We start from the raw sequence: 68,534 nt of genomic DNA, 5'->3' as shown, positions 1-68,534 counted from the left end.
CGGGGCTTGACCTTCTCTAACTTCAGAAGGGGGAAAGAGAATCAAGATCAACAGCCCAAGGCTGATTCCTGTCAGGTGGACATCACACACGCCTCCTCTCTCTGCCATCTTCACCAACTCTGACACCAACCATCCCTTCCACTGCACTCTCTACTTCTCTGCTGGGTGATAATTCATTGCAGTAGTCACACAGAACTCACAGACAATACTCACAATAATGGAGTTTATTAAGAAGTAACAGGTTACAATTCAGACTCAGGAACACTCAGGATACAGTTCTTCCATCAGGTTGGCCTCTTATCAGCTGTTCTCGTAGGCACACCTCTCTCTGGCCCTAGACCTGTGCCCTGCTAAGGCAAGTGTTATAAAGCTCTTTCAGCCCCTGCCAGTAAGTCCCCAGAGACACCCCAGGCACTCAGCTTTCCCGCTCCATGGGCCAGGAAGCCCACTGCATGGTCTTCTGCCTGTCTCTCCTGCCACGATTTCTTGCCATCTTCAGGGTTACAGATCAGTGTGTCTCTCAGTTTGCTGGTTCCAGGAGTTTCTCAGGGAAGGAATTCTGGGTCTGAAGGAAGTGTTGGCTCTTATTCCTTATTGGTGGTGGGATCTTTTCCTTCCTGCCTCTGGCGTGGCTCATTTCAAGCCCGGCAGGATGGCAAAATTGACCAATCCCTTTGGTAGGCCACAATTACCCTATCTTTACAGTCCCACACAATCATCTGAGTGGAAGTTACAAGACCATGGCAAGAAAGGCCACACAATTTCAGAGCATAGAAAAGGATGGAATACTCCCAAACTCATTCTATGAAACCGGCATAGCCCTGATACCAAAACCAGGTAAAGACACCACAAAAAAAAAATTATAGACCTATATCCCTCATGAATTTAGATGCAAAAATCCTCAAAAAAATTCTAGCCAATGAATTCAACATATCAAAAAAATAATTTACCACGACCAAGTATGCAGGGATGGTTCAACATTAGAAAAACAATCAATGTAATCCATCACATAAAACAAAAGACAAGAACCTCATGATCTGATCAATTGATGCAGAAAAGGCATTTGACAAAGTCCAACACCCATTCATGATAAAAACTCTCAGCAAAACAGGAATAGAAGGAAAATTCCTAAACGTTATAAAGGGCGTTTATACAAAGCCAACAGCCAACATCATCCTAAACAGAGGAAACTGAAAGCACTCCCCTTGAGAATGGGAACCAGACAAGGATACCCTTTATCACCACTCTTATTCAACATTGTGCTGGAGGTACTAGCCAGAGCAATTAGGCTAGATAATGAAATAAAGGGCATTCAAATCGGCAAAGAAGAAGTAAAGGTATCTCTGTTTGCAGATGACATGATCTTACACACAGAAAAACCTAAAGAATCCTCAAGAAAACTACTAAAACTAATAGAGTTTAGCAGAGTATCAGGACACAAGGTAAACATACATAAATCAGTTGGATTCCTCTATGCCAACAGAGAGAACATCGAAGAGGAAATCACCAAATCAATACCATTTACAATAGCCCTAAGAAGATAAAATACTTAGGAATAAATCTAACCAGAGACGTAAAAGACCTATACAAAGAAAATTATAAGACACTACTGCAAGAAGTCAAAAGAGACCTACATAAGCGGAAAAACATACCTTGCTCATGGATAGGAAGACTCAACATTGTAAAAATGTCAGTTCTACCCAAAGCGATCTACAGATACAATGCAATCCCAATCCAAATACCAGTAACATTTTTTAACGAGATGGAGCAACAAATCACCAACCTCATATGGAAGGGAAAGAGGACCCAGATAAATAAAGCATTACTGAAAAAGAAGAACAAAGTGGGAGGCCTCACACCACCTGATTTTACAACATATTACACCGCCACAGTAGTTAAAACAGCCTGGTACTGGTACAACAACAGATAAATAGACCAATGGAACAGAATTGAGAATCTAGTTATAAATCCATCCACATATGAGCAGCTGATATTTGACAAAGGCCCAAAGTCTGTTAAATGGGGAAAAGACAGTCTCTTCAATAAATGGTGCTGGCATAATTGGATATCCATCTGCAAAAAAATGAAACGAGACCCATACCTCACACCATGCACAAAAACCAACTCAAAATGGATCAAAGACCTAAATATAAAATCTAAAATGATAAAGATTATGAAAGAAAAAAATAGGGACAATGCTAGCAGCCCTAATACATGGCATAAACAGTACGCAAAACATTACTAGCATTGTACAAACACTAGAAGATAAATTAGATAACTGGGAGCTCCTAAAAGTCAAACACCTATGCTCATCCAAAGACTTCACCAAAAGAGTAGAAAGATTACCTACACATTGGGAAAATGTTTTTAGTTATGACATTTCCAATCAGCGTCTGATCTCTAAAATCTACATGATACTGCAAAAACTCAACAACAAAAAGAGAAATAACCCAATTAAAAAATGGGCAAAGGATATGAACAGGCACTTTACCAAAGAATAAATTCAGGCTGCTAGCAGATACATGAGGAAATGCTCACAATCATTAGCTATTAGAGAAATGCAAATCAAAACTACAATGAGATTCCGTCTTACTCCAACAAAAAAAAAAAAAAAAATTTTTTTTTTTTTTTTTTTTCCAGCAAGGCCGGCATTAATCTAAGAAACACAAAATAATAAATGCAGGAGAGGTTGTGGAGAGACTGAAACACTTATATACTGCTGGTGGGAATGTAAAATGGTACAGCCACTTTGGAAATCAATCTGGTGCTTCCTTAAAAAGCTAGAAATAGAACTACCATACGATCCAGCAATCCCACTCCTCGGAATATACCCTAAAGAAATAAGAGCCCTCACATGAACAGTATGCACATCCATGTTCATTGCAGCACTGTTTACAACAGCAAAAAGTTGGAAGCAACCAAGGTGCCCATTCACCCATCAACAGATGAATATTCACACAATGGTATACTACACAATGATTAAGAACAACGATGAATCTGTGGGACATTTCATAACATGGAGGAACCTGGAAGGCATTGTGCTGAGTGAAATTAGTCAATTGCAAAAGGACAAATACTGTATGAGACCACTATTATAAGAACTCCAGATAAAGTTTAAACACAGAAGAAAATATTCTTTGATTGTTACAAGGGTGGGGAGGGAGGGAGAGGGATATTCACTAAACTAGATAGTAGATGAAAATTTTTTTAGGTGAAGGGAAGGGCAACACATAACACAGGGATAGTCTGTACACCTGGACTAAACCAAAAGCAAAGACAATTCCTCAATACAACCAAAAGCTTCAAAGGCCAGAGTATTAGGGATGAGCGGCTGGGTACCATGGTTTCAGGGGACATCTAGGTCAATTGGCATAACAAAATGTATTAAGAAAATGGTCTGCATTCCACTTTGGTGAGAGGCGGCTGGGGTCTTTAATGCTAGCAAGTGGCATCTAAGATGCATAAATTGGCCTCAACCCACCTGGAGCAAAGGAGAATGAAGAACACCAAGGACACAAGGTAAATATGAGCCCAAGAGACAGAAAGGGCCACATAAACCGGAGACTCATCAGCCTGAGACCTGAGAACTAGATGGTGCCTGGCTATCACCGATGACTGCCCTGACAGGGAGCACAACAGCGAATCCCTGATGGAGCAGGAGAACAGTGGGATGCAGATCTTAAATTCTTGTAAAAAGACCAGGCTTAATGGTCTGACTGAGACCGGAGAGACCCTGACAGTCATGGTCCCCGGACCCTTTGATGGCCCGAGATTGGAAACATTCTCGAAACCTACTCTATAGACAGGGATTGGCTTGGACTATAAGATAGACAATGATGCTGGTGAGGAGTGAACTTCGTGGCTCAAGTAGACACTATGTTTTTTACTCTATAGACAGGGATTGGCTTGGACTATAAGATAGACAATGATGCTGGTGAGGAGTGAACTTCGTGGCTCAAGTAGACACATGAGACTATGCAGACAACTCCTGTCTGGTGGCAAGACGAGAAGAAGGGTACAGGAGCTGGTTGAATGGACACGGCAAATACAGGGTGGAAAGGAGGAATGTGTTGTTTCATCAAGGGGAGAGGGCTGGGACTGCCCAGCGGGGTATGTATGGCTTTTTGTATGAGACTGAATTGATCTGTAAACTTTCACCTAAAACACATTAAGCAAATTAAAAAAAAAAAAAAAGCCACACAAAAGCAATCCATCGCACCGCATGCTGTCCAGTCAGTTCCAGCTCATAGGGAGCCTATTGTACAAAAGAACAAAACATTGCCTGGTCCCACGTCATCCTCATCAGTGTTAGTATGCCTGAGCCCCTTGTTGCGGCCACTGTATTGCACTGGGCAAATATGCTGCAAAAGACCTCTTTAAAGTTTTGAGAAGCGAAGATGTCACTTTAAGGACTAAGGTGAACATGACCCAAACAGTAGTATTTTCAATTTCCTCATATATGTGGAAAAGCTGGACAATGAAGAAGGAAGACCAAAGAAGAATTGATGCCTTTAAATTATGGTATTGCTGAAGAATATTGAATATACCGTGGACTGCCAGAAGAATGAACAAATCTGTCTTGGAGGCAGTACAGCCAGACTACTCCTTAGAAGGCAGTATGGTGAGACTTTGTCTCATGTACTTTGGACATGTGATCAGGAGGGACCAGTCCCTGGAGGAGGACATCACGTGTGGTAAGGTAGATGGTCAGTGAAAGACAAGAAGACCCTCAACAAGATGGACTGACACAGTGGCTGCAACAATGGCCTCAAGCATAGCAACAATTGTGAGGATGGTGCAGAACCACGCAGTGTTTTGTTGTGTTGTGCATAGGGTCGCTATTAGTTTGAAAGGACGCAGTGGCACCTATCTTAGTTATCTAGTGCTGCTGTAACAGAAATACCACAAGTGGAAGCTTTAACAAAGAAAAATTTACTCTCTCACAGCCTAGAAGGCTACAACTCTGAATTCAGGGTGCCAGCTCCAGGGGAAGGCTTTCTGTCTCTGTCAGGTCTGAGGGAAGGTCCTTGTCTTCAATATTCCCAGTCAAGGAGATTCTTGGTGCTGAGGTCCCAGGTCCAAAGGATGCCTTATTTTCCTGGCTCTTATTTCTTGGTAAAATGAGGTCCCCCATGTCTCTGCTCACTCCTGTCTTTTATACCTCAAAAGAAATTAATTTAAGACACAACCTAATCTTGTAGATTGAGTCCTGCCTTATTAACATAACTACCTCTAATCCTGCCTCATTAACATCATAGAGGTAGGATTTACAACACATAGGAAAATCAAATTAGCTGAAAAAATGGTGGACAATCACACAATACTGGGAATCATGGCCCAGCCAAGTTGACACACATTTTGGGGGGATGGAATTAAATCCATAACAGCACCTAACGACATTAACAATTTCCTTAATAAACCACTTAACTGTAAGTATGGTCTATGAGTTCTATGTGGCCACTGCAACATATTATCAAACCCAGAAGAGAAGTAGATGGTGGTGTGGGAGGAATGACTCATGTCAGAATTGGTAAAATGTTTGGAGTGAAAATATGCCTTACCTCCACCTCATGGGAATCAGCTTTGGGCTGATCCTGGTCATTATCTCCCCTGAAGTTAGATAGGTTCTGACAATACTACAGTTGTTGTTGTTAGGCACTGTTGATTCAGTTCCAACTCTTTGCAACCTTATGTACAACAGAATGAAACACGGCCTGGTCCTGTGCCATCCTCACAGTCGTTGCTAAGTTTGAGCCCATTGTTGCAGCCACTGTGTCAACCCATCTAGTTTTCGCTGACCCTCTACCTTACCAAGCATGCTGTCCTTCTCCAGGGACTAGTCCCTCCTGATAAGATGTCCAAAGTACATGAGATGAAGTCTCGCCACCCTTACTTCCAAGGAGCATTCTGGCTGTACTTCTTCCAAGACAGACTTGTTCCTTCTTCTGGCAGTATATTCAATATTCTTCATAAACACCATAATTTAAAAGCATCAGTCTTTGGTTTTCCTTATTCACTGTCCAGCTTTTGCATTCATGTGAGGTGACTGAAAATATCATGGTTTGTGTTAGGTGCACCTTAGTCCTCAAAGTGACATTTTTGCTTCTCAACACATTAAAGAAATTTTTGCAGCAGGTTTGCCCAATGCAATATATCATTTCATTTTTTGGCTGCTTCTTCCTTGGGCATTGATTGTGGATGTAAGTAAAGTGAATCCTTGACAACTTCAATCTTTTCTCTGTTTATCATGATGTTGCTTGTTGGACCAGTTGTGAGGATTTTTTTTTTCTTTATGTCGAGGTGTAATCCATACTGAAGGCTGTGGTCTTGGTCTTCATGAGTACTACTATTACTACTACTACTACCATTTCACAATCATACTGCACACATTTCTGTACCTTTCTTTTTTCACTATCTTGGGGATTGTTCCATATTATTGTATATAGAACTACCTCATTCTTCTCCTTCTCCCCCTCATCCTTCTTGTTTAGTAGATACATCTCATTGTGTGGATCTATCATAATTTATTCAACTAGAGTCTAACGAATATTTAGATTGTGTTGAATTTCTTTCTACTACAAACAATGCTTCAGTGAATATGGTAGTCTTGCCCACTCATTGTTTCGTACACGTGCAGTACTTAGATACGGAACTGCTGTCTCAAGAGGTTGGTCTACTGTTGTATTAAATATTGTCCGATTTACCTCCATGAAGACTTACCAATTTATATTACCATAAGCAATGTATAAGATGAGACTCTCTAAAATCTTGTCATCAAAGTGTTGACAACAGAGTTATTTTTTATTTTTGGCAATTCTGTGATTGCAATGCTATCTCAAGACAATTTTAATGTCCATTTCTGTTATTATGAATAAGGGTATCTGTTCTTATGCTGAGTGTTTGTATTTCCTTTTCTGTAAATTCTTATGTCCTTTGCCCCTTTTATATTATTATTTGTATTTTCTTACTGATATGTACAAACTTTTTACTTGCTTTTAATATTAAAGGCCTTGGGCATTTGTGATGAGTTGTAAATATTTTTTCCCAGTTTGTCATTTATATTTGCTTTTGTTCACAGTATTTTTAATCGTGTGGGAAATTTTCACGTATTAAGTAGAGCTTATCAGTATTTCGAAAGTGCCTGAGTTGTGCAAATTGTTAAGTACTGGACTACTAACTGAAAGATTGGTAGTTTGAACCCATCCAGCAGTGTCGAGGAATAAAGTCCTGGTGATCTGCTTCTGAAGAGACTACAGAAAACCCTATGGACCGATTCTACTCTGTAGCATACAGGTTTCCATGAGTCAGACCTGACTTGACAGCAACTGATTTGGTTTTTGGATCAGTCTGTTGTGGTGTTGTGTCCTCACAACAGTCTAGATTGCTTTTTAAAATTATGCCTCGTTTTCCTCTGGTTCTTCCCTCCACCTCCCCCCACCCACAAAATGAAAATGGCTTTATCGTTTGTTCCAGTTTTCCTTTTTTCTGCTTTCTTTGGATTTAATTTACTGTTCTAGGTTTTTAAGATGGATGCAAAACTCATAAATTTTCAGCTTTTTTTCCCTCTAATATATGCATTTAAGACTATGCATTTTCCTCTAAGCACAGCTTCAGTTACATCCCATTAGTTTTGATATGTGGTATAGGGATCCAACATGTTTTTCCCAGAGGTCTACACAGTCATCTCAATCAGGCCTTCAAACCAGTTCATTCCATTTCTAACAAGTTCCCAGGCAATGCTAATGCTGCTGGTTAGGGACTAATTCTGAGAACTGCAAGTAGAGCAGTGGTTCTCAAAATGTATTACACATAAGAATCATCTGAAGATCTTGTTAAAATGTAGATTCTGATTCAGTAGATGAGGTGGAAATGCAAATTCTCCGCAGGAGTTTTAACTGAAACAAACTGGCTCAAAGCCCTGGTCTCAATGCTATTTATTAAATAATCCATATTCTTTTCACTGAACTAAGATGACACCTTTGTGGTAGATTTAACTTTAAAATCTATTTTGTCAGAAATTAATATTGCATTCCTGCTCCTTTTTGATTGTTGTTTGCTTGATATATTTTTTTCCATCCTTCGAGTTTTAGTTTATTTGTGTCTGTTTAAGTCTAAGGTCTCTTTTAGACAGCATATAGATGGGATCGTGTTTTTTTAATCCATTCTGCCACTCTCTGTCTCTTCATTGATGCATTTGGTTCATTTACATTCACCGTAATTATGGATAGGTATGAGTTTAGTGCTGTCATTTTGATGTCTTTTTTTATGTGTTGTTGACAGTTTCTTTTCCCCATTTAATTATTTGTGCTGAGTAGTTTATCTATTGTCTTTTCCTCTTATCCCTTGTTGTTGATTTTGTTTCTGCTGAGTCTATTTTTTTCTTGTGTTTTATTTTGATGAGTAGAGTTGTTAGTCTCCTTTGTGGTTACCTTAATATTTACCCCTATCTTTCTAAGTTTAAACTTAACTTTTATTTCTTCATATCACCTTATCTTCCTCTCCATATGAAAGATCTATGACTACATTTCTTAGTCCCTTTTTATTGTTTTAATGTTGCCTCCTTTTATATAATGACATCGCTGTTTCACTGGTATGAGCTCTTTTTTTATCTTGATTTATTTTTGTGATTTCCCTATCTGGGTTGACATCTGATTGCTCTGTCCAGTGTTCTAGTTTTGGGTTGTTATCTGATATTATTGATTTTCTAACCAGAGAACTCTCGTTCATATTTCTTGTAGTTTTGGTTTGGTTTTTATGAATTCCCTAAACTTCCGTTTATCTGGAAATGTCCTAATTTCGCCTTCATATTTGAGAGACAGTTTTGCTGGATATATGATTCTTGGCTGGCAATCTTTTTCCTTCAATGCTTTATATAAGTCATCCCATTGCCTTCTTGCCTGCATGGTTTCTGCTGAGTAGTCCGAGCTTATCCTTATTGACTCTCCTTTGTAGGTGATTTTTCGTTTATTCCTAGCTGCTCTTAAAATTCTGTCTTTATCTTTGGTTTTGGCAAGTTGATTATGTCTTGATGGTTTTAAGATCTACCTTATGTGGAGTTTGATGAGCATCTTGAATATATATCTTCTCATCTTTTACGATATCAGGGAAGTTTTCTGCTAACAAATCTTCAGCAACTCTCTCTGTGTTTTCTGTTTTCCCTCCTCTTCTGGTACTCCAATCACTTGTTGGTTATTTCTCTTGATAGAGTCCCTCATGATTCTTAAGGTTTCTTCATTTTTTAATATTCTTTTATCTGATTTTTCTTCAAATATATCAGTATTGCCAAGTGCTTTGTCTTCAGTCTCACCAGTTCTGACTTCCACTTGCTCAATTCTCCTCCTCTTTCTATTGAGTTGTCTAATTCTGTAATTTTATTGTTAATCCTCTGAATTTCTGATTGCTGTCTCTCTATGGATTCTTGCAGCTTATTAAATTTTTCATTATGTTCTTGAATAACCTTTTTAATTTCTTCAACTGCTTTATCTGTATGTTCTTTGGCTTGTTCTGTGTACTGCCTGCTCTCCTTCCTGATGTCTTCAAGAGTTCCGTACATTAATCTTTTGTATTCTGCATCTGGTAATTCCAGAAAGGCACCTTCATCCAGAAGATCCCTTGATTCTTCGTTCTGAGAGCTTCCTGAAGCGATCATAGTCTGTTTCATTATATGATTTGATATTGACTGTTGTCTCCAGGCCATCTATAAGTTATTGCATCAGTTCATCTTATGTTTGCTTACTGTATCCTAGCTTCTTGCTTTGTTTTGTTTTGATGTGCCCAAATAGGTTGCTTGAGTGAGCTAGCTTGATTATTTTCACCTTTGAAACTCTAACGTCCTGTCACCAGGTGGCTAGAGCTGTTATCAGGTATATGAGCCTAGGAGCCCATTCAGTTTTCTTGTATGGATGCAGCTCAGGTGTCCAGGTAGTTGGTCATCAAGTGTGTGGTACAGGCTCTGTCCTACAGTCTTAGAGTGGAAGGGGTGATTGATGTAGGTACTGGTATCTGGTTGCACCAGGTGGTCATGCTCTGAACAAGGCAGGGGCTGACAACCGTCCTGTGAGCATCTGTGAGGAAAGCGCATCCCTGTTCCCTAGAGCGCAAAGGTGGGTGGGTTCTGCAGATGGACCACGGGCACCCAATGCTTTTGGCTGTAAGGACTGGGAGGTACCAGTTATCCTTGGACCCCTGTTGTAGGTGGCTAGGTGACCTGTGTGGAGCCACCAGTCCTTAGGCCCCTGATGTGGGTAGGCGAGGACCCTGTTTATTAGGAAAGGTGGTGTCAAACATCAAACACTCACCTCTCCACCACACAGCTGAAACAGTTGCAGTCTTCCAACAAGGGCCTATTCTCCTGAAACAGGCCCATAAAGGTCCATGCAGGGGGGGAAAGGTATTCAAAGTTCATGTACCATTTATGCCTGGACAGGAGCCGCTTCTGTCCTGATCTCCCCAGGTTAGCGGAGCTGGCAGATTATCTTTTCCCCCAATTGTGCATTTATTCCTTCTCCAAGGCCAGGAGAATGGCTCAGAGCACTCAGTGGGACCTATCTCAAGCCCAGGGAAATCAAGAGCCACTGAAGCCAGTTTGGGGGCTGGGGGCATGGTAAATATGTATGTAAGCACTTAGCTTTTGCTGAGAGCGCTGTTCTTCTCCGGTTCTGGAGGTGTGAGTAGACTGTGTGACTGGCTGTTCCTTCCTGAGGAAACTGCAGCTAAATGCTACTACCAGCCTGCCACATTCACTCCCGGGAATGGTGCCTGAGGGTTCCCGGCAATTCAGGTCTGGCAACTCCTCTCCGATTCTGAACCGTCTCTCCCTCCCCCTGCCACTCAGTCTGTTTTCTAAGTTTGCCTTTGATGTTCGGGTCTCCTAGCTTGTCATAAAAAAAATCGTTTCTCTTGTTTTTTTTGGTCTTTGTTGTAGGAGGGATCACTGGAAGTGCCTGACTACTCCACCATCTTGGCCCTGCTCTCAAGATGACACTTTTATCAATACAAAATTTCCATATGTATTTGGGTCTATCTCTGGACCTTCTATTCTGCTCCATCAATTTGTCTACTCACAGGTGTCTTAGTTATGTAGTGATGCTATAAGAGAAATACCACAAGTAGATGGCTTTAGCAAACAAAAGTTTATTCATTCACAGTTTAGGAGGCTAGAAGTCTGAATTCAGGGAGTCAGCTCCAGGGGAAAGCTTTTTTTCTCTCTTACTCTTGGGGAAGGTCCTTGTCATCAATGTTCCCCTAGGTCTAGGAGTGTCTCAATGCAGGGACTCTGAGTCCAAAGGACACACTCTGTTCCTGGCTCTTCTTGCTTGGCAATAATGAAGTCCCTCTGTCTCTCTGCTTCTCCTCTCTTTTATGTCTCATAAGAGATTCAAGATACAACCTAATCACGTAGACTGCATCCTGCTTCATTAACATAACTGCCTCTAATCCTGCCTCATTAACATCATAGAGACTAGGATTTACAACACATAGGATAATCATATTAGATCACAAAATGATGGACAATCACACAATACTGGGAATCATGGCCTAACCAAGTTGACTCACATTTTGAGGGGGCACGATTCAATCCATAACACAAGGCATTAACCCACTGCTTTCATTATTGTAGCTTCATAATACATTTTTAAATCTGGTTGGGCTAGCTTCCATTCACTACTTTTCTTTATAAGAATCTTTCTCTCAATTTCTGTTATTTTTCCACATGAACTTTAAAATTTGCTTGTTATATTTTTAAAAATCCTGCCAAGTCCACAGAAAACCTGCTCACAAATGTTTATGGCAACTTTACTCAAAATTGCCAAAAATTGTAAGCAACCAAGATATCCTTCAATAGGTGAATTGATAAACAAACTGAAGTATATATCTATATAATGGAGTATTATTTAACAGTAAAAAAAAATCAAAAAACCTCTCGAGTCACAAAAAGACATGGAAGAACATTAAATGTATATTTCTAAGTGGAAGAAGCTAGTTTGACAAAGCTACACACTACATGATTCTAACTACAAGACATTTTGGAAAAGGCACAATTATAAAAACAGTAAAAAGGTCAGTGGTTGCCAGAGGTACAGGGACTCAAGAGGAGAGGGAAGTGAAGAATAGCTGGAGAACAGAGCAGTGAAACTATTCTGCATGATACTGTAATGGTGGACAGGTAACATTATATATTTGACAAAATCCATAGGACTGTGCAATACAAACTGTGAACCCTAATGTAAACTATGAACATTAGTTAAGAATAACGTATCAATATTAGTTCATCAACTGTAAGAAAAGAACCACAGGAATGCAAGATGTTAATAACAGAAGAAACAATGTGCAGAGCAGAGGGGGTATATAGGAACTCTCTGTACTTTCTTCATAATTAAAAAAAATGTGTATAAATAGCCAAAGCTTGGAAGAAATAGGATGAGGATAATGTGGGTATTTAGGAAAATTATTTTTGTTTGTTGATACGTGAGTAATTTCTTTTATAAGGATCAACACAAAGCTGGTTCCTATGAGGGAGAGGTTAAAGATGTCCCAAATGTCCAAGTTTTCAATTTTCTCTACTACTCCATCACCTCTGATATCAACTACCCCTCTTTTCCTCAGTACTCTCCCTCCTGTCTTTGGGTTCCTTAGTTCAGTGCAACATCTCACAGAACTCGAGAACAAACAAGGAAATGGCTCACGTGGTTGTGGAGGGTGGCAAGTCCCAAAGCTGTGAGTCAGGCATAGGCTTCTGACTCATGTGGCCTCAGGGTCTGATGAACACAAATTAGTAGGTCAGACAACAGGCTGCTGGCTCATGAGGTTGCAGAAGCTGGTAAATCAGGTCAGATGATAGGCTGCTGGCTCACAGGGCTGCATTAGCTGGTGAATCCCCCAGTCTGCAGGTCAGATGGCAGGCCGCTGGCTCAAGTCCCAAGAACTGGAGGTCAGACAATGATGAGCCAGACCCAGGACCCAGATGCACAGAGAGAGAACCCCACTAGAGTACCCACATGTATATATTGGATGCAAACCATGCCCCAGGGATAGGCATGACTTGAGTAAGGGCGGGACTTGAGTCACACCTTCCTGCAAGGCTGTGATTCAAGATAAACCCCACAATAATCCTGCCCCATTAACATAGAGAGGTCAGGATTTACAACACATAAAATGGAAGATAATTAGGATAATTCCGTAAGATCACAAAATGGAAGACAGCCACACAATACTGGGAATCGTGGCCTAGCCAAGCCGACACACACCACCAAACACCACACCTTGTTAGGGCCCCACATACCTTATTTGCATGGTCTCACCAAAATCATTGTGTGGAAGTCAGAAAGACTATGGCTAGAAGGGTCATACTAATTCACTGCACTGCGGATGAAGGAAAATTATAACATTCCCAGGATTTTAAAGGAGTTCAGGGTCCTAGACCTGGACACAAAGTATTCCAGAAATCAGAAATATTATGTAAATGAAATTGTATACCCATGAGGTAACTGGAGAAACTCACAACATTGCAAATATCTACATTTTCAAAGAGGGAAATTGTAGATGATAAATTCTGGAAACTTAAAACTACCATTATTGAGTCTAATAAAATTATAGAACTGTTATTGAAGAGTGATTCAGGGGCCCTGAGAAAAGCAGTGATCCCCAGAAGCCTACACTGTTTCATCACAATGTGACTGAGTCACTCAAGGTGTCATCTCTTCCTTGCCTCTGGACCTTGTGCAGGTATTCTTTCAGCCTAGTACACTCCTCCCCACTCTCTGTATGATGACCAGCCCCTTCATCTCCTTTGCATCTCATCTTCCATGTCAGCTTCTCAGAAAGAGACTTTCCCTGACCATTCATTTTTCTGTCACAGCATTCTGTTCTTTTATTTTTCTTTCATAGCACCTGTCTCTATTTAGAATTATGTACTTATATTCTTAATGTTTGTCTACCCACATAAACAGTGAGCACCATGAAGACATGAGCCATGTGTTTTTTCCACCACTGTGCATCCTATTCTATGGCCTATCATAGTATATGACATTACATACCTACCAGTTGCTGTTCAGTCAGTTCTGACTCATGGCCACCCTATGTGTTTCAGAATAGAACTGATCTCCATAAGGTTTTCTGGAAGTTTATCATCAAGGGTAAAAATGGTGTGATGTAGTGAAGGCATCTCACTTCTAACTTCACAAGGGTGGGAGGAGAATCAACATCAACAGCCCCAGACTGATTCCTGTACGGAGGAGGTCAGACATGCCTCCTCTCTCTGTCATCTTTACCAATTCAGAAATCATTTGTCTCTCCCACTGTGTGTTAACTTCTCTGCTGAGTTTGATAATTCATTGCAATTCACAGACCATATTCACAGTTATGCAGTTTATTAGGGAAGCAATAGGTTACAATTCAGATTCAGGAACACTCAGGAATCAGTTCTTCGATCAGGGCAGCCTCTTCCCAGCTGTGCCTTCAGGCATGCTTCTCTCTGGCCCCTTGGCCTCTACCCTGCCGGCGTAAGTGTTAAAAAGCTCTTTTAGCTCTGCAGATAAGTGCCCAGAGGCACCCCACCCCACCAGTAAGCCTTGGCCCGATGGCGCTGAGCTGTAGCTTGTGGGTCAGCAAACCTAGCTCCACCAAGTACCTCTAGGCACCCTACTTCTCCAGCAAGCCTCCTGCCCGAAGGCACTCAGCTTTCTCTCTCTGTGGGCTGGGCAGTCTCCTGCTGGTCTCCAGGCTCTCCTGCTCCTGATTCTCACCATCTCCGGTGTTATAGCTCCTCTCTCGGTCTCCTGCTTTCAGGAGCTTCTCAGCACAGGGATTCTGGGTCCAAAGGACACACTCAGACCCTTGCTCATTTTCCTTGGTGGTAGTGAGATCCTCTCCTCCCACCTCTGGGATGGCTCATTTTAAGTCTAGTGGAATGACAAAACTGACCATTCCCTTCATTAGGGTTCCATATACCTTATTTGCATAGTCCCACTGAACCACTGTGTGTGAGTCACAAAGACTATAGCTAGAAAGGCTATATTAAGTAATTCATTGCACCACTCCAAGTCTTTCTGCTGGGTGGACTCAAACCTCCAAGTTTTTGATAAGTAGCTGAGTGCGTTACCTATTTGCACCATCCAGGTACCTTGTTGTTGTTGTTGTTGTTAGGTGCTGTTGAGTTGGTTCCAACTCATAGCGGCCCTATGCACAACAGAACAAAACACTGCCCGGTCCTGAGCCATCCTTACAGTCGTTGTTATGCTTGAGCTCATTGTTGCAGCCACTCTGTCAACCCACCTAGATGAGGGTCTTCCTCTTTTCCACTGACCCTGTACTCTGCCAAGCATGATGTTCTTCTCCAGGGACTGAACCCTCCTGACAACATGTCCAAAGTATGTAAGACACAGTCTCGCCATCTTTGTTTCTAAGGAGCATTCTGGTTGTACTTCTTCTAAGATAGATTTGTTCGTTCTTTTGGCAGTCCATGGTATATTCAATATTCTTTGCCAGCACCACATTTCAAAGGCGTCAATTCTTCATCGGTCTTCCTTAGCCATTGTCCACCTTTCACATGCATATGATGCGACTGAAAATACCATGGCTGGGGTCAGGCGCACCTTAGTCCTCAAGGTGACATCTTTGCTCTTCAACGCTTTAAAGAGGTCCTTTGCAACAGATTTACCCAATGCAATGAGTCTTTGGATTTCTTGACTGCTGCTTCCATGGCTGTTGATTGTGGACCCAAGTAAAATGAAATCCTTGACAAGTTCAATCTTTTCTCCGTTTATCATGAGGTTGCTCATTGGTCCAGTTGTGAGGATTTTTGTTTTCTTTATGTTGAGGTGTAATCCATACTGAAGGCTGTGGTTTTTGATCTTCATTAGTAAGTGCTTCAAGTCCTCTTCACTTTCAGGAAGCAAGGTTGTGTCATCTGCATAATGCAGGTTGTTAATGAGTCTTCCTCCAATCCAGATGCCCCGTTCTTCTTCATATAGTCCAGCTTCTCGTATTATTTGCTGAGCATACAGATTGAATAGGTATGGTGAAAGAATACAACCCTGAAGCACACCCTTCCTGATTTTAATCCAATCAGTATCCCCTTGTTCTGTCCAAACAACTGGCTCTAGAATCTATGTACAGGTTTCTCATGAGCACAATTAAATGTTCTGGAATTCCCATTCTTCCCAATGTTATCCATAATTTGTTATGATCCACACAGTCGAATGCCTTTGCATAGTCAATAAAACACAGGTAAACATCCTTCTGGTATTCTCTGCTTTCAGCCAGCATCCATCTGACATCAGCAATGATATCCCTGGTTCCACGTCCTCTTTTGAAACTGGCCTGGATTTCTGGCAGTTCCCTGTCGATATACTGCTGCAGCCATTTTTGAATGATCTTCAGCAAAATTTTGCTTGCATGTGATATTAATGATATTGTTCTATAATTTCCGTATTCGGTTGGATCACCTTTCTTGGGAATAGGCATAAATGTGGATCTCTTCCAGTCAGTTGGCCAGGAAGCTGTCTTCCACATTTCTTGGCATAGACGAGTGAGCACCTCTGAAGCTGCATCTGTTTGTTGAAACATCTCAATTGATATTCCATCAATTCCTGGAGCCTTGTTTTCACCAGTGCCTTCAGAGCAGCTTGGACTTCTTCCTTCAGTACCAATTTGGTTCCTGATCATATGCCACCTCTTGAAATGGCTGCACATCAACTAATTCTTTTTGGTATAATGACTCTGTGTATTTCTTCCATCTTCTTTTGATGCTTCCTGCGTCGTTTAATATTTTCCCCATAGAATCCTTCACTATTGCAACTTGAGGCCTGAATTTTTTCTTCAGTTCTTTCAGCTTGAAAAACGCTGAGCATGTTCTTCCCTTTTGGTTTTCCATCTCCAGCTCTTTGCACATGTCATTATAATACTTTACTTTGTCTTCTCGACATGACCTTTGAAATCTTCAGTTCTTTTACTTCATCAATTCTTCCTTTTGCTTTAGCTACTCGACGTTTGAGCGCAAGTTTCCTCTGACATCCATCTTGGTCTTTTCTTTCTTTCCTGTGTTTTCAGTGACCTCTTGCTTTCTTCATGTATGATGTCCTTGATGTCATTCCACAACTCATCTGGTCTTCGATCACTAGTGTTCAATGCGTCAAACCTATTCTTGAGATGGTCTCTAAATTCAGGTGGGATGTACTCAAGGTCATATTTTGGCTCTTGTGGACTTGCTCTGATTTTCTTCATGTATCTGTCAGTTTGTCGTACTGTGGGGGCTTGCGTGTTGCTGTGATGCTGGAAGCTATGCCACGGTATTCAGATACCAGCAGGGTCACCCATGGAGGACAGGTTTCAGCTGAGCTTCCAGAGTAAGACAGAATAGGAAGAAGGACCCGGCAGTCTACTTCTGAAAAGCATTAGCCAGTGAAAACCCAGGGACATTAGTAAATGCTTAATATATATTTATTAAGTTAGTGCCTGAATGATTTTCCTTTTTTGCCAGTTGTATTAGATTAACAAATTAGGAAACCTTCATTAAAAAAAACACAAAACAAAAAACCCGTTGCTGTCGAGTTGATTCCAGCTCATAGTGACCCTAGAGGACAGAGGAGAACTGCCCAATAAGGTTTCCAAGGCTGTAATCTTTGTGGACAAGGAGACCTGGTGGTGCACTGGCCTGCTAACTGAAAGGCCATTGGTTCAAACCAACTAGCTGCTCCGTGGAAGAAAGATGCACCAGTATGCTTTCATAAAGATTCAAAAAAAACCAAACACATTGCCGTCGAGTCAATTCCAACTCATAGTGGACCTACAGGAGAGAGAGGAACTGCCCCATAGTGTTTCCAAGGAGCAGCTGATGGATTTGAACTGCCGACCTTTTGGTAAGCAGCTGTAGCTCTTAACTACTGTGCCACCAGGGATCCATAAAGATTAAAAAACCCACTGCCGTCCAGTCAATTCCAACTCAAAGCGACCCCATAGGGTTTCCAAAGCTGTAAATCTCTACAGAAGCAGGCTGCCACATCTTTCTCCTTCAATGCCACTGGTGGTTTCGAACCACCAACCCTTCAGTTAGCAGTCAATCTCTTTAAAAAATTACAGCTTTGGAAAACCTGTGGCACAGTTTTATTCTGTAATATAGGGTGGCTGAGTTGGGATCAACCAGACAGCAATGGGTACTCTTTAGGAAGGCAGATTGCTACATCTTCATCCTGTGGAGTGGCTAGTGGGTTCCAACCCCAGACCTCTAGGTCAATAGCTGAGTGCTTAACCACTGTGCCACCAGGGTTCCTTGGAGAGCACCATAGAGGCAGTATATTTCAGATAAATGTAAAAACATTTCCTGATATGTCCTTGTGAAAAAGATATATAATAGGTGTCTGGGGACAGGCCCAGCAAGGAAAGACCCTCGCTGTGCACCCCTAGCAGATAATCCGAAGAACTGACACATAGGCCTTTCTAGATTCATATGTTCAGGGAAACTTACTGACACAGGCAAGCAGTTGGTTTCTCCAGTGGCCGCCAGCTGGAGTATTTTCCGCAACCACCTAGCAAGGGACCCAAGCTTATATACTATTCCAGTTGGTACCAAGGCTCATTGTTTTCTCCCACGTCCTTGGGCAGTCAGTGTTCCCAGGGACTTCACGTCCAGGCCCAGATGTTTTCCTTCAATTTGCTAAGGCATTCCTCGGCCTTTGCCGCTGGCCCAGTCATGCCACTCCTGGCCTTGTACCTTAGCTTGAGCCCATCCCAAATTCATCCCCAGCATGCTTCAGGGAAGAGCAAAGCTGATTCCATTAGGGAGGGGATGCATATAGCTGAATAGCATTACCCTACAATGGGCTAGAACATAGGATTTTTCTCTGGCTGAACAACCAACCAAAGAAGAGTTGATTAATGCTATAATTTAGCTGGTGGGGTTGCTAAGAAAGCTTTTTGTTGTGGCCTGTAGGACAATCAATAACTTGGAAAAAGATTTCCCCATGAGGGCAGCAGAGAGTCATCAATAAACAGTCCCTTGAGTTTCTGAAACCTAGTGAAAACTGTTACATACATCATACAATAATAAATATTTTAGGTAACATTTATTGAGCACTTTCAATGCTAACACTTCATATACATTATTTCACATAAACATGACAACAGTGATCCATGAAGTGGGTGTTCCATTTTCCTCTTTTACAGAAAACAAGCTCAAAGAGGTTAAGGAACTTGGCCATATTAGTAAGGGTGAGAACTGAGGAAAGAAAAAAAGGGGAGACAGGTTGAAGAGATTTTTTGGACAGTAGATCATTAGGCACCATGATTCAGGGGTTGACTTGATGACCACTAACAATAACAGGTCATTAGGATTCAGTGACTGATTGTGGTCCCTACTCTTCTATTCGTATCCAGAAGACACTAGAATTCTAGCTAAGGGCTTTGTCTTAGTTTCCTAGTGCTGCTTTCACAGAAATACCACAAGTGGGTGGGTTTAAAGAACATAAGTTCATTTTCTCTCAGTTCTGGAGGCTAACAGTCTAAATCATGGTCTTAGCTGTGTTGATTCCTTCCTTGTAGGTAGTCCTGGGCTTTCCTTGACTTGGAGTCAATCATTCCATGATGCCTGTCTTCCACTGTGTGTGTCTGTGTCCCTGCACTGATATGACCTCGACCAATGGAATGCAAACATTAGTTTGCATTGTGGAAGATGATCACATGATATTAGATTACATTGTGGAAAGTGACTAAGTTGAATTACATTAGATGTAAGGTAATTATATTACATTACATTAAATACACAGGTACATTAAAAAAGAAAAAAATCCTCGCCATCAAGTCCATTCTGGCCCTAGCTCTTAACCACTGCGTCACCAGGGTGCCATACACAGGCACAGGGGCTATGATTCTAACACACATTTGCGGGGGGGGGGGGGGCTGCAACTCAATCCTTAACAGGTTTACAGCTAGGTTTGAGGCTAAACTGAAGTTAGGAGCAACCAGCAAAATGCCTGGATGAAAATGAGTAACTGGAGCATCCTGGAGTTAGTGGGGAACCAAGAGCTAGAAAAGATTGTCAGGTCGGCAGGCCGTTGTAGGATGAAGTTCAAGACTAAAGCCCAGGGCAAGGACACAGGAATCAGAGTGGGCCCGAACAACTCAATCAGTTCCTTGTGACAATGTGTTGCTGACAGGGTAGACTTCTTTAAGTGAATGCCTGGTTTGGAAAGATCTTAAGTCTGGCAGAGTTGCTTTAATAGAGTACTTAGATCCAGGAAGGTGAGATTCACTGTACTTTGGATTAGTTCTTCCACTGACCTGGAAAAAATACTTAATAGGCACATAGAAGCTATCTGAAAAGCTGACATGTGGCTATGATGTGTTGACTTAGAGGGGAAAATAGGAACAATAAGTTACAAAGATTTATCTTTCTAAATACAGAAAAAAGGCCTTTCTAATCACTAAGATCTGAATTATAGAAGTTGGGAACTATAGCGCAGGACATAGTGGAAATAGGAGCATGTGTGAGGTGGCTGAAGGGTGTCAGGTTCAAGATTCTAGTGAAGGAAGAGCTCACTGCGGGACTAGAGTGTGCTGACAAACGGAAAAGGATGGGAGTCAGAATACAGCTAAAAGGGCCAGGTTTTGAGTTCTCAGTCTTCCTCGTGAAATTTTCCCAAGTTTTTAGTTGAAGCAAGGAGGCTGTGGAAAAAGGACGTAAGGTAAGAGATGAAGTTGTTAACTATACAGATGATGTATAGTTTAAGCCAAGGAGGAACAGCTGTCCACCTATGGCTAACAAAAGAATCAGACTGTCTGAAATAGTTCTCTTCAGTGATGGCTACTAGAGTGCACCATCTCTACACAGGTTCCTTTGGTATTCCACCCCGGGAAATCTGTGCTCTCTTTACGGCATTACAATTTCAAGGCTTCGTGTTGAAAGTATAAACTTTCAGGGCTCCCCACACAGAAAACATTGCTCTAAATGTAGCTATGAATGGATTAGCTAGCTTAGAAACAGCTGGCCAGGCAATTGTCTCAATGTCTGGAGTTCAGAAAATTTGGTTGTTAAGGTCTAGTCTCAGGGAAAAGGATTGAGTCCTGTGAGTCCTTTAGAGGAAGAGGGATTTCTTTGGCAGGCCTAATGAAGACCAACCCCAAGCCCTTCTTCAGCTTTCCATTCTGAGCAAAGAGGGCAATCTGTCTTTTTCTCTTAGGCTGCAAAGAATGGGCTAGACAGCATACTATGACCACTACAGGGTGGTTCTCAGCATGGACTGTCTTCTCTATACCCTTCTAAATGGAGTTGGGTTAGGTTTGGAGAGGTGAGGTGGGCTCCTGCAAAGAAATTAACACCAAGTTGCCAAGCTAGCTAGGTGTCAACCCACTTCAGGATATGGATATGGAAGGAGAACATGATTCTACTTTAAAAAGTAGTGCCTGTGTCTGCTTGTCTTGTGGGCTTATGTGGGTGGCGTACATCCCCATTCCACACACCATAGCTAACTCTGTCCTGGTGACTCCTCCTCTGGGAAAATTTAGGGAGGAATCTGTGAAGAAAATGAGAAGACAGAGGAGGTTGTTCACAATGGAACAGACTTTCAGTGGGTACAGAGGGAAAAAATGGTCAGAGATGGGGTAGAATTTTTGGCTTTTTTAAACACCTTTGTAACCTTCTAAAGCAGAAGCTGTTCATCCTCCCACTCCCATAGGAGGGGGTGGCAGGATATCAGCCTTCCCTTTGCTCCCTACTGCTACTTTCAGGCCATTGCACTTCCACCCTGTGATGCAGTAAGTTACTTAATATGGTCCTACTAGCCATAGTTTTGCCATCCCACTAGGCTTAAAAGAAGAGCCAATTCCAGAGCAGAGAGAGGATCTCACTACCACCAGGGAAGAAGGTCCCAGACCTAGGATGCCTGAGCTGAGAAGCTCCTGTACCAGGAGACAGAGAGATAGAGAGAGAGAGGCAGAGCGAGAGACAGCGCTTAAACACTGAAGACGTTGAAAAGTGGTGGCAGAGAAATGGCTGCAGAGAAGACCGGCAACAGATGGTGCAGTGGGCTTCCCTGCTCACGGAGCAAGAAAGCTGAGTGCCTTTGGGCAGGAGGCTTGCTGAAGTAGGGTGCCTCTGGGCACTTGGTAGAGTTAGGTTTGCTGACGCATGGAACTAAAGCTGAGTGCCTTCCAGCCAAGGCTCATTGGTGGAGTTGGTTGCCTTTGAGCACTTATTGGCAAAGCTAAAAGAGCTTTGTAACACTTGCCCAAGCAGGGCAGAGGCTGAGGGACCACAGAGAAGCATGCCTGTGGGCACGGCTGGGAAGAGGCTATCCTGATGGAAAAACTATATCCTGGGCATCCCTGAACCTGAATTGTAACCTGTTACTTCCCTTATAAACTCCATAATCATGAGTATTGTCTGTGAGTTCTGTGCAACTATTGCAATGAATTATCAAACCCAGCAGAGAAGTAGAGAGTGCCATGGGAAGGGCAGTTGGTATTAGAATTAGTAAAGATGGTGGAGAGAGGAGACATGTCTGGCCTTTGTCTCATAGGTATCAGCTTTGACTTTGATTCTCCTTCCCTTTGTAATTTAGAGGTCAGATGCTGCACCCCCTCCACGCCATTTTTACCTGGCCCACCAAGGTGACTGGACAGTTACTGCTTAAGTAAATAAAGTATATGGAACCTGTGATGGTTAAGGTTATGTGTGAACTTGGCTGGGCCATGATTTTTAGTGGTTCAGCAGTTGTGTAATGATATAATTTGGCAGTTACGTAATGATGTAGTTATCCTCCATTTTGTGGTCTGAAGTAGCTACCCTCTTCTGATGTAATCTGTGATCTGATGTAATTATCCTCCATTTCGTAATATGTTATAAATCCTAGCCTCTATGCCTGTGGCTATGGTCCCATTTGGGAGTCAGCTGCCCATTATGTTAATGAGGCAGTATTAGGGTGGGATGTATCTTGAGTCACTGCCTTACTAGAGGGTGTGACTCAAGTCACACCCTTGTACCACCATGCTAAGGGGAGTTTCCTTGAGGGTATGGTCTGGATCCAATATATATATGAATGGCTAAACTTTCTCTCTTGCTCTGGATCCTGCATCTGGCTTGTCATCATCTGACCTCTGGTTCTTGGACTTGAGCCAGCAGCCTATCATCTGACCTGATTTGCCAGGTCTTGTGAGCAAGCAGCTTATTGTCTGACCTGCTGATTTGGGTTCATAGGCCCCTGCAGCCATGTGAGTCAGGAGAAGCCAACAGCCTGATAGCTTATCCACAGATTTGGGAACTGCCAGCCTCTACAACCGTGTGGACCATTTCCTTGATGGTTCATGAGTTCTGTGAGACATTGCAGTGAATTGTGGAACTCAAAGACAGGAGGGACTGTACCAAGAGGAGGAGTATAGTCAACGTTACAGATGATGGAGTGGTACAGCAGTTTGGAAAAGTTGGACATTTGGGACATCTTTAACCTCCGCTTCACATAGGAGCCAGCTTTGTGCTGATCCTTACAAAAGAAATTATTCATTCACATCCTTTTGCAAAAACTCTTCATCCTTTGAATCTTATGCCATCTGGCTCTTTAGCTCTCATACTTACTGAGGACTGCACCTATTAAACAGCCTCTCTTTGTGCCAACTCTTCTGTCATCCAGGGTTGTTTTAGAAGAATCTATGCGACACCTAGTTCTTGACCTCCTCAGCTTCAACTCATACTCCTACTTTCAATTCCTTAACTTCACAATTTCTGGCAATGCAGGTTTTTCTCGGTGGCTATAGTAAGGAATGGGAAGAGGGTAGCATTCTTCAGTGTGGAAAGACTGGTGGTGCCAGAGCAGGCTGCTGCTCACTTCAGGATTCAGTGGGAGACTGGGACTGGCAGCCATGACACAAAAGGGTGGAATAGCACAGTAGCTGGATTGTCTTGTGACACTTGGAGAAAAGTCCACGATCTGGATTTGACCTTTGTGCTGAGCTTCCCTGATGTTCAGTAAACCTAAGTCCAGACGTAAAAGTTCCTTTCTTGTTACCTGCCTTTCTAGGAATATCTGACACTTTTGACAACTTCTACCTTCTTGTAACACAATCTTACTTCTGACTCTATAATTATCTCCCAGTTTTTGTTCTTCCTCATTGGCTGTTGCATTTCAAAGGTCCTCCAAGTGCCTTAAATGTTACAATCCCCGAAAGCACTCTTCTTAACCCTCTGCTCTTCTCTGTAGAGCCTGTCCAAATCTATGGCTTCAGTTACCACAGAAATATTGATGATTCAGAATTTTGGCCTAGACATCACTGGAGTTTTTAAAAAATACTTTTCTATAAAAGAAATACATCGACACAATAAAACAAATTTCAGGACAGTACAGATGGACCTAAAATAAAGAAAAAGTATAGTTTCATGCCGCCTAAGGCCCACTTTGTAATTTTTCAATGTGTATGTAAACATGCCACATTTACTTTACAGCAATTGCTTTTCTTTACATTTAATATTTTTTTCTCATAAGTTTTAAATCTGTATATTCAACTGCCTCTTTTGGACATCTCCACCTGGGTGTCCCACAGGCACCTAAAATGCCTTCCCTCTCTTGGAATTCCTCCTCACTCTACAATCCTATCGCTAGCCTCCTTACAGTCAGCAGCTTAAAAAAATTGTCTTCATATATTATGCCTTTCCAGCCACTCAAGTAACCTCAACCTCCTTTCCACCCTACCATATCTCTGAAACAACTTTCTCCAAAATTACCAAACGTTGCAAACTCCAATGGACACATTTTAGCCCATATCTTACCTGATCTGTTACATTTTAACCAGCTTCCTTGATACTTCCCTCCTGGTTTTCCTTTCTATTTGCCCCTTCTCAGTGCCCTCTTTTCAGCGTCTTTCTCTAACTCATATATCAAATGCAGGTATTCCTCCTTCTAGACCGTCTTATCTACTCCCATGGCTTCAACTGTCATCCACACACACACAGAAACACCCCAAATCTCTTTTGGGTCCTAAACCCACGTTATCTAAGATTCAACTGTCTAATGGATATCTCTTTTGGATGTCCCACAGGCACCTCAAACTCCACATGTGCAAAAAGTGACTCTTTTCCCCAAAACAAACAAACAAAAAATGGCATTATTCTCAGTTTTTCAATCCAGAACACTGGGAATCATCTTGAGCTCCTCCCTCTGCCTCATACTCCCCAAATCCAATCTATTTCTCCCCATTCGCACTACGCCTTCTCTAGGTCAGACCACTGTCATCTCCCGCCTGGATAGGAACTTCCCAATTGTTCTCCTTGCTCCTAACATCACCCCAAACAAGACAACCAACTATGTTTCTAAAATGCAAACATAATTGTTCACATTTTTGCGGAGTTCCTTCAGACTCTTCATTGCCCTTAGAAAGAAGTCAATTAATTTACAAATCCTTGCGTGATCTGCCCCTGCCTATCTAACAGGTTTCATTTATTACCTTTCTTTTAGCCATACCAGGCTGCTGGCAGCTCCAGAACGTACCCAGCCTCCCAATTCCCAATAGTCCTTCAGGATTCAGCTCAGGCGACACCTCCTTTGGAAACAGAGAGCTCAAAAGACAAACGCTGAAAGAATGAAATCTGAGACCGGATACGAGCAGCCCTTTCAACACCGGGCCCAGGTTTACGGAATGTCCGGGTTACCAGGAAGTTCAACACAAAGGTCAAATCCAGATCTTGAACCTCCCCCGAAAGATCGCGGGTCAACCCGACCCCCGAGCTATTCCATCCTTTTGAGTCACGGCTGCCAGTCCCAGTCTCTCAATGAGTCCTGAAGTCAACAGCAGCCTGCTCTGGCGCCACCAATCTTTCCACACTTAAGAATGGTACCCTCTTCCCATTCCTTGCTACGGCCCTGAAGCCGTCAAGAAAAGCCTGCGTTGCCAGCTTGCCCCAAAGCAAGATGGCTGCCATTCTCTATTCTCTCCTCCCAAAGTGAAGCTCTCCACTCCCCGTTTAATGCCGCTGCCAGGCTGCCCTCACCTAGTATGGCTACCCCGGCTCATTTCTCACTATGGTCTCGAAGCCGCCACTAACCGGCCAGGTTCCGGGCGGCGCTGTTCAGGATGCAGCCACCCCCGCCCGTCTCTCCCCTCCCCCACGCCCGCGGCGGCGGCGGCGGCGGCTGGAGCCCGGATGCGGCGCCGTGAGCCAGGCCCGGGAGAGCGGCGCGGATGAATCCAACATGGCGGCGCCGAGCCTGAGCCGAGAGTGAGGCGACGGGGCGGCCGGAGTGGGGAGGGGGAGTCGAGCGGGACGGGGCGGGGCCGGGCGGGGCCGCAAAGGGCTTGGGGAAGGAAAGTGGAGGGGGAGGCGGTGGCGACGTCCAGCCTGAGAACCTCAAGAGGAGGAGGTGACGGGACGCTGCGAGGTGGGGGAGGGGAGCAGCCGAGGGGGGCGTGCGGGGGAGATGGCAACTGTGGGAGAGGGCAGGGGTCGAAGTGGAGGAGTGGGGACGTGAAGAGGGGCGTAAACAAGGGCCGAGGCTGGGCCGGGCTAGGGGTATAAGAGAGGCCGAGGTGGGGAGTGGGGCTGCGATCCGGATGGATTGAGGGGGGTAGGAGCGGAGGGGAGAGGCTGAGGGTGAGAAGGGGAAGGGGGCTTGTGGCATGTGGTTGGAAGGTGGACAGGACTCGTGTGTGTGGGGGGGTGTTGTGTAGAGGTGGAAAAGGTGAGAATGGGACCTCAGACGTTTGGGGGAAGGTTTTGAAAGTGTTAAATTGGGGGGAGGGGAAGGGTTTAGGGCAGAATTTGGGTAGAAAGGAAGAGAACAGAGGTTTGGGGAATGCAGAGTGTCGGTGTGACGAGGTAATGGAGAAAGTGAGGGACTGGGAGGAAAGTTTGGAAGGAAGAGGAATGGGATGGGAGACAGGACAGTGGAGCTCTACGGGTGACAGAGGTTCAGGGGTTTCCCTTTCCCCTGTGGAAAAGAAAGGACGGAGTTAAGCAGCATCACTTGTAGCCAATTCTAATTGCCAGGCCTTTAGCTTTTAATAGGGTGGGAAGGCAGAAGGAAATGGTCATGTGAGTTTGGAAAATTGGGCTTGGATGAGGGTTCAATTGGATTTGCTTACCAGAGGCTCCCTAGTTTATTGCTCCCTTGTTTTTCCTGGTTACGAAGAAAAGGGGGGGGGGGAATGGGGAAGCTGGTGTCGACAGTATGGAAGAAGTAAAGGACTTTTCTAGTTTTAGCAGTTAGTAAGTAAGAATGGGGAAACAGCTATGACTCTGTTGGAGGCTCTTTAAGGCTGAAGAGGGGAACAGAAGAGGCAGGATGGCATCCAGGCTAATTCAATGAGTGATTTAGTTTCCAGACCCTTCTTTTACTGTTAAAGTGCTAGGAGGGAGGGGTCAGTGTGCACATATAAAGTTTTCTGGTGAAATGTGGATGTATCAGTGGATGCCGCCCAGTGGATATTTTGTTCTCCCTGTGTGGTACGTAAAAACCAAAACCAAACTCACTGCCGTCGAGTCGATTCCGACTCGTAGCGACCCTATGGGACGGAGTGGAACTGCCCCATAGAGTTTCCAAGGAGCGCCTGGCGGATTCAAACTGCCGACCTTTTGGTTAGCAGCTGTAGCATTTAACCACTACGCCACCAGGGTTTCTGTGTGGTACGTAAGGGGAGGGGCAAATTTGGAAGATAATTCTTGGCCTGATGGGAAGAAAGTGACTTCTTTGGCTGTAGCCACCTTCCTCCTAGTTCTCTCTGAGGAAGATGAAAGTAAACATTAACATTGTAACAAGATAGATGGATATTATAAGGAATCCGGGGGAAGGTGAGAAGGGTTCAGAAAGTAATTGGTTTTTCCAGAAGTTGTTGAATTTGGGACCTTTCTTGCCACATGCCATTAAGAATGGAAATTCTTGAAGCTGGTATTGTTTTATGAAGGTTAGTAGAGAGTTAGGGAAGCCTGGTGTGTTTTTTTTTTTTTTTTTTTTTTGATGTGAGTTCTCTCATTTAGCTTAAAGTAGATCATTTCAGTAGAAATGGCTTTAGGCTTGTCTGTATTTTTGCAGCTGAGATTGACTAACTTTTTGGGGCTTTGAGGTTTCAAAGCAAAGCTTGAAAATTGACTTTTTCCCCCTCCCTTATTTTATTTATTTATTTTTTTGCTGCTGGATTTGAACCTTGTGCTAGGAAGAGGCCTGGGAAATTAAGTTTCTTGCAGAGGTAAGTCTGGAACTTTTTATTGTTTTCAGACAATGGAAGGGAAAGGAAATGGCATGAGAAATGCAGTGGGGTTGAGCCCAGGAATGGGGTAGGCTCCAGGCAAAATGAATTTTCACCTACCCAGCTGAGTGCATAAAGCACAGAGAAGATCTGTTACAGTTACTGTCTTCTTAGGTAACTGGAGATAGGTGGAAAGGAGAGGGGAAATGAGGTGTCTTGGGGCAAACCTCCAGCTTTGGTTTGTTATTATCTTAATCTTGGTCAGCTCTGGGAGAAACATTTTTAACATATGGAACATTGTACGCCAGTACAATGTCTGCTAACTGTTGCCTTTGGAGTGTTGCTGGGGCACCTTCCATGGGAAAGTTTTGCCTTTAGTTTACTCTTTGTTCTAGTTGTTAAGAGTTCCTGGAATCTTTCTTTTGAAAACATAATATGGAATTCTGACTCTCAGATATTTGGTTACGTTTTCCTAGTCCCACCAGCAAGAAAGCTCTTTATTCTTAACCATCTATAAGATTTTCTATGTTGTTTTTAAAAATCACCCTTTTTTAGTTCTTCCATATGAATTTGCTCTGAAGGCTTCTGAGAGAGCCAAATACCTATTAGTTCTCCCATAAACATACAAATATCATCCCTGGTTGGGGTGAGACTAGGCTTTGCTTGCAAGTGGAACCTTTAGAGAACAGCCAATCAAGAGGAAATTCTGTAGATACATATAGACTGTCAGGTGGCCCTTGGCTGACTTGGACCTCCCTAAAGAAAAAAAACAAAAACTATAACTCTCAGGAAATAAAGCAGTTCATCAGAGTCAATAATTTTTCTTGGAAAACTCTAGAGAGGGACCCACATGTTAGGATCTCAAATGGAACCAGATGAGCCTGCAGGATCAGGACTCTGTTTATTGGAGTGTTAGTCTCTTGGTACCTGGCAGTGTTTCAGACACCAACATTCAGAAGCTCTGTCTAATTTTCCGTTTTGAGGAGTACATTGCCTCACTACCCTGAGACCTTTCATCTAGGATCTCTGCTGAGTTCTCCTGCCTCCCTGCCACAGAAAGCTGGGTATGTTTTGGTTTAAGAGGAAGTTGGTCACATTTTTCTGGTGCTGCAATTAGATTCCTGGAGCCCTATTTGTGCTGCTGAGTGAGTGAACTCATCATCTTAGCGGATAACCTAAGTTATCCTGCCAATTAGCCTGCATGCCAGCCTCCTGACATTTCCTGGGAATGGACTTGGAAAATTTACATTGCTAGTTTTGCTCTGCATAGGCAGTATATGTTTGGTCAGCAACATAAAAAGGAGGAGTCTGCTACTGGTTTAGTTTCAGGTTTTTAAAGGTGGCCCTAAGGGATAAGTGCAGGATCCTTTGTGTTTGTCTTGGAGAGGTTGGCATTTCTCTTATCCCCACAGAGATGCAGACTGAACTAGGTCAGAATAGACCTCCAGGGAGGAGACAGAAGGGAGTGTAGCCCTATACCTGCTGGTCACCTGAATGGCAACAGCAGGTGATGGAGCCAAGGTTGAAATGGGATGGAACTCCTTAGTGCTAGTTGGACTTATGAGTTACCATGAGCCTGTATCTAACTGGCCTTTCTTTTCTTATGAATATTACTTGATGGGTTTGGGTAGGAGGGACCAAATGGCCCCCTTCTTCAGATCTAGGGTAGAATGTGACACGCTGTCTCTTCTCTTGACCCTTCATCATGCTCTACCTAGAATAGGGTTTCTCTTCCTCAGCAATATTGACATTTTGGACTCGATAATTCTTTTTTGTGGGGGGTTGTCCTGTGCATTGTAGGAATTTAGCAGCATCCCTGGCCAATAGTACCACCCCCCACCCCCACCCAAAGTCATGACAATCAAAAATCTCTCCACAGATTACCACATGTCCCCCAGGGGGCAGAATCACCCCTGGTTGAGAACCACTGACCTAAAAGCTCTGACACCTTGAATGATCCAACCTGAGATCTAGGACTTAAAGGTGATTGGTTTCCTTTCTGAAATGTAGGGAATTAACTCTCAGGGGACTGAAGCCTCTTGTAGAATTGCATCCATTGATTAATAATTAGAACCACAGTGCTTTCCTGTGTTGTGCCTTATTTTCCAGTGGCCAGGAATGGGGGAAAATATTTCTTCATTGCCTGGGGTTTAGCTGGGACACTTTGAATTAGGGAGCGTTGGAGCAACCTGCTCTTCTGATTGATTGACTGTGAAACCTGCCCATCTGCTTTCTCAGGGATTCTCACAGTCAGCAGCTGGCCAAAGGGAACAGGTGGGCTAGGGAACAAGAAGTTGTAGGGGCTCTAAAGAGGCTCAGCTTTCTCATGTTGCCAGCTATGAGCAAGAAGCTATTTTCCCTCAGCTCCCTCCATTTGCACCCTGTGACAGCAGCAGGTGAAACAAGAGAGGAAGAGACAAGGAAAACCAGTCTACAGTTGAATAGCTATTTTCCAAGCTGTTTTCCATGCTTTGGGTATGGCATCTGGGATCTCAAAACTAGATATAGGTTATATTTCTTTTCCACATATCAGAACCCATGGTATGGGGCTAAGTGATTCCAGTGTTGTAAAAATGGTGGCACAGGGTTGTGTGATCTCCTCTAACTTCAGGAGGGGGAGGAGAGAATCACCATCAACATTAGCCCAAGGCTGATTCCTATGAGGTGGAGGTCAAACACACCTTCACCCTCCAACCTTTTCACCAATTCTGATACCAGCCATCCCTCCCACAGCAGTCTCTACATTTCTGCTGGGTTCGATAATTCGTTGCAGTGACCATACAGAACTCAGGGGTGGATTACCCAGTAAGCAAGGTAGGTACAGGTTTAATTGTGTTTACTTAGTAAACTGTAGCTTGATGTAGTGAAACCCATGGAAAATTGTGTACTACAGATTAGTAAGTAAGCACAAGTAACCCCATGTGTACCTTACTTATTGGGTAATCCGTTGCTGCTCACAGACCATACTCACAGTTACGGGGTTTATTAGGGAAGTAACAGGTTACAATTCAGGATCAGGAATGACTCAGGATATAGTTCTTCAATCAGGACAGCCTGTTCTCAGCTATGCCTGCAGGCAGGCCTCTCTTGGCCCATCTGCCTGCCCTTTGCCCTGCTCAGACAAGTGTTATAAAGCTCTTTAGCTCTGCCAATAAGTGCCCAAAGGCATCCCGCTCTGCCAGTAAGCATCAGCCCGAAGGCGCTCAGCCCTCTCGCTCTAAGTTGGCAAGCCTAGCTCTGCCGACAAGTGCTTAGAGGCACATCACTCTGTCAGGAGGCCTCCTGCCTGAAGGCACACAGCTCTCTCGCTCTGTGGGTCAGCATACCCACTGTAGCGGCCCTGCTCCGTGGGTCAGGAAGTACCACCGTCTCCCACTGGTCCCCTGGTTCTGTTGCCACTGTTTCTCTGCTGCTGCTTCATGCTGTCTTGCACCATCTCTGGTGTTACAGCTCTCTCTCTCTGTCTCCTGGGTCTAGTAGGTTCTCAGCACAGGAACCCTTGGTCCAAAGGACATACTCTCATCTCTTCTTCTTGGTGGGAACGAGGTCCCCCTCTGCTGTGGGATTGGCTCTCTTTTAAGCCTGGTAGGATGGCAAAACTGACCAGTCCCCATGTTAGGGTTCCATACGCCTTATTTGTATGGTCCCACTCAAGCAGGGGCTCCACGCACCTTATTTGAATTATTAGCAGGCTGTCCAGTCCCCTTGGTGGGCCACAATCATCTTATTTGCATGGTCCCACCCAGTCATTGTATAGGAGTCACAAAAACTATGGCTGGAAGGGGCATATTAAGTAATTCACAGCACCACAAGGAGGTACCTTCCCTTTTCTTAAGGGGATGAGCCCCTCTGTGCTTCCATTTTAGGTTTACTGAGGAAGAGAGGACCAGATCCAACTTGCTCTTCAACTTTCAGTCCCCATCAGTTTGGCTCTTCTGAAGTAGCTTATCATTTTATTTTCTTTCCTAACCTAGCCTCAGTTTCTTGGTGTGTAGAATGGGCAGAGCAACCTATCTTTCTGCTGAGTAGGGTACTTCTAGGTTGCATGTTGTGACGTGGGTAATTCTGCAGTGTGGGGGAGGCTGTGGCTAGCCAGAGTATATGTGTGGTAACTGAGTTGCATGCATTTTTAACAGGGCCCTCTCACTCTTGGACTTACATGAGTTTGTTTCTTAATTCGTGTTGCTTGTGATGATCTCTTGGAGATTGTTTAGTTCAACAACAGGACTCTATTCATAGCTAAAAAAAACCTAGTGTCGTCGAGTCGATTCCGACTTACAGCAACCCTATAGGACAGAGTAGAACTGCCCCATAGAGTTTCCAAGGAGTGCCTGGCGGATTTGAACCGCTGACCCTTTGGATAGCAGCCGTAGCACTAAACCACTACGCCACCAGGGTTTCCTAGGCACTAGGAATATCAAGATGAATATGACTCAGTCTCTCTCCATGAGTAGCTTAAGGTCTAATGGGATAATAAGTACACAAATAATCCCAGTTGACAGAGACAAATAATTCACTTTGATAGGGTTAAAGGAAGTATGCACAGGGTTCCATAGGAGCACAGGGACTACTTATCCCAGCATGCAGGTGTAGAGAATACATTTTGAAGATGGCATCTGAGCTGATTCTTAAAGGATGAATAGAAGTTAGCTATCTGAAAAAGGGTGGTAATAGGGGTGTGGAATGGAGAGGGGAAAGGGGTATTCAGGCAAAGGGAATAGCCTGAAGAAAGGTATAAAGGACAAACAGATAATGTTAGAGAATAAAAGGTGGGGTATGGTTGGTGGAAAGGAGCCCTGGTGGCACAGTGGTTAAGCACTCGGCTGCTAACTGAAAGGTCAGCGGTTCGAACCCTTCAGCTGCTCTGTGGGAGAAAGATGTGGCAGTCTGCTTCCGTAGATTACAGCCTTGGAAACCCTGTGGGGCAGTTCTACTCTGCCCTATAGGGTCAGTATAAGTTGGAATTGACTTGATGGCAGTAGGTTTGGTTTGTTTTTGTGGTGAGTGGTTAGATTGAAGAGGTAGGTAGGGCCTAACCTTGGAAGGCTTGGTAGCTTGTGTAAGGAATTTGGTGTGTTCTTATAGGTAAGGAGAGGGGTGTAGGCAGCTGTTAGGCAGGAAAGTGATGTGGTTAGTTTTGCATTTTAGATAGTTAATGGGATAGGGTAGATGGAATTAGGTGGGTTAAGATTGGTGGTAGAGAGAGCCCTTAAAGAGGCCATTACAGTAGCACAGGTGAGAGATTACTAGGACCTGACCCAGGGCAATGGCAGGAGAGGTGGAAAGATGGGGGAGATTTAAGAAATATTTAGAAGTTAGCATCAATAGGAATTTATAATTGATTGGGTGGTGAAGGTTGTGGTTAGAGAATGAAACAGTATTGGGTTTTGCTGTCTGGCAGGGTAATAAGTATGAGTGATTAGAGGTGAAAGTTGCTGGTCTTGAGGCTTAGTTATTGGCTGGGTCACTGACATTACCAGTATCAAACCAGGGTGATGGAGGAACTTTATGACTCAAAGGCCAAGTTATGTAATGAGTGTAGGGCTGTGATTGGTCATTGACTGGGGATTGGTAAGTGGCAACCAGGAGGAAAGATTGGAAGATGGTGTATCCAAATGGCGTAAACATCAAATAATATTAGTGGCATAGGAGAATTACAAGAATGTTCAACATAGGAGTGTAAAAAATATTTATGGACTTAAATCCACAAGTTCTGTTAACTATTATTGATCAATCGTACTGAGCGGTTACGCTTCAGGACTTGGTTGGATTATAGGGAAAATGAGGATATGTTTGTGGAAGGATGAGTCCGGGCTGCAGAAGTCAAGGATGCTTATATCTTTGAAATCTTTTTCATGACCGTTTATATGAGGCTTTTTTGTTTACAAAGTGATTTTACCTATACTCATTTGAGTCTTAACAACTCTCAAAAATAGGTTCTTTCGTCCCTGCTTTATAGATGAGGACACTAAAGCTTTGAAGTTAAGTGACTTGCTTAAGGTCACACAGCCAAACATGTTAATGATAGAATTGAAACTAGTTCTAACTCTAAAGATTTTCAGTTTCCCTATTGTCAGTCCCTGAGTACATCTCAGGGAGTGCTGGTGGTGCAGTGGTTTAAGCACTCGGCTGCTAGCTGAAAGGTCAGTGGTTCAAACTCATCAGTGGCTCCGTGAGAGAAGAGACCTGGTAGTCTGCTCCCGTAAGGATTATAGCCTAGGACATCCTATGAGACAGTCCTACTTTGTCCTGTAGGGCTCCTGTGAGTCGAAATCAGCCTGATGGCATACAACAAGAAGTGTGTTAAACGCAGCTTTCATATTATAGCCAACGGTGATTTCTGCACTTCCTCCCAATTTTGCCTACATTTAAGAGGTGACTGACTGGTTGAAGGGACAGAATTCTCAAGGGACCAAGAGCAGCTTTTTGGTGTCAGGAGGAATACTTAGGGTAACAGCTAATAGCAACTTGTGCTGAGTATGTAGCACTGAAATTGCATAGAGCATTTTCACTTAGGGGAAGTGACTATAATCGACTCCAGTAGAGTCTGGACCTAGGGCAGCATCTGTCGGATATGGGCAGAGAGCTCGAGGCTCACAGTTTTGTTTTGTTTTAAATAAACTTAGAGCACTACACTGTGCCAGGCATTGTGTTAGGCACTGGGAATACAGGAATGAATGGCCTGGTTCCCGCCATCGAGTGGCTCACGTGTGCTTTTCCTGTCCTCGTAGTACAGTGGGGATTGCAGCTGCTGAGCAGGGATCCCGGAAGGCGCTGCGCACCTGAGCCCCCAGCATGGCGGGCCTAAAGCGGCAGGCAAGTCAGGTGTGGCCAGAAGAGCATGGCGAGCAGGAGCACGGGCTGTACAGCCTGCACCGCATGTTTGACATCGTGGGCACCCACCTGACACACAGAGATGTGCGCGTTCTTTCCTTTCTCTTTGTTGATGTCATTGACGACCACGAACGTGGCCTCATCCGAAATGGACGTGACTTCTTATTGGCGCTGGAGCGCCAGGGCCGCTGTGATGAGAGTAACTTTCGCCAGGTGCTGCAGCTGCTGCGCATCATCACTCGTCACGACCTGCTGCCCTATGTCACCCTCAAGAGGAGGCGGCCTGGTGAGGGTGCATTGGGGCTGGAGCCCTGGATCAGGGAGACTTGTGGGGGCCCAGGAGTGAGGAGCATAGGAGTCCGAGGGGAGGAGACATTGGCCCTGGGGGGTACCTAGGAGGAGAACAGGTTATGAGGCCCACTGGAGGGTTGGATTGGGAGGAGGGAGGAATGTGTCTTTTCCTGAATGACTCCCCCTCCCTGCGCAGTGTGCCCAGATCTTGTAGACAAGTACCTGGAGGAGACATCAATTCGCTATGTGACCCCCAGAGCCCTCAGTGATCCAGAACCGAGGCCTCCCCAGCCCCCCAAAACAGGTGAGATGTTAATTCCCCTTCATTTCCAGAATCAAGAGGACATTAATCCCATCACACTCAGCTTTGCCAACTTAAGTGAAAGGGTGCTTTCCCACATCACATCTAGCCCAACACAAATCAGGTGAGGCATTAATGCTTCGCCTAGGTCCTGTAATTATCCCCATACCATGTCCTCCTGTCAGGTCCCATCATTGACACTGCTTTTAGTACTAAGTCTAAAGGACCCCTTCCTCATTCCAGGAGAAGTGTGTGAATCTCTGCTTTCACCTTAATGTCTCTTCTCCCCTTTTACCTCTGGTCAGTGCCTCCCCACTATCCTGTGGTGTGCTGCCCTACTTCGGGCCCCCAGATGTGTAGCAAACGGCCAGCCCGAGGGAGAGCCACACTTGGGAGCCAGCGAAAACGCCGGAAGTCAGTGACACCAGATCCCAAGGAAAAGCAGACATGTGGTGAGAAGTTCAAGGGTTCCAGAGGTGGAGTAGACTTGAGGGAAAAATATAAAGAACTTCTAGTATACTGGGCAGTTGATGTTATTCGGTGCAAGGCTCACCTTGATTGCTGTTGCAAAGGGAGGTTGAATGGTATAGTGTCTGAGAGGAGAATTCCCATTTATCTTTGCAGCATAGTAGTTTCAGTTCTTTTTAGCAAATACTAGATCAAAGCGATGCCGTTATAACATCCCTATTGGAGGGTGAACCAAGTCAGGATGGAGTATTAAAATGAACCATTGTGCCTGTTAGGAATGTATCTCCTTGTAAGCAAGGTGCTGCTTGTGAGTGATGGGAATAATGCTAACCTGGGCATGTCGCATTTAAAGGAACCTGCTACATTCAGGCAAGGATTTCAGAGGTACATAGAAAAGAACTAGTCCTGCCAGAAAGGTAGAGAAGCTGTCAGATGATGCTCCCTACTTTGCTACTCTGCTGTTCTCTTCCACTTTTCAAACTTGCGTTGGAAACTCATCCCTCATTATAACCTCTTCACTTCCCCACAGACATCAGACTGCGGGTTCGGGCTGAATACTGCCAGCACGAGACTGCTCTGCAGGGCAATGTCTTCTCTAACAAGCAGGACCCACTTGAGCGCCAGTTTGAGCGCTTTAACCAGGCCAACACGATCCTCAAATCCCGGGACCTGGGCTCCATCATCTGTGACATCAAGTTCTCTGAGCTCACCTACCTCGATGCCTTCTGGCGCGACTACATCAATGGTTCATTACTAGAGGCACTTAAAGGTGTCTTCATCACAGACTCTCTCAAGCAGGCTGTGGGCCATGAAGCCATCAAGCTGCTGGTGAATGTGGACGAGGAGGACTATGAGCTGGGCCGACAGAAACTCCTGAGGAACTTGATGCTGCAAGCATTGCCCTGACCTTTCCCCCTTCTCACCTCTCTGGGGACTGTTCCCACCACCCACCTCTGGAGCTTACATACTGTTCTGGGGTTTGCTGTCTACCCTTCCAATCACATCCCCTGCCCCCCCCCTTTTTTTTTCAAAGGAAAAGACAAAGGAAAGTGGAAGTGGTATACCCCACCCCTCCCTGTACCCATGTGCCTGGGCTTCCCCTTTGTTTCCCTTTTCCACTTACCCCAGTATGTGTCTCTACAGCCACCTTACCACTGAGCCGTAAGACAAACGTGTAGGGAGAAGCAAAGTCTATAGAACATAGTCTTTGTGAGGGATTGAAGTGAACACTGCTTGTGGGTGCGTTGAGGGGTTATCAATCCTTCTGGCTTTATGAGGGCTCTTAAATTTTGTCTGAAAAATGAAAGGGCTGTGAGAAAGGGAGCTATGTGGAAGGTGGGACTCTGAAGTGTATTTTGGAAATTAATCACCACCCTCTCCCAAATTATAGAATTTTTAAAAAACAAGCTGTGGCCCTTTCCACTCTCTCCTGGCCTCTGGTGCTGCTCCTCTCTGCCTCCTTTCCTCTCTTCCACGGCTTAAAGCCTCTGCCTGGTGTGGCTCCTTCCTTTTTCTCCCTTGCCAAACCCTCTTCAAGGGAGTAATAGGTGAGAGGACTGGATCAGCCTAGTCACTCCTCCCAACTGTGATGTTGTGTATACACATCCACAGGGTGGATGGAGAAGAGTCTGCTGATGAAAATACACTCCCCCTGAAAAGGGGAAGGGGGAGTGTGACATTTTCCTTCCATGTTCAAGTGAAAATAAATAATGTACCCTGCAGCCCTTTTCCCCTTTGCTTTCTTTTGACTTGGGCAAAGGGCATCATATGTGGAAGTGAAGTAATTCAGTATCAATTCCCTCCTTTTTCCTTCCCCATTCTCCACCCCCTCTGCCAAGCCCGGGAGAACAGGGCTGGGACATGCACTGAATGTTGCACTTTCCTTTAGGTCGGGAGGCATGCTGAATAAGCCAGGAGGCCAACAACTAGGGCCCAGTCCAGCTGGTACAACACGACCGCCCCTTCCAACTCCCAAAGGAGATGTCCAAACACAAACTTAATGATTACATTTTTTTTTTCAATGCCAGTGATGCTCAGCTCTCAGCATAACTTCAGTTTTCACGAAATAAACAGTGACTATAAAATCCACCTTTCTGAAACTGAAATCTGAGCCCAGGTGAAAGTTTCTTTCCCAAAAAGCTGAGCACGTGTTCCATCAAAAAGAGTCAAAGTTGTCCAAGTGAGGGCTGCTGTGCCCGGGTCCTGCCTACAAGTCACAGCAGTATCAGCTCACAATGGGGGTCTCAACTCACAGAAGTTAAAATGCTTAATACAATGGTTGACCCAGACTGCCATAGAGGTCAGGCCTGCGGTGCTGGAACACAGGCAGGTGTTGGCGCAACTGTCGTAGATAGTTGAGATCGACTCGGGCAAGGCAGAGGCCTGGTCCTTCAGAGCAGCGGGCCACCACTGTTCCCCAGGGATCCACCACCATGCTGTGGCCGTAACTTGCTCTCTTCTCATGATGGTGGCCACATTGTGCTGCTGCCACTACATAGCACTGGGTTTCAATGGCCCGGGCCCTCAGCAACACCTGGGGGCGAGGAGATGCGTGTTCACTTAACTACACATAGCAGCTAATGGGAAAGTAATAGGTGGAGATTACAGGCCAAGTGCATAATCTACCCTTCGTGACTGTTCTGTCAATTGCCTAGGAAAAGTCAACTATCCTGTAACATATGAGAGCTAGACAACAGTTTGGAGAATGAAATTCGCACTAGGTGGAAAGGGGAAGAAAATCTATTAGTAGGGTCCAGGGAGGAGAACGAGGCTAAGAGACAGCCCTTAGGTTTCAAAGAGGCATCCTCTTACCTCCCAGTGGGCTGGGCCTGTAACAAATCCAAAGGCTGAAGGGTAGGTAAGTATTTCTGCACCAGCTTGAGCCAAGGCCAGAGAGAGTTCAGGGAACCGCATGTCATAGCAGATAGCTAGACCAATCTGGAATGAAAAGTCTATTTAGCCTCCCTGTCCTGTTTCCGACAGCATCTAGTCATACCTCTGCTGTTCCACTCCTTAGGGCTTTCCACCCTTTACCACCACTTTGAAAGTTCTCCTATCCCCCCTCCTCCTTGTTCCTCTCTCACAACTCCCACCTTGCCTGCTGGTGTGCTGACAGGTGGCTCGAGACTGGGCCCAGGTATGGTAGAGTTGCTTTCATGCATGGGTGCCTGCCCTGGGATATCTACATCACACAGATGCGTCTTCCTATAAGTGGCCACTACTGATCCTACAGTAAGAAGGAGAAGAATTGCCAGTGCTGGTGCACTAGAAGCCCAGTTTAGCTCCTCCGCCCATCTCCAAACAGAAGATGGTTTATTGGCTAGGAAGAGAAGTACAAACACCCCTAAAACCCTGGGGCAAGGAATTAAAAGTTGAGAAAACAATTCTGGGGATCTAAGTTTAGGTAGAAGAGCCTGGGAAGAGGCAGGCTAAAGGGTTGTGAAGTCTCACCCTTGCTGTTCAGAAGCACATGACAATTGTAGATTTTCTGAGTCTGCTCCCAGTCTTGGCCACGCTCATGGAAACCACCCAAGGACAGCCAGAGTCCACATTCCCTGGGGGGAGGGGACACAGACAACTCTTCTCAAGGCTCTAGCCGCCTACTGGCAATCCAAGGATACTGCACAACAAAGGCTACCTCTCCCTCCCCTTTTCCCTGATACCTGGCAAGCTCCGTATATTCTCCCAAAAGTTTCCCACCCAGTGGCTCAGAGAGGTGTAGTGTCTCCGCAGGGTCCCGTGCAATGAAGTCAAATGCCTCAGGCAGGAAAGCCAGGCAAGCGCCCAGTCTGGCAGCCTCTCGAACCAGCTCAGCACATGTTTTAAAGTTCTGCTCCTTGTCTGGTGTCGATGTTACCTGGCACACAGCCACCAGGGGCAGTTCCCAGGAGGAAGAGGAGATGGCCATGGCTCTGGGCCTGTGAATGGCACAGACAGAATTCTCAGACATCCCAGCATGGGGAAATTCAAGTTTAATGATAAGGGGTTTAAATGGGGAGACAGGAAGGCTGGACTTCCCTTTGATTCTGCTCTTAACAGGGCACACTGACCAAAGCCTAGTGGGTTCACCAATCAAATGTTCTGTGGATGGTTGGCACCCCTGTGTCTCCCCACCATCCATTCATTTAACATTCACTGAGTATCTACTATGTGCCAGGCACTGAGGACACAACAAAACACATTACCTGTGCTGAGCACAAAGTACTGAGAGTCGAGGTATTCGGAGTCCAGGACACAGAAGGAGGGGCAGGAGCTGGTGACAAGGCCTGATGATGAAGCCCAGCCTGAGGAAGATGAAAAATCAGCACACCGATCCCTCCTTGAAGCCATACGTTTCTGGGATTCTCTAACTTCTCCCTTCACACTGTGAGGCTGAATCAGAACCCTGCCAGTAAAAACTCCCAAGTCTTCAAAACACTCTAAGCAATCATAGGCTACAGGAAGAGGTCACAAAGTAGGAAAGTAGAGGAAGGGGCTCTGCTGGGCGCCGGAATACTTGGACTTACAGCGATCTCACATTACACAGAAGCCCTTTTCCTCTGTCAAACGTTTCCGCAGTTCAAAAGTCACCTACAGGAAACTTCCTTGATTTTCCCAGGCCTTTCTTCTCGACTGTGCGTCTGCACAGCTTTATTGACTAAACGCATATTTCCCCCTCACACCGAGAATCTCCGAAGGGAAGTTCACCCTCCCTCGATCCCGGCCACGAGTACCCAGATCCCAACCCGTGCCCCCACCCTCCAGTCAACCCATCCTTCTCCGCCTCTCCCAGGGGCCGCGCCTCTGTTGCACAAGTTAAAGCACCGCAGGTGGAATTCACCGCGGCCGGCGGGACGGGAAGCAGGTCCTACATCAGGATACAGCCGAAACCATCAGCAAGGTCCGGGGCGAAGAGCGGCCTGGAGCCAAAGGCGCCGGAGGCGAGTGGGCGGTAACTCCAAGACCGGACGTGACGCACGGCGGGGGCTGAGCCGCGCAGGCCGGAAACCCAGCAGGCGGCGAAGATGGCGGAGAACAGCGGTCGCGCCGGCAAGAGCAGCGGTAGCGGCGTCGGGAAGGGGGCGGTGTCGGCCGAACAGGTGAGAAGCGGAGAACGCCAAGGAGAACAACCCCGGCTGGGTCCGTAGTTGATGCGAGGAGAGGGGGGCCTGTGGCTCGCATAGGCCTTTACCCGAGTTGCACATTTGCATGGCCACCTAGAGAGGGGAGGGTCCTTGGAAACGCCAGCCGAGCCCCCCGGGAGAGAGTGGGCCGGTGGGTAGGTGAGAGCCACGCCCCGCTGGGGTGATGGGTGAACCTGGGAGAGTGGAAAGCCCTGGGGTGCAGAGCCTGGGAGGTTGCACAAGTCTGAGGGAAGATGGGTCGTCACTTTCCCCACCTTCCCTCTGCACCCCCGAGGCAGGATATGGCCGGGCAAGGCTGCTCATAAGGAATCCTAGGGCCTTAGACAACGGGCTGGTTGTGTAGTATGTTGTTACGTGACCCTGGAACCACGTGGACAATCGCCGCCACTCTGCAGAGCCACGTGACTCACATACTCGAACAGCCTAGTGTTCTATACTAGATTCGGGTGTCATTACTAGATTGAATTTCTTAAGAGACCAAAAGCCTTTTTCTGATCCAAGTTTGCGTTTCTCCCAGTGCTTAGCGTCAGAGACATTTGATAAATTAATCAGAAAGAACCTTTGTGGCTTGGAAACCATGGTTTGCTAATAGTGGGAAAAAAAAATAGTGTTTGATCGGAATGGTAAGAAACCTACACAATAGAAATGAAAACATATTTAAACAGGATCAGTAATCAAGTGGCATAAGGTTGCATTTGAACTTAGCTGTTTTAATTACAAGTTCATTCAATTATTTGTTGAACAGTTACTACAGGCAAAGGTACCTTGCATAAAAAATTTTAAAACCGTCCGGTGCTATCAAAGAGCTGATAGCCTGGTGGGGAAAATAAAACACAGAAAATACTCATATGAAGCAGAAGACAAGTGTCCCAAGAGAGATGTAAAGTGCTATGGAATTTTGGGGAGGAGGGAAGAGAGAGTTTCTTACTTAGGGGCAGGGCTTTGAACCGGTTCTTCCTGGGTCAGTCTTGGCCAAGGAAGCAACACGAAACAGACCCAGATTTTTAAAATTTTGGTGAACCGGAATGATACCCTGAAGGGAAAAAAATAGGTCGAAACCCTGCTAGAAACCTAATCTCCGTCTTAGAAAACAAGGGCAGCATACGAAGTTGCACAGCAACCAAATCTCTTGCCGGTGGGATTTTGAGCGGAGTCAGAAACATTGGTGCCCCTCTCAAAGATGGCAGGAAACTGTGTGCGTTGCTCTCCGCAGTCCTGCCAGTAATCCAGTTTCATGCCTCAGGCTCCTGAGAGGGGTCATTATGCCTTTTTTGAGTCTCCCATTCCAGGGCTTTGACCATTTTTCCTATTCCTAGTTAACATTCCGGAGCACCCAAATTGTAAAAATTGGAGTCTGTTCGGGTTGTGCTTCATTGGCCATGACTGAATCAGTTGGAACTACTTCAGGGCCCTGCTTAGGGGAAAAGCGGGAGGGACGGAAGTAACCTAGTACTTCTTAAGGGTCTGCCATGTACCAGGCACTCTCCTGGGTACAGGGAAACATACAAATGAAATTGTCTTTGTCTTCAAGTAGCTCACATGCTTACAAACCAAAGATTTTCAGTGTGCCTCACAGCCCCTCCTTTATGGTTGCTCAAGGAGTGACCCCTTAACTTAGCAAGAGGTTATGGAATTTTGGGAGCAGGTGGGCAAGGGAACCTGTGGTGTAGAGGGGATGGCTAAGAGCATAAGAACAGTGCACTGAGATCAGACAGCCCGGGGTATGAATCTCATTTCTTCTGCTTACTCTCTATATATGATCTACAATGAGTTCCCTCAGCTTTTCCCATCTGTAAAAACATACTAAATAGAACTGACTTCATCACCGTATGTTGATAATTAGGCAAAACAACATAAAGTGTTTTCTAGAGGAGATTCTTCTTCAGCTCAGTTCTAAAAGATAAATTAGTTAAGCAAAGAAGGAAGTAGAAGATTTTCTAGATAGAGGAAATAATGTATTAAAAAGCACTAAAGTATGGAGTTGCCCAGCAATTTTGGGGAGCAGGTGGACTCAAAGTTTGAGATGGATTGCAAGATTGAGAGTGGAGTAAAAGAGGAATTGCTCTGGTTTTTGTCTTTGGTGGATAATGGTTCTTTGGGGAATGTAGGAGAGTGAACAAGTTTGTGGGGAAAAATGAGTTTAATTTAGGATTTTGAATTTCAGTTTCTCATGGGATATCCCAGTAGAGACATTTAGTAGGTGGTTTGATCTATAAATCTTGATTAATAAATCCTGAGTTACAGAAGGAAATTTGAGTTGGAGATACAAATTAGAGAGTTATGAGCTTATGGATAGTAGATAAAGCCCTGGTTGTGGATGAAGTCATCTGGGGTATAAGAATGGCGTGGAGGCAGCATCTGGCCCCCTCTAACTTCACAAGGGGGAAGAATCATTATTATCAGTGTCAACAACCCAAGGCTGATTGCATGTCTCCACCCTCCAGCCTTTTTACCAACTCTGATACCATCTGTCACTCCCATGGCAGTCTACATCTTTGTTGGGTTTGATAATTTGCTGCAGTGGCCACCCAAAACTCACAGACCATACCCACAGTTATGGAGTTTATTAGGAATAAATAACAGGTTACAATTCACAATCAATCAGGAAAGTCTCAGGGTACAGTTTTTTGATCATATTAGCCTCTTGTCAGCTGTTCTAGCAGGCAGGCCTTTCTCAGGACCTCGGCCCCTCTGCTCGGCCTCTGCCCTGCCTGAACAAGTGTTAAAAAGCTTTTTAGCTCTGACAGTAAGTGCCTGGAGGCACGCCACTCTGAGGAATCCTCCTGCCCAAAGGTGCAAAGCTTTTTCACTCTGTGGGCCAGGAAGCCCACCACGCTGCTGTTTCCTTGCTGCTGCTTCTCACCATCTTGCCGTCTCCAGTGTTACAGCTCTTTGTCTCCTGGGTCTAGGAGGGTCTCAGCACAGGGATCCAGGTCTAAAGGATGTGTTCTGCTCCTGTCTCTTCTTCTTGGTGGTAGTCAGGTTCCCCTCTGCTCTGGGATTGGTGCTCTTTTAAGCCTAGCAGGATGGCTGTTGGGAGATAGCCCCAGCAAGGGAAGACCCTCACTGTGTGTCCTGGCAGATAATCTGAAGAACTGACACATAGCCTTTTCCAGATTCATACGTTTATTCAGGGAAACTTACTGACACGGGCAGCTCTCTTCCAGTGGTGGCCGGCTGGAGTATTTTGCGCAACCACCCGGCAAGGGACCCAAGCTTATATACCATTCCAACTGGGACCAAGGCTCATCGTTTTCTCCCACGTCCTTGGGCAGTCAGTGTTCCCAGGGACTTCACATCCAGGCCCAGATGTTTTCCTTCTTGTTGCTAAGGGATTTTTCGGCCTTGGCCATTGGCCCAGTCATGCCACTCCCGGCCTTGTACCTTAGCCCGAGTCCATCCCGAATTCATCCCCAGCATGCTTCAGGGAACAGCAAAGCAGACTTCATTAGGGAGGGGATGCATATAGCTGAATAGCATTACCCTACAATGGCAAAACCGACCAGCCCCCTCGTTAGGGTTCCATATACCTTATTTGCGTGGTCTAACCCCCACAAGGGTGCCATGGACCTTATTTGTATTAGCAAACTGCCCAATCTCCTTGGTGGGCCACAAGTACCTTATTTGCATAACCCAGTGCCGTCAAGTCAATTTTGAGTCATAGCAACCCTATAGGATAGAGTAAAACTGACCCATAGAGTTTCCAAGGAGCATCTGGTGGATTCGAACTGCTGACCCTTTGGTTAGCAGCCGTAGCCTTTAACCACTACGCCACAAGGGTTTCCCCTTATTTGCGTAGTCCCATCTAATTGTTTGGTGGGAGTTACAAGACCATGGCCGAAAAGGGCCTATAAAAATTGATCCATCACACCACAGGCCACTCCCTAGGTTTTCTAGCCATAGTTCTTTCAGTCTTGGAGGATAACTTCCCCCTCTCAATCATTTTCCCTTTCCAAAACAGTCCTTAGCAATTAGTCCTTCAATAGGACAAAGAGCCCTCAGGGTGAGGTTACTTAGGTGCCAGCCATTCAGGTCTGCTGCAGGTGTCCATCTGATCTGATCAGGTTCCCAGAAGTCGTCGTGGCTTCACCCTCTCTGGTGTCTGATAAAATTTAACCGAGAGAAGATTATTCCCTTACTGTGAGTCTCTCTCAAGGTATCAGCATAGCGGAACCTTTAAGGGGCTTTATGTTCGGCCACTGTACTCCAGTCCAGCAGTGCCGCCTCCTTAGTCCACTCTTCCACAGTTATGGCTTCTACTATTACAGTTTCTACAATTACAGTTAACCCTGTAAACAATCATTATTCACAGCTGAGACATTTAATCCTGTCAGTACCTTCCCCCATTTCCTCTTCCCCAGACCCATCAGGAAAAGAGGAATCTATTCGGAGGGGATCCTCCTTTGTCCCGCTCATTTTGAATGTAAGCAGACCCACACAAGCCTGTTAGCTAGCCGCTTCATGCCTTTGTATCCCCCCATTTTACATAGCCAATTTCTAAATTGCTCGTCCCATCACATGAGTACTCTGAGGTGACAGGCATGTTCCCGGATGTGATGAATCTTCTTCCACTTGGAACTTTGAGCATCTACATCCATAAGCAAAGTCCAGTCCAGAGCAAGCCATCAAATTGCAGCAATTTACACCAGCTCATGGTCTCAAACATCCGTATCTGTCTTCTGTTAGTCAGGTTCTGCTCAGCTCATCCCTAGCCCCTGTGGGTTAGGTGAATGAGTACCAGCCGGAGGTTTGGGAGTCCACAGACTTCCCTGCACATCAGACCAGCCAGCCCTTTCTCTCTCATCCCTAGACCCTGTGGGCAAGGCCACCGGGCACCACTTGTGGGCTCAGGAGTCCACACAACTCCCTGCACTTCAGACCAGCCAGCCAGCCCTGTCTCTCTTTCTCTCATCCCTAGCTTCTGTGGACTAGGTCAGTGGGTGCCAGTGGAACATGTCCAAACTCAGCCCATCTATTCATTACTGCACCTCCCCCACTTCCACTCATCCAGTGGACCCAGGTGGTCACCACAAGTGAGCATACCAGGCCATCTACTGGCTGGCTCCCTTTAACTTCCAGTCCTAGAAGGGGGTTCTTCTGATGAGCGCTGACTTTTCCTGTCTCCATGTGTCCAATGGCAAATTGCTTGCTCAAAATTCAGAAAGCAAAACAGGCATTTTTTTTTCCTGTAAGTCCTTCCTTCAAATGAGATTTCCTCCTCTGCCAGCAGCTCTGGGTAGGTCTGCATGTCTTTTCAAATGCAAATTTCCTGGGTTATTTCCAGAGAGAACACTGGGTAAAAAATAACCTTAATCAGTGCTGCCACGTATGTCCCTTACAAACAAGATGGAAGCAAGTAACAACACATTGTGCTAGGTGCTTTACTTCTTTTTATGTGTTTACTTAACTACTGCCATTTGAAATAGGTTTCATTATCCTCCCGTTACAGATGACATTTAATCCTGGTGGCTAGTGGTTAAGTGCTACAGTTGCTAACCAAAAGGTCGGCAGTTCGAATCCACCAGGCGCTCCTTGGAAACTCTGTGTGGCAGTTTTACTCTGTCTTATAGGGTTGCTATGAGTCGGAATCGGCTCAACGGCAATGGGTTTGGTTTTTTGGTTTTTTAAGTTAACTTTCCCAGGGTCAGTAACTAGAGAGCAAGGCTTTTAATTGAGGGACTTCAGAATCAGACAGACCTATTTTTTCCACTTATACCATGATCATATAGAGATATTTGAGCTGAGCCCTGAAGGATAGGATACGTTTAAACAGGTGGCAATAGGAATAGGGAATAGAGTAAGGGGAGGAGAGTAGGGGAAAGATATGAAGTACAATGACGGGGTTAGTTTGGCTAAATCATGATATATAAGTTAAAAAGATGTGGTCCTTAAAGAAAAACCTGTTCTCTGGCGGTAACGATTATTATTTTGGATGTATCTTTTGAGTGTCCCATTTTCTCCCCCTTTATGTTTTTTGTACGTTATGTGTGTGGAGGGGAAGAAGGGCATTGTTTATATACTTCATTTTACAAAATTAGGATTATACCTACGATATGTTTTGTAATCTTTTTTATACGTAATAATGTATCATGAACATTTTTCTATGTCAGCCAACTGTTAGGAAGATTAAATTAGAGCAGTGTGTAGGACGAATTTGGAGAGCCCAAAAATAGGAAGCTCATTTAGAAGACTATTGCAGTAGACAAGAGGTAATGAAGGTCTGGACTACGGTGATGTTAGTGAGCCTAAGAGAAATTGCTGAGGTATGTGCCTGTCTCTGTGGCGCAGTCGGTTAGCGCGTTTGGCTGTTAACAGAAAGGTTGGTGGTTCGAGCGCACCCAGGGACGGGAGTGGTCACTTTGGAAACCCTGGTGGCATAGTGGTTAAGTTCTACGGCTGCTAACCAAGAGGTCAGCAGTTCAAATCTGCCAGGCGCTCCTTGGAAACTCTATGGGGCAGTTCTACTCTGTCCTATAGGGTCACTATGAGTCGGAATTGACTGGACGGCAGTGGGTTTTTTGGGTGGGTGCAATACAGTTGGCAGTTGATGGGATAAGGAAGTGTTCAAAGATGAAGCCAGAGTTTCCTACCTAGAAGGCTAGAGTGGTGTCATTAGCAGAAAAAAGGGAAACAAGAAGAGGAACAGTTTGGGGGTAAAATAATCAGCTCAACTTTGAGCATACTGAGTTTAAGGTATCCACAGACACTTAGGAGTCCTGCCAGTGTAGTGATTATGCGCTCGGCTGCTAACTGAAAAGTTGGCGGTAACATCAAGGTTGACAGTAAGAACCCACTAGCCATTCTGAGGGAGAAAGATGTGGTAGTCTGCTTCTGTAACAATTACAGCCTTGGAAACACTGGGGCAGTTGTCCCCTGTCCTACAGGGTCACTCTGAGTCAGAATCAACTCGAGAGCAATGGGTTTGATAGGACATTTAGGTGGAGATGTTCTGTAATAATAGCAGCTACCATTTATTGACAGCTTTTTTTTCTAAATTTTTATTGTGTGTTAAGTGAAAGTTTACGAATGAAGTCAGTCTCTCATACAAAAATTTATATATACCTTGCTATATACTCCTAATTGCTCTCCCCTTAATGAGACAGCACACTCCTTCCCTCTACTCTCTTTTCATGTCCATTTGGTCAGCTTCTGACCCCCTTTACCCTCATCTCCCCTCCAGACAGGAGATGCCAACATAGTTTCATGTGTCTACTTGATCCAAGAAGCTCACTGTTCACCAGTATCATTTTCTATCCCATTATCCAGTCCAGCCCCTGTCTGGAGAGTCAGCTTTGGGAATGGTTCCTGTCTTGGGCTAACAGAAGGTCTGGGGACCATGACCACTGGGGTCCTTCTAGTCTCAGTCAGACCCCTAAGTCTGGTCTTTTTATGAGAATCTGGGGTCTGCATCCCACTGCCCTCCTGCTCCCTCAGGAGTTCTCTGTTGTGTGTTCCCTATCAGGGCAGTCATTGGTTGTACCTGGACACCATCTAGTTCTTCCAGTCTCAGGCTGATATAGCCTCTGGTTTATGTGGCCCTTTCTGTCTCTTGGGCTCGTAATTACCGCGTGTCTTTGGTGTTCTTCATTCTGCTTTGCTCTAGGTGGGTTGAGATCAATTGATGCATCTTAGATGGGTGCTTGTATTGACAGCTTCTTATGTGCTGGATATTGTCCTTGATGTAATTTAATTAATTCTCCCAACATCCTATGAGACAGATTATTATTTCTATCTTATTGGTGAAGTAATTTATATTCTGAGAGGTGCGGTGCAGTGAATTACTTAACATGGCCCTTCTAGCCACAGTCTTTCTGACTCCTACAAAATGATTGGGTGGGACCATGCAAATAAGGTATATGGAACCCTAACAAGATGTGGTGGTTGGTGTTGTGTGTCGGATTGGCTAGGCCATGATTCCCAGTTTGGGGTGGCTGCCTCCATTTTGTAATCTGATGTAATTATTCTCCATTTTTTGTTGTAAAGCCTAACCTCTATATGTTAATGAGGCAGGATTAGTGTGGGGTTTATCTTGAGTCACAGGCTTGCAGGACTCCCCAGTTTGTGATCTGCATCGATTGTATATATGTGGGTGCTCTGGCAGGGCTCTCTCTGTGCATCTGGATCCTGCATCTGGCTCATCAATGTCTGACCTCCAGTTCTTGGGACTTGAGCTAGCGGCCTACCATCTGACCTGCAGATTCAGGGATTTGTCAGCTTATGCAGCCCCGTGGGCCAGCAGCCTATCGTCCGACCTTATTCACCAGCTTCTGCAGCCTTGTGAGCTAGCAGCCTGTCATCTGGTCTGCCAATTTGGGTTTGTTGGCCCCTGTGACCACGTGAGTTAGGCGAAGCCTATGCCTTACCCACCCCTGGATTTGGGACTTAACAGCCTACACAACCATGTGAGCCATTTCCTTGATTTGGTTTGTGAGTTCTGTGAGGCTTTGCAGTGAATTAAGGAAACCAAACATGGGAAAGAGAATACTGATGGGAGGAGTAGTTGATGTTAGAGATGGTAGAGTGGTACAGCAATTTGGAAAAATTGGACATTTGTGACATCTTTAACTTCCGCCTCATATTAACCAGCTTTGTGCTGATCCTTATAAAAGAAAGTATTCATGAAGAAGTAACTTGCTCACGGTCAGACTTCGAAGCCATTTCTCTCTGACTCCAAAGCTTCCTCTAAGTTGTAAACCTGGGCCTAGAATTTATGAGAAGGCCTGGGTTTGCGGGCAACTAGCATAAGGACAATTGTTGAAACCATAGAAGTGGCTAGGAATACCAACTGAAATAGTGTGGGTAGTAAAAGGTGAGGCACTATGAATAGAACAGTAGGTCCTTTTACATTGAAGGGGTGTAAAAAATGGCGTGGAGGCATCGTCAGACCTCTGACTTCACAGGGAGGAAGGAGGATCAAGATCAGCAGCCCAGGGCTGATTCCTGTGAGATGGAGGTGAGACATGCCTCTTCTCTCCAGCCTTTTTACCATCCTGACAGCAGCCCTCCTCCCATGGCACTCTTTCCTTCTCTGCTGGATTCAGGAATTCATTGCAATGGCTACAGAGAACTCACAGACCATACTCAACGATTATGGGATTTATTAGGGAGGTAACAGGTTACAACCCAGGGTACAGTTCTTTGATAAGGACAGCCTCCTCTCAGCTGTGCCTGTAGGCAGGCCTCTCTGGACCAAGTGCCTGGAGGCACCCCACTCTGTCAGCAAGCCTCCAGCCCGAAGGCACTAAGCTCTCTCGCTCTGTGGGCAGGGAAGCATACTGTGCTGTCTCCTTCCAGTCTCCTGGTTCTGCTGCCTCTGCTACTGCCATTTCTCTGCTGCTGCTTCTTGCTGTATTGCCGTCCGGTGTTACGGCTGTCTCTCTGTCTCCTGGATTTAGGAGATTCTCACTGCAGGGATCCCGAGTCCAAAAGACACACTCGTGGCTCTTCTTTCTTGGTGGTGGTGTGATCCTCTCCTCCTGCCTCTGGGATGGCTCATTTTAAGCCTAGTGGGAAGGCAAAACTGACCAGTCCCCTTGGTGGGCCACAATAAACCTTATTTGCATGGTGCCACTCCCACAAGCGTACTATGCACCTTATTTACATTATTAGCAGCTATCCATTCTCCTTGGTGGGCCACAAGTACCTCATTCTCATAGTCCCACCCAGTCATTAGGAGCCCTGGTGGCGTAGCGGTTAAGAGCTGGGCTGCTAACCAAAGAGTTGGCAGTTCATATCCACCTTGGAAACTCTATGGGGCAGTTCTACTCTGTCCTATAGGGTTACTATGAGTCGGAATTGACTTGAGTACTATGGGTTCGGTTTGTTTTAGGAAACCCTGGCAGCCCAGTGGTTAAGAGCTACAGCTGCTAACCAAAAGGTCGGCAGTTCGAATCCACCAGGTGCTTCTTGAAAACTCTGTGGGGCAGTTCTACTCTGCCCTATAGGGTCGCTATGAGTTGGAATCGACTTGATGGCAGTGGGGTTTTTTTTGTTTGTTTTTTTTGTTTGTACTCAGTCATTTGGTGCGAGTTACAAAGGCTATGGCTAGAATGGCCATATTAGGTAATTCACTGCTCCACAGGCCACCCCCTGGCTCTTCCAGCCATTGATGTTTTCATAATTGAAGGATTAACTTCCCCCTCCCAATCATTTTACCCATCCAAAACAGTCATTAACAAATAGTCCTTCAGTAGGGCAAAGAGCTGTTAAGGCGAGGTTACTCGGGTATGAGCCACTCAGGTCAGCTGCAGGTATCCATCTGATCTGGTCAGGTTCTCCAGAAGTTCATCTCATTCTCATCCTTTCTGGCCTCTGATAAATTTAACTGAGAGATTATTCTCCTGGTCTCAGCCTCATGAGGTAGCGGCATAGCAAAGGGATTTTAGGTTTGGCCACTGTACTCCAGTCCAGCAGTGCCTCCCCTTAGTCCACTCTTTCACAGTTACAGCTTCTACAATTACAGTTTTTACAATTACAATTAAACCTATTAACAATCAACACTCACAACTGAACCGTATAACCCTACGAACATCTTCCCCCATTTTCTCTTCCCTATACCCATCAGGAAAAGAGGATTCTATTCAGTGGGGATCCTCCCTTGTCCCTGTCATTTAATGTAAGCACACTCATGAAACTGTATAAGCCAGCCACTTCATGACTATGCACGCTTTAGATAGCCAATGTTTAAATCGCCCGTTCCTATCAAACAAGTACTCAGGAGACAGCCGTGTTCCTTGGTCTGAGAATCTTCTGTTCTGATTGGAACTTTGAGCATCTGCGTCCATAAACAAAGGCCAGCCCAGAGCAAGCCATCAAACTGCAGCAGTCTACACCAGCTCACAGTGTCAAACGTTTCTCTCTTCATTTAGTCAGCTTCTGTTTAGCTCATCCTTAGCCCCTGTAGGCCAGGTCAATGGTTGCTAGCCATAGGCTTGGAAATCCCACACCTCCTGGCACTTCAGAACAGCCAGCCCTTTCTCTTTCATCCTTAGCCCCCATGGAATAGGTCAGTGGGTCCCATCCATAGGCTCAGAAGTCTGCACAACTCCCTGCATTTCCGACCAGCCAGTCGTTTTTCTCTCTCTCTCAACCCTAGCCCCCACGGACTACTAGGTCAGTGGGTGCTAATGGAACATGTCCAGACTCAGCCCATCTATTTGTTATGGCACCTCCCTGACTTCTACTTACTGAGTGGACCCAGGTGGTCACCACAAGTGAGCATGTCAGGCTGTCCACTCACCGGCTCCCTTTAAATTCTGGTTCTAGGAGGGGGTTCTTTTGATGGGCAGAGACTTTTCCTGCCTCAGTACACTCCAACGCAAATCGCTTGCTCAAAATTCAAAGTCTTTTTTTTTTAATCCTGCAGGTCCTTCCTGCAAATGCACATCTCCTGTTCTTTCAGTAGTTCTGGGTGTGTCTGCATGTCTTGAAATGTAAACTTCCTGGCTGGAAGAACCTGGGTGGGGCTCAGGTTTTGGACCTAAGCCCCCAATACTACATACATAGGGCTGCTGCATTCAAACCAACAGCCTGTGTATCATTCCTGCAAATCTTAGTTGCCCTTTTAGCACATCCAGTCAAGTCTTGGCTGAAGGCAGAGTTACATGCTCTGTGTTACCTATAAACCCAATTTTCATTTCTATCATACATTTAGGTCTACTTTACAACACTAGGTAGGAGAAACATTCATTATCCATAGTACATTCAAATAAACACATAACCCTTTTTAAAAAACATTCCAGTTTCCTCTTCACCCCTTGACTATCTTCTCATTCATAAGCAGATGGCCTTGGACCTCTGGCTGGATGGAACCATTAGACCCTGGCCCCCCATCAATCATCGTGTTTAATCAACCTGGCTTTTGCCCCAGGCCCCTCCAGATGTGTTTTTTCTCCCCTCAGCTGCAACATAACATCTCTTATTTTCCTTTCAGCCATTACAGATATTAACAACCAAAGTAACCATCCAAGAATCAAAAGTTTCACTTCCCACGACCCTTCAGTCTTTCTCTTACAAAGTCCCATGCTTCCATGAGTTTGGAGCAATTGCAACCAATCCCACTTCTGATACCAACTGTAAAATTGGCAGAGGTCAGACACACGTCCACCATCCAACCTCTTTACCGATTCTGACACCACCTATCCCTCCAGAGCACTCTCCACTTCTCTGTGGAGTGTGATAATTCATTGCAATGGCCACACAGAACTCACAGACCATACTGATGATTATGGGATTTATTAGAGAAGTAACAGGTTCGGGAATGCTAGGATAGAGTTCTTTGATCAGGACAGCCACTTCTCAGCCACAATCCCGCAAGTGACACAAAGCTCATTTAGCTCTGCCGATAAGTGCCATAAGCACCCCACTCTGCGAGTAAAACTTAGCCTGAAGGCACTCACGTCTCTTGCTCCATGGGTCATTGAGCCTAGCCCTGCTACCAAGTATCCAGAGGCACCCCACTCTGCTATCAACTCTCCTGCCCAGAGACACTCAGCTTTCTCTCTCCATGGGCCAGGAAGCCCACTGTGCTGTCTCTTGCCATTCTTCTGGTTCTCGTGCCTCTGTGCTGCTGCTTCTCGCTGTCTCTCATCAGCTCCTGTGTTTCAGGTCTCTCTCTCTGTCTCCTGGATCTAAGAGGTTCTCAATGGAGGGATCCTGAGACCAAAGGACGTGCTACATTCCTGGCTGTTCTTTCTTGGTACTGGTGAGATCCTCCCTTCCCACCTCTGGGATAGCTTATTTTAAGCCTAGCAGGATGGCAAAACTGACCAATTCCCTCATTAGGGTACCATACCCTTTATTTGCATGGCCCCACCTACCGTCTCCCCCGGGCCCCCCCCCAACACACACAAGGGTATCATGCACCTTATTGTCTGTGAGCTATCCAATCCCTTGATGGTCTACAAGCACTTCATTTACATAGTTCCACCCAGTCATTTGGGAGGTAAATGGACTGTGGCTTCCTGTATACCAACCTGTTGCGGTAGGGTTTGTTCCAACTCATAGTGATCCTATAGGACAGAGTATAACTAACTGCCTCATAGGGTTTCCAAGGAGTGGCTGGTGGATTCGAATTGCCACCTTTTGGTTAGCACCCGAGCTCATCATCACTGTACCCCCAGAGCTCCAAAAGTAAAGAGTCTATGCATATTCCTGAGGGCAAGTGAATTAGGGGAACTACACTTGATTTAAGACAGCTAGGGTGGTGAGTGTAAGAGATGGAGAGAAGTATTGATTGGAATGGGGCAGGGCAGGTTGGAGAGATAAGCAGGGATCAACAAGTCTTTATAGGACTTTGTGCTCTGTTTAGAGGAGTTTGGATTTTATCCTGTGAAAGATGGGAAATCATTGAATGTTTTAGGCGTAGGAGTGATATGGTTAGATTTAAATTTTAGTCACTTGTGCTACAGTGTGGGGAATAGATGGAAGGAGCAAATCTGGAGGCAGTGTGGAACTCAGCTAGGTGGCTACAATAGTATAGGTTAGAGAGTGAAACATGTTAGATAAACGTGGGTAGATTTGAGGTATTTAGCAGGTAGATATGATTTTAGAGATGAATAGGATGTGGAGGATGAAGTCAAAGGATGATTCCAGGTTTTTGCAATTAAGGTCCCATCCAACTCTAAAAATTATTAAATCGACAAAATAATAAAAGCTACCATTAGGGCCCTGGGAAAACAGACATTGCTGCTAGTAGTGCAGATTTTTCTGGTCATTCTGGAGAGCTTTCTGGCAATATGCAGTAGAAGCCTTAGTAATGTTAATACCCTTTTGATTAATTAATTTCACTTTTGGGAATATAATTTAAGGAAAATGGTCATAAAATTTTTGTACTATTTGTCCAAAGATGTTTTAACATTTGCTATAGAAAAATTGGAAACAACCTAAATGTCCAACAACAGGGGAATAGTTAGGCAGTTTTAACAAAATGTATCAATAGAGTGTAGATGCTATGTAACTTTTAAAAATAAGAGAACCATGTCTTTATAGAATTGTTTGTATATTCCAATTACAGGAATGTAAAGAGGTCTGCATAGTTGTAAGGATTGAAGCTACTTTAGAAAAGGATAAATAGCTGGTCTTTTAATTGGATTCTTTTTTTGTAAGGGCACTTACATGTAAGATGATGATTTAATAGGGTTGAGAGAATCAGCACTGACCTGGCTGTCCCTTTTCACACCAGACAACTTAAGGAGAATGAATGAAAGGGAAGGAGAATTAGATCTAGCTATGAGTCGAAATCGACTTGACAGCAGTGGGTTTGGTTTTGGGTATAGGGTAGAAGACCATTAGAAAAGTTGTACTTTTAAGTAGAAGAATGTGGGAGTAGAGCACTGCCTCTCTTGTCTTCATTACCTGGTAGACCCCAGAGATGGTAGGCTTATTTTGCATTTAACTTACAGTTAGGTTGCAGTTAGCTGTAACAGAATACCACAAGTGGATGGCTTTAACAAACAGAAGTTTATTCTTTCACAGTAGACTAGGAGTCCAAATTCAGGGCATCAGCTCCAGGGGAAGGCTTTCTACGTCAGCTCTGGAGGAAGGTCCTTGTCATCAATCTTCCCCTGGACTAGGAGCTTCTCCATGCAGGAGCCCTGGGTCCAAAGGACACTCTGTGCTCCCAGTGCTGCTTTCTTGGTGGTATGAGGTCCCTCTGTCTGTCTTCTCGCTTCTCTATATCTCACTAGAGATTGGTTTAAAACACAATCCAATCTCATAGATTGAGTCCTGCTTCATTAACATAACTGCCGCCTAGCCCACCTCATTAACATCATAGAGGTAGGATTTACAACACTTAGGAAAATCACATCAGATGACAAAATAGTGGACAGTCACACAATACTTGGACTCATGGCCTAGCCAGATCGATAAACATATTTTGGGGGTACACAGTTCAATCCATGACAGTTGCTAAGAGTTTTTAGCTCCTTTAAATATACCCTTGGAATCCATGAGTGGTACAAATGGGGTTAGTGCACTTTTGGTTAGCAGTTTCAGTCCACCCAGAGGCACCTCAGAAGAATGGCCTGGTGATCTACTTCTGAAAAATCAGCCCTAGAAAACTCTGTGAAGTGCCATTCTACTGATACATACAGGGTTGCCATGTTGGAATTGACTCAACGGCATCTGGTTAAATGCACCCGTGGCTGAAATTTTCCATGATGATTATGGATAACTCACTTTTGGGAATATAATTTAAATAGTTTTTTTTAGTTTGGTATTTGATTAAACGTTCATAAACTGAACCAAGAGGAAACAGGGGTTATTATTAGGGATAATGTTGAAGAAAAGTTTGAATTAAGAAATCTTTTTGCTTTTAGTTGTGTTAAATTAGTGGTTGAAAAGTAGATTCCTACTAATTGCTAAGGAAAATAAGATCAGCACTCAGAAATTTTAGACCCTTTAGGCTGATTTCACTCGTGTATTTACCCACAGATGTATTCACTAATGCTTTTAACTGGCAGAATGGGTCACTGAGGTGTTAAGAGAACATCTAGAATCTGGGTTAGCCGTGAAGGTGAAGGAAAAGCAGACTACAGATGAGTTCAGTTTCCAAGGTTTTTGTTGAAATGAGTGGATGAAGTAGATTGAGATGAAGAGGTAATGGGCAGGAGTAGGGAGCAAGTTGCTGGAATGGCAAGTTCCTAGTTGCAGTAAAATGGATCACCTTCATATGGCCTTTCTAACCATGGTCTTGTAACTCCCACCAAAGATTGGGTGGGGGTATGCAAATAAGGTACTTGTGGCCCACCAAAGGGATTAGATAGCTTCCTAAAATTGCAAGTAAGGTGCATGGTATCCTTGTGGGGGTGGGGCTATGCAAATAAGGTGTATGGAACCCTAACGAGGGGATTGGTCAGTTTTGCCATCCCTCTAGGCTTAAAATGAGCCATCCCAGAGGTGGAAAGGGAGGGACGTTGCTACCACCAAGAAGAGACGGGAGCAAAGCACATCCTTTGGACCCGGGGTCCCTGGCCTGAGAACCTCCGAGACCCAGGAGACAGGGAGCTGTAACACCAGACATGGTGCAAGATGGCAAGATGGTGAGAAGCAGTGGCAGAGAAACAGTGGTAGCAGAACCAGGAAACCTGCGCAAGGTGGCGCAGGGCCCTCCCTGGCCCACGGAGCAAGGCAGTTACAGTGTGTGCGCCAGCTCACAGAGTGAGAGAGCTGAGCGCCTTCAGGCCGAGGCTTATTGGCTGAGTGGAGTGCCCCTGGGCACTTACTGGCAGAACCAAAGGTCTTCATAACACTTGCCGGAATAGGGGAGAGGCCTGCCTGTAGGCACGGCCAAGAAGCTGTCCTGACCTGACTGAAGAACTATATCCTGAGTTGTTCTTGATCCTGAATTGTAACCTGTTACTTTCCTCATAAACCCTGTAACTCTGAGTATTGTCTGAGTTCTGTGCAGCCATTGCAACAAATTATCGAACCCAGTAGAGGAGTAGAGACTACCCTGGGAGGGATGGTTGGTATCAGAATTGGTAACAGGGTTGGAGAGTGGAGGTATGTCCGACCTTCACCTCATAGGAATCGCTTTGAGCTGGTGCTGATGGCGATTCTTCCCCTTGTGAAGTTAGAGGAGGTCAGATGCCCTAGTCACATATTATTCCTTGGTTTGTTGGACAGCAGAAGGGATATATGGTTTGTGCAGGTCAGCTGTTTGGATTATATTAGCTGTATATGAACGTTGTAGAAAGAACTGAAGGGCCCAGTAAAGATGAGATGGCTAGTCATTGAAACTAGGGTGAAGTTTCTAGAAGGAGACTGGAGATAATTTAAGTGGGGGTGAGATACTTGCAAATGATTTCTGACATTAACTACCCAGTTTAGTAGATTGTAGGCAAAACTTCACAGGTGAAGGGCACAGCCCTACAGAAGGCTGCATTTACTATAGATACCAGCAACAAGCTCAGGGCTCCCCGGGACACTCCCTTCTGAGCAGTTGGCTACAAATTTGGGGGTTCCCACTATCTTCTCAGGTTCAGTAGTTTGCTAGGATGGCTCACAAAAGAAAGAACTGTACTTAAAAATGTGGTTTTATTATAGCAAAAGGATACAGTCAGAACCGGCCAAAGGGAGAGAGACACATGGGGCAAAGTTTGGTAGAGTCCCAAATACGAAGCTTTTGTTATCCCCAGGGGTGCTTCACCCTCCGGGCACATTGACGTGTGGCAATATAGAAACCAAAACCAAACCCACTGCTGTCGAGTCAATTCTGACTCATAGCGACCCTGCAGGACAGAATAGAACTGCCCTACAGGGTTTCCAAGGAGCACCTGGTGGATTCGAACTGCTGACCTTTTGGTTAGCAGCCATAGCACTTAACCACTGTGCCACCAGGGTTTCCGTGGCAATACACAAGAAATTGTAAATCAGGGAAGTTCACCTGAGCCTTGGTGTCCAGACTTTTATTGAGGCCACAGTATGTGGCCATGGTTGATTTAATCATTGGCCATGTGATTGAACTCAACCTCCAGCCCGCCTCCTCTCTCTGGAGGTTGTGGCTCAAAGTCCCAACCCTCTAATCACATGGTTTGTCCTTCTGGCATGGCCAGCCAGCCATCCGGAGTTAGTCATTAGCATAAACTCTCAGGTGTGGTCCTAGGGTCCTGCCAGGAATAACAAAAATACTTAAGTCACCTGGGAAATCCCAAGGATTTTGAGGCTGTCTCCCAGGAACAAAGACCAGACCTCTCTTTGGGTAAAGTTAATTCTTCACTACACAAGACTGCAGGGAGATTTGGCAGTGGGTTAAATGGATGGCCCACTGCTCTCAGCTGACCACAGGGCCCAAGGGAGTACTTTTTATGTTTTGAGAGAAGGCATAATGGTAATCAATGTCCTTTACTGCTTATAAAGCTCTGTCATGCTCATTGGTTCACTTGCTACAACCACCCTGTGAAGTAGGTATCATTAGTAGCTACATTTCACAGGTGAGAAAAATAAGGCTTAAATAGGTTAACCCAGAGGTTCTCATATTAGAATTATGCTGGGATCTGTTTAAAAATACTGAGGCCTGGGCCTCATCCCCAGTGATTGTATAATGGTTCTGAGGCTCCCTAGTCATGTTTTGAAAATGCCCCCCAGGTGATTTCTAAAATTCGAAAATGTAACCCCGGGGTTAAATATCTGTCCAAGGCCATGGAGCTATTAAGTGGCAGAGGCAGAACTTAAAACCTGGTCTTTTGTCTCAAGCTCCAAGTTTTCCTTTTTTTAAAAAACCCTCCCTCCCCATTTTCTTTCCTTATTATATCTCCCAGTTTTCATCTGGTATTTCTTTCCAAACCCAATCATCCGAGCCCACACTGGATGTGATGGTGGTGTGGTGGTGGTACTAGTACCCAGTCTGGCTTTCATGCTCTGTTTTTCTCATGCCCAGTGTAGCTTCTGGGGAACTGAGCTGGTAGTAATCACTTGCCTGGGCCTTTACTTACGTTATTTCTTGTGTCTCTTCTGCGTAGCCTTTCATAATCCCACATCGTTCAGGCCTTAGTTAAGGCATTATCTCTCTGGAAGCCTGTATCAAGAGTTTGTAGGCCACAGAAAATGACTCTGGCCGACTTATTTTTTTTTATTATTATTTTTTTTAGTGAGCGTCATTGAAGGATGATAGTAGGTAGTTCACAGAATTGAACACGATTAAGGAAAGGCTAAATAACTAGGCCACAAAAAGTGCAAGAACTAGGGCAGCTTCAGGGCTCTCGCGTAGGAACGGAGGATCATCTCTATAGGCCCGCTAGGTGTCTTAGCTCCAGCTGCCTTCTGTGTACCGTCTCTTTACCCAAAATTAAAATTCCTGTTCAGAGGCTCTGGCATACAATAGATCAGTGCCTCTGTGGTCAGAGGGTAAAGATGCTGTGATTAGTAGCCCTGCAAGAACCTCACAGAGTTAAGGAAGAGCAGTTCACCAGTAAGAGGGATCCTGGGCAGAACCGAACAAGTCATTCATTACAAGGCCCCTCCTGAAAGCCCTCCTTACCTGTAAGTCTAGATGCCCCTGTAGTTTTCCACCCCCATTCCTGTATTATAAATTCCTGTTCCTCAGCAAGGAGCCTGAGTGGCACAAATGGTTAGGCTTTTGACTACTAGCAAAATTTGGCAGCTGAACCTACCTCAGAAAATAGGCCTGGCAATCAGCTTCTGAAAGGTCATTTATAGGTTTGCTGTAGTTGGAACCTACTGAATGGCAACTAACAACAACATTCCTCACCGTTCTATAAGCTGTAGGGAGTCAGGTGCCAAATCTGTTACAGCCCTCAGTGCCTAGCAAATATCTGGCACCCAGTAGGCACTCAGCAAGTGTTTGGTGAATGGAATTTCAGATAGACTTGTTAGAAATCGCAAACTTGTGTTCTACTGTTTTTCCAAGGTAGGTGTCCACTACTGCACCTTTGTAAAGCTTGCTACCCTATGTACTACCTTGATTGCCATTTCTACTGTCTCCTCCCTCTCTTATCTCTTATCACTTTTTTAGGTAATAGCCGGCTTTAACCGCCTTCGGCAGGAACAGCGGGGCCTAGCATCCAAAGCAGCTGAGCTGGAGATGGAGTTGAATGAGCACAGGTGAGGAAGTTGGGGAGAAGCAAACAATAGAGAGTTAGATGGGCCGTTTAAGAGGGAGGGTTCGAGTAGGGCTGAATTCTCAGATCCTGCTTTGTCCTCCAACCCCAGCCTTGTGATCGATACGCTGAAGGAGGTAGATGAAACCCGCAAGTGCTACCGCATGGTTGGAGGGGTGCTGGTGGAGCGGACTGTCAAAGAGGTGCTGCCTGCCTTGGAGAACAACAAGGAGCAGGTGAGCAAGGGTCCCTGAGTAGAAGCTCTGGACAACAAAGGGGTAAGGAAGAAGGGGAGGCCAGGGAATGTGATGGAGGAAAGTCTAGGTAGGAACTCAGGTTGAAGATGGCATAAAGAGCCTGGAATTTCCTTGGACAAAGGAGTTGCTGGTTGTCTGCCTTTTTTCATGAGCTCTGTGACTTGGTTGAATGGACTGGAGAACAGTGTTTCTCAGTGTGGTCCATGGATAACCCAAAATCAAACCCATTGTTATTGGGTCAGTCCTGACTCATAGCGATCCTGTAGGACAAAAGAGAACTGCCCCATAGGCTGTAATCTTTGCAGAAGCAGACTGCCACATCCTTCTACCATGGAGTGGCTGGTGGGTTCGAACTACCAACCTTCTGGTTAGCAGCTGAGCACTTAACCATTGTGTCACCAGGGCTCCTTGGTCCGTGGATACCTGCATCACAATCACCTGGCAGACTAATTTAAAATGCAGCTTCCTGGACCGACTAAATCAGACCCTTTGGTCATGGAGCTCATAAAGGGGCATTTTAAAATAAGCAGCCCCGGTGATTTCTCACGTACGCTGAAGTTTGTAAACCACTGCATTTGAGAAGCGAGTAATTCCAGTGTCTGGGCTCCATTGTTAATACTTGGTTAAAGGTGAGTTTAGAGATGTGATCTTTCCTTCACTTCTCCCAACCAGGTGGGAGAAGGGGGCCCCGAAATCCTTATATAACCCCTGTCTCTTTCCTCTAGATCCAGAAGATCATTGAGACACTGACACAGCAGCTTCAGGCAAAGGGAAAAGAACTAAATGAATTCCGGGAAAAGCACAACATCCGTCTCATGGGGGAGGATGAGAAGCCAGCAGCCAAGGAGAACTCAGAAGGAGCTGGGGCTAAGACCAGCTCAGCCGGAGTGTTGGTCTCCTAGGGAGCAAGGCCTTTGCATTTTTTTCTACCCTGACTCCCACTTCTTCTAATTTTCTCTTTATTGTTATTATTATTTTATCTGCTATTGTAATATTTTTTTGTTAATTAAATGTTTTGGTCAGAATGCTTAGCTTTAGCCTGAAGCTTTCTCCCAACATTACAGGTGAAAACTGCATGAGGCAGGGGACAGCATATGATTTGTGGTTTCTGGTTCCACCAGGGTGATGACTCAGTATCAGAGTAGGACCCATATTTTATCCGTTCCTTGCAAATAAAGATGCATGTACTTATTTGCTGCCTCCCCAAAAAACATTTAGAGATAAACACAGATTCTGAGATTGAACTTTAATATGCATTTGAAATGAGGCAGTTAGCTCTGGTGATAATTCTTTACGGATTTGCAACACAACAGAGAATTTGGCAGTGTGTTTTGCCACTTCAGACAAAGAGGTCCAAGATGCAAACCTGTGGACTAGCTGTCTTGCCATCCTCACCAAAACCCCCAACCAGGTAAAGATGATCATTCCAAAGGCAGGTCCGATGGCCTACGCGTTTCAGCCCACGGTCTGCACAGGGGAAGTGGAACCACAGAGAAGGAGAATTGCCTGTTGGGTTGAGGTAAAACCAAAAAAAAAAACTCGTTGCCATCAAGTCGATTCTGACTCACAGTGTCCCTACAGGACAGTAGAACTGCCCCATAGAGTTTCCAAAGAGCGCCTGGTGGATTCGAATTGCCGACCTTTTGTTTAGCAGCCTAGCACTTAACCACTAGACCACAAGGATTTCCTTGGGTAGGGGTACAGGGCAGTTACTGAGGCAGGAGCACTTTGGTACCCATGGGACTCTTACCAAGCAAGACCAAAAGCTTTCACATTATTTTTCTCCTCACTTGATTTGTGTTCCTCTTCAAATGTTTAATACTAGATGCACTCCTTTAATCTCATTCTCCTCCCTACCCTGTCACTCCATCCTCTTTATTTCTGCAGTCCTCATGTTCTCCTGTCTTCCCACCTTTTCCCCCTCAACCATTATTAAGCAGGCTCTCACGGGTATCATAGATGTAGAGGTCGTTGCAGATGGTGTCTCTAGTTCTGGTCAGAGTTTCTCCACCAAACAGCACAGCAAAGGGCCCCACCACAGAACACGAGTGATGCCGTAGTCCCCAGGGCCCCTGCTGGGACCCCTGCCCACTGCTTACAAGCCTTGCAAGCTGTTCCATCAAGCGGGGAGCAATAGGTGGTTCTTCCTTGGGGGAGAAGGAAGGGACTGTCTAAAGAAACTTGGGGATCACAATTTTAGCCCCCTCCTACCCTAAGCGAGATGGAATAGATTAATACCTTAATTTTCCCGTAACTCCAATGTCCAGCTACTTCTGGTTCAGCTGAGTTGCAACCCCCAAAGAGCAATAGCTGATGACCTGGGTGGGGCCCAGGAGTTTGGAGCAGGGCAGCACAGTGACCTGAGCGTGAGGCTGTGTGGCAGCCTTCTTCCTTGTAGCTGTGCATGTGCAAAAATTCAGGCCTGAGTTGGGTTTTCTGGAAAATGAGTGCTGTACTGCCTTAGTCCCACCCCCTTTTCAAGGATAGAAAGGCATGGGCCAGTGTGGTAGGTCGGATGACAGGGAAGGTCACACCGGTGGAGAGTTCAGCCTGCTTAGACATGGGTAGATTCCCAGGAAATGAGGGTGCTAGCGTGCGGATGTGGATAAATTCCCTGTGAAATTTGTTCGGTCTTCGCTTTTCCGGTGTGGATAAGGAAGGGTGACGGGTTTGGAAAGGGGTGTCATACCAATAGGTGCGGGCGCTGGGGTCCAGCTTTAACGTGTAGAGGCTTCCATAGCGACGCTGGGTGCGGGTACCACCCTCCCGGCCAGCTACCCGCAGCTCTCGGTCCGAGAGGCGAGTGCAGGTGTGACTACTGAGGCCAGCGGGCGGGCAGTTGCCGGGAGCCGCGGTCCACGCCTCCCACACTCCACGCTCCGCGTCCAGGGCGGCCACTGAGGCCACACGGCGCGACCCGTCCCAGCCGCCCACCACGCAGAGCCAGCGCCCACCTACCGGCGCCGCGTCGTGGTGGCTACGCCTCGGGCCGCCCCGGGCTTCTACCTTCACGGCCTGGCCCCCAGCCGGATCGAAGGCCACAGTATCACTGCTGGGGTCTTTCGCTCCTCCGGCTCGGAGACCTCCCACCAGATAGAAGCGTCCCCGCAGTTCGGTGCAGGAGTGGAACGCCCGCGCCAGAAGCGCGTCGCGCGCCACCGGCCGCCAGGCCCAGCCCGAGCCCCCCGCCCCGCCCGGGGGCACCGCCACCGCCATGGGCCCCGGGTAGGCGGGAGGGCTGTGGGCCCAGCGCGCCTGCATGGGGTCCAGGCACGTCGCCTTCCGTGGGCTTCCCCGGAAAGTGCCCCTCTACCGGCTGCCGGGCTTCTCCCCGCCGTCGCTCAGCAACCACCACCGCGGCTGCAGTGCGACCGCTGCAAACTGAAGATCGCAAAGCACCGGTTACCGTGGAGACAGGAGACGTGGGTACGTACCGGGAACAGTACTGTGCGAGGTGAATAAAAATCCTGAAAGATGGTTAACCTCGGAAAGTCGGGGGACGGCAGCCCCTTAGAAGGAACCCCGCTACCGCAGCTGCGAACTGACACGGGATTGTGACATTTGAGGTGCAGGTGTTGGGGGCCGGGCGGGGGGCCAAGAAAGGCCGTGTCCTTTTGGTGTCCAGGATTTCTAATTCGGATAGACTTCCCCAGGGATGAGGCAGAAAGGAAAAGCAAAAGTCAGAGTTAGGTAAGGAAGGGCAAACGGACTCAGCACTGGCCTAGGAATCAGGAGACTTGGATTCCAGTCCCAACTATGCCTCTGGTTCTCAAGGTGACCGTTTCTCTCTAGGTCTTCTCAGCTTTCTCATTTGTAAAATCTGTCATTGCTTTATCCCTCAGGTGTCTCCCAGACCAACATTCTGTGGCGACGGCTGAAAGACCTGATTGAGTGGGAGCGTCCTTTCAGCTCTGGCCACTAGAGGGTAGCAGAACCCAGTCTCTCAGGGTACATTTTAATTGCTCGGGTATGGTTGGGTTGGGGGTGGGGTGAGGGGGAAATACCTCAGGCATACTTGATCATCGGAGAACTTTTCACTACTGAGTCCCAAAAGAGTACTTCCTTATTTCCTCTTGCCTCGTCCGCCTCATACAGCACAAGGAAACTGAGGCACCGAGGTGGCTGGAATCCAGGCTTAAGGGCAGGGAGTTTCTCCTGATAAAATGCAGGGTTAGAAGTTGCCCAGCCTTGGAAGCTGAATTAGGGTGAGGTGGGAAGCGGAGTGAGAAAACCAGACTCCTGCCCCTCCCTGATACCTTCCTTTTATTCAAGCCAGGTTCCGGAGCAGCATCCTAACACTATCCCTCCAGGACCCAGTGAAGAATGAAGAGGCCCAAATTCAAGCTGCCTAGTTCAGCTGCAGGAGGAAATGCAGGCGGATTTCTACTCCCAGCATCTTCGGGGTGGGGCAGAAATAGAACCCGTGTCCGCTAGGGCTGAGTTATAAAATGGCAGTGATGACTGCTATTTTTGCCTTTGGTTTCTACACAGCAACTTCTCCCCTTCATGTCCTGAGAAACCCAGGCCATAGTGAGTGGCCAGGCTGCAGTCGGGGTGTCACCCGGGGATCTGATACCACAGCAGGGCTTTTCCCCTCGCAGTCCCAGCCCTTGGTTCTTGGAGAAAACAGCATGGGGAGGGTGTGGGCAGGAAGGTGAAGTTAGAAGGTTACCAGGAGCTGTTCTTCACCTGCGCCTTAAAGCTGAGACCCAGCAATAGCCCACCCAACTACAGCTTTCCCTGAGTTGGGATCTTCGGTTTTCCCAAATCATGGTAAAAATCACTAAGTTCACTGCTCCGTTCTGGGCTGAAATCTGAAAGCCAACTTTCTCCCTAAGGCGATAGACTGGCTAGCCTCCCAACAGCTGGATTCAGACCCCTCATACTCCTAGGATTTAGGTGAGGAGCTGCCAGTCATTTTGCTTAAACTGTATTGGCCTATATGCCCATTTCGGGCTCTTGTTTTTTGCTAATTCTTTGACTGCTCTGCCAGACTCTCATTTTCTCCCTCACCTGGATAGAAAAGGGAACTCCCCGCCTCAGGAGCCTTTCCAGCTCCTCTCCTAGCCCTGTTTTTTCTCTCCTCCCAGCTTCCACTCTGAGTCCTCAGCAGTAGGAATCTCACTTGGATGTGGGGCCCGAACCTGATACACTTCTTGGCTGTACCTCTCCTGTGTACCTCTTCCAGTCCTACCGAGTGGCTACAGGACTCCAGCCATTGCTGCCCTAATCCTAGACCCAGGGGGAGGAGCTACCCAGGACTCTTCCCTCCTCTGGTTAGTCTGAGCCAAGCCCATACTTTGGAGGAGACAGAAAAGAAACTGATGAGGAGAGGGAGGGAGGGAAGGAACGAAGGAAGAAAAAGAGAAAGAAAGAAAATTAGCCAATCTGCACTTACATGACAATTCACACTTTACCCCCAGGACATCTGAAGTGGTCTGTAACAACCCTGTGAATGATACTAAAACTGAAAAGGCATTAAAATAAAGGGAAGGGTAGACCTAAGAGAGAATCATGAAAGAGAAAAGGGTAGGGAGAAGGGCAGCCAGGGCTCATGGCTCTCTGGACTTGCTTTCATCTGCTAATAATATCCAGGGATAACCTCTGTTCAGGAGCAGGGGTGGGGGAAGGTCATCCTGAAAGTCTCAAAGTCCTATGAGTTTGGTCTGTCTCAGTTGGTTGCTTCTAGCAAACAATGATCTGTAGAGGCCAGCTTCGCAGGTTTAGATGTCTGTCCCAGCCCCAAGTCCATACCTCCTTGCCTCAAACTTTCATCAAGCCCGTAATGCATCCCTTCTCCTTCTTTAATTCCATCTTCTGAGCCTGGAATCATCTCTGGTTCTCAGCATTGTTCAGTATACACAGAAAGCCAACCCAGGAGTCGTAGTCACACTCTCAAGACTCCCATGATTCTCTCTATCTATATCTCCCAGGCCATCTTGCCCTTTAGCCCCTCTGTTTGGCTCTTCCTCTGTTGTCCTCTGACCCTTCTACATTTCTCCCACGGTTTGTTCTGGCCCCATGCCTGCCTGGCTCCAATTCTGCTTTTTTGCTCTCAGCTCTCTGCTCAGCCAGAGTAAGGACATGGACGAGCAGGACAGAGGAACAGCCAGGAAAAGAGATTGCAAGAGTCCCACCTTGAAAGCCCCTTTGAGACGTAGCTGAAAGGAGGTTTGAGAGAAGGGTGAAACTGTAACCAGATGGGGTGGAGGGGAGTGGGAATCTGGTGATTTAAAGAATAATGGAGAGATGGGATAAGAATGAGGAGAAACTTGAGTTCTTGAGGGACTTGGCAATGTTGGGCAGGAAAGTATCATCGGGTCATTGTTAAGTAGTAGGAATTGAGGGCAGAAGGAACTACCTGAGTGACCCGAGCAGTGGGCAGGTAGCATCCAGAAATTTCTCTTCAGGTCTTTCTGACTCTGTTTCAGATTTTGTCTCAGCCTCTGTCTTTTTGAATTCTCCCCTCTTTGATAAATATATATGTATGTATAAATTCTCTCGTTATTTCTGTGCAGCTCTCTGTTTCTAAGTTCCCACCTGTCTCACTGTGCCTTTAGATCTGCCCCCTGTCTCTCACTGTTTTTTTCTTATGTGTTTCTTTCTTTTTGCCCTTTTTTCTCTCTCTGTATATTGCTGAGTAGAGCCAGCCATCTGATTTTCCTGCCGCGAGCTATAGAACTTTCTAGGGGTGGCCAGGCTTCTCCTCTTTGTTTGCAGTCTAGAACTGTGGAACCGGTTTGCAGTCCCTGGGCACAATCATAGTGTATTGATCACTGAGGGAGCCTTTTCAGGGAGTAGGATTCCCCCACAGAAGACCTTAGGGTATGGAGGCTTGGACTCAGGGCAGGAAGCAGGCTGGTGAGGGGAGGCTAAACTCCACTCTTTGCTCCTCTACCCTTTTCTTATAGTTCATGGACTGATGCTTCCTGACCTTGCTAATCATCACAGGTGAGGGACTCTTGCCCTGTACCTTGATCCCTAGCGTGTCTTCTTTTATGCTCCTTCTGGAATGGAAGAAGAAATTGAGGTTCAAGAAGGGTCTGAGGTGAGGCTGGAGGCAGTTACTAGGGGCTCCTGCAAGGAAAGCATGAACTGTTTCTTGGGGAGTGTTCTCCTGGGCTTCCACCCCAGGCTCCTCCATATCCCTGCACTTAACTCCTCCATCCTCAGCTCAGTCTCCCAGCCCCCACTGTCTCCTGGGCCTCCAAACTGGTGCAAGGCAGGGTCCAAACCTCTGGGTGCAGCAGGAGTGAGGCCAAGAACTAGTCCTGCTTCAGCCGGCCTTGAAAGTGCCTTGCTGCTTTAACCCTAGACCCAGGGAGAGGAACTGCCCAGGAGTCCTACCTCCTCTGGTTAGTCTGAACCAAGCCCATATTTTGGAGGAGATAGAAAAGAAGCTAAGGGGGAAAAAAAAGGTAAGGAAGGAAAGAAGGAAGAGAGAAAGAAAACTAGCCAGTTTGCCCTTGGAACTGGGAAATCTAGCTTCTGTTCTCCAGAGCTGGGCAGAGGTGCAGTGGTTAAGAACTTCGCTGCT

The 68,534-nt window shown here is 45.6% G+C and overlaps 4 protein-coding genes, 1 long non-coding RNA gene and 1 other non-coding gene across 22 annotated transcripts; 4 read left to right on the top strand and 2 right to left on the bottom strand.

The window, feature by feature from the left end:
• Positions 1–26,102: 26,102 nt before the first annotated feature.
• On the top strand, positions 26,103–37,776 carry DEDD (death effector domain containing). 11 transcript variants are annotated; one of them, XM_049881013.1, is made up of 7 exons: positions 26,103–26,197; positions 28,129–28,161; positions 30,041–30,144; positions 34,893–35,281; positions 35,483–35,590; positions 35,893–36,039; positions 36,585–37,776. In XM_049881013.1, exons 4-7 carry the CDS (start codon positions 34,957–34,959, stop codon positions 36,959–36,961), a joined length of 957 nt encoding a protein of 318 aa, XP_049736970.1. In that variant the 5' UTR covers positions 26,103–26,197; positions 28,129–28,161; positions 30,041–30,144; positions 34,893–34,956; the 3' UTR covers positions 36,962–37,776. The 11 variants fall into 11 exon arrangements, with proteins under 11 accessions (XP_049736970.1, XP_049736971.1, XP_049736973.1 ...); XM_049881015.1 differs by lacking the exon at positions 26,103–26,197 and adding an exon at positions 26,288–26,357; XM_049881014.1 differs by lacking the exon at positions 30,041–30,144 and having other exon boundaries at positions 34,898–35,281.
• Positions 37,777–38,051: 275 nt separating this feature from the next.
• On the bottom strand, positions 38,052–40,988 carry NIT1 (nitrilase 1). 5 transcript variants are annotated; one of them, XM_049881004.1, is made up of 7 exons: positions 40,906–40,988; positions 40,240–40,338; positions 39,718–39,972; positions 39,506–39,609; positions 39,148–39,281; positions 38,867–38,992; positions 38,052–38,588 (listed from the first exon to the last, which is right to left on the bottom strand). In XM_049881004.1, coding segments are annotated over exons 1-7 (987 nt in total). In that variant the 5' UTR covers positions 40,908–40,988; the 3' UTR covers positions 38,052–38,321. The 5 variants fall into 5 exon arrangements, with proteins under 5 accessions (XP_049736961.1, XP_049736964.1, XP_049736962.1 ...); XM_049881007.1 differs by having other exon boundaries at positions 40,859–40,984; XM_049881005.1 differs by having other exon boundaries at positions 40,875–40,981.
• A 33-nt stretch (positions 40,989–41,021) lies between these two features.
• PFDN2 (prefoldin subunit 2) lies at positions 41,022–62,137 on the top strand. Its single transcript, XM_049881025.1, has 4 exons — positions 41,022–41,133; positions 60,656–60,744; positions 60,853–60,976; positions 61,723–62,137. Exons 1-4 carry the CDS (start codon positions 41,059–41,061, stop codon positions 61,897–61,899), a joined length of 465 nt encoding a protein of 154 aa, XP_049736982.1. The 5' UTR covers positions 41,022–41,058; the 3' UTR covers positions 61,900–62,137.
• On the top strand, positions 47,452–47,525 carry TRNAN-GUU (transfer RNA asparagine (anticodon GUU)). The gene has a single exon. It is a non-coding gene; the product is annotated as a tRNA-Asn (tRNA).
• Positions 62,138–62,234: 97 nt separating the features above from the next.
• On the bottom strand, positions 62,235–64,852 carry KLHDC9 (kelch domain containing 9). 2 transcript variants are annotated; one of them, XM_049881002.1, is made up of 4 exons: positions 63,687–64,852; positions 63,236–63,395; positions 62,946–63,144; positions 62,235–62,503 (listed from the first exon to the last, which is right to left on the bottom strand). In XM_049881002.1, the coding sequence occupies exons 1-4, from the start codon at positions 64,256–64,258 to the stop codon at positions 62,337–62,339; spliced, it is 1,098 nt and encodes a 365-aa protein (XP_049736959.1). In that variant the 5' UTR covers positions 64,259–64,852; the 3' UTR covers positions 62,235–62,336. The 2 variants fall into 2 exon arrangements, with proteins under 2 accessions (XP_049736959.1, XP_049736960.1); XM_049881003.1 differs by lacking the exon at positions 62,235–62,503 and having other exon boundaries at positions 62,984–63,162; positions 63,235–63,395.
• LOC126073864 (uncharacterized) lies at positions 64,264–65,936 on the top strand. Of its 2 annotated transcripts, none has more exons than XR_007516865.1 (3): positions 64,264–64,423; positions 64,840–64,945; positions 65,270–65,936. It is a non-coding gene; the product is annotated as an uncharacterized LOC126073864 (long non-coding RNA). The 2 variants fall into 2 exon arrangements; XR_007516864.1 differs by having other exon boundaries at positions 64,405–64,451.
• Positions 65,937–68,534: the final 2,598 nt, after the last annotated feature.

The sequence above is a fragment of the Elephas maximus genome, chromosome 3 (assembly GCF_024166365.1).
Source record: "Elephas maximus indicus isolate mEleMax1 chromosome 3, mEleMax1 primary haplotype, whole genome shotgun sequence".
Lineage (NCBI taxonomy): Eukaryota > Metazoa > Chordata > Mammalia > Proboscidea > Elephantidae > Elephas > Elephas maximus.
This window is presented reverse-complemented; position numbering and strand designations above follow the sequence as displayed.

Excerpts from the sequence above, each read along its gene's own strand:
- KLHDC9 (XM_049881002.1), bottom strand. The coding sequence starts at position 64,258 with ATGCAGGCGCGCTGGGCCCACAGCCCTCCCGCCTACCCGGGGCCCATG. Across the intron at positions 63,396-63,686 it reads CCCAGCGCCCGCACCTATTG|CTACAAGGAAGAAGGCTGCC; the intron begins GTATGACACCCC and ends GCACATGCACAG. Across the intron at positions 63,145-63,235 it reads GGAGTTACGGGAAAATTAAG|GAAGAACCACCTATTGCTCC; the intron begins GTATTAATCTAT and ends TTCTCCCCCAAG.
- DEDD (XM_049881014.1), top strand. The coding sequence starts at position 34,957 with ATGGCGGGCCTAAAGCGGCAGGCAAGTCAGGTGTGGCCAGAAGAGCAT. Across the intron at positions 35,591-35,892 it reads TCCCCAGCCCCCCAAAACAG|TGCCTCCCCACTATCCTGTG; the intron begins GTGAGATGTTAA and ends ACCTCTGGTCAG. Across the intron at positions 36,040-36,584 it reads CAAGGAAAAGCAGACATGTG|ACATCAGACTGCGGGTTCGG; the intron begins GTGAGAAGTTCA and ends ACTTCCCCACAG.
- PFDN2 (XM_049881025.1), top strand. The coding sequence starts at position 41,059 with ATGGCGGAGAACAGCGGTCGCGCCGGCAAGAGCAGCGGTAGCGGCGTC. Across the intron at positions 41,134-60,655 it reads GGGCGGTGTCGGCCGAACAG|GTAATAGCCGGCTTTAACCG; the intron begins GTGAGAAGCGGA and ends TCACTTTTTTAG. Across the intron at positions 60,745-60,852 it reads ATGGAGTTGAATGAGCACAG|CCTTGTGATCGATACGCTGA; the intron begins GTGAGGAAGTTG and ends CTCCAACCCCAG.
- NIT1 (XM_049881004.1), bottom strand. Across the intron at positions 39,282-39,505 it reads TGTGCTTCTGAACAGCAAGG|GATCAGTAGTGGCCACTTAT; the intron begins GTGAGACTTCAC and ends TTCTTACTGTAG. Across the intron at positions 38,589-38,866 it reads CAGGCCCAGCCCACTGGGAG|GTGTTGCTGAGGGCCCGGGC; the intron begins GTAAGAGGATGC and ends CCTCGCCCCCAG.